This window comes from Strongylocentrotus purpuratus, unplaced genomic scaffold (assembly GCF_000002235.5).
Source record: "Strongylocentrotus purpuratus isolate Spur 01 unplaced genomic scaffold, Spur_5.0 spur5_scaffold_21, whole genome shotgun sequence".
Lineage (NCBI taxonomy): Eukaryota > Metazoa > Echinodermata > Echinoidea > Camarodonta > Strongylocentrotidae > Strongylocentrotus > Strongylocentrotus purpuratus.
The window spans coordinates 2,029,736-2,089,735 of record NW_022145607.1 but is presented as its reverse complement, the minus strand read 5'-3'; the positions used below and the strand labels follow the sequence as shown (position 1 = coordinate 2,089,735).

Below are 60,000 nucleotides of genomic sequence, written 5' to 3'. Positions count from 1 at the left end.
CTTTTTAATAATTGCCACTTAAACTTGGTTCAATTGTCCCATGCAGGGCGCGGGAACAATATTGTGTTTAGGGTGATTTTATACCCATTTTAGCTAGCGAGCGAAAATACATCTTTCTCTCAATGAATTGCTATATAAAATTTGTTTCATTGTTGCAGGTAGGGGGCGGGCACAATCGTGTTTAAGGCAATGTCAATCCCATTTTGGCGGGCAGGCAACCCCCTACATTTCTCTTTTTAATGATATTGTAGCAGATTAGTGGTGGGCACATAATTCCACGAGCTAGCGAGCGAAAAAAAAATCACTTTTCTTTTATAGGGAAAATATGGTACATAAAACTTGGGTTCATTGTTCCATGTCAGGGACGTGATTATTAAAAGCGGTGTTAATTCTATTTTGGCGAGCGAGCGAGCAAAAAAAAATCACTTCTCTTTATAGGGAAAATATGGTATATAAACTTGGTTTAATTGTACCATGTCAGGGACGTGATTATTAAAAGCGGTGTTATTTCTATTTTGGCGAGCGAGCAAAATTTTTGTAATGATAATTGGTTCATAAATTTCAGATTTTTTTGTTGCAGGGCAGGGCTTACACAATCATGTCTAAGGTGATGTTAATTCCGTTTTGGCGAGCACGAGCACACCAAAATCTTTGAATAACGTTTCGTTCATAATTATTAACTGGTTGTTGCAGGTTGGGGCGGGCACGTTAGCGGTGTCAATTCCATTTTGGCGAGCGAGCATAGCGAGCAAGCAAAAAAAATAAATTCTCTTTTAATAGAAATTAATAAATAAACTTGTTTTTATTGGTGCAGGTCAGGATGGACGCAATCGCGTTTAACGCGATTCAATTCCTTTTTGGCGAGAGGGCGAAAAAACTCTTCCATTTTTAATGATATTGTTGCAGGTCAAGGGTGGGCACAATTGTTTCCAAAGCAATGTCTATTCATTTTATTCGCGAGCGAGTGTAGCGAGCGAGAAAAATGAATTAGTCTCTTTTAGTAACATTTGGTACATATATTGTGTGTTATTGTTGCCATGGTTGCAGGTCGGGGCCCGTCGGGGCAGGCACAATTGTATTCTAGGCAATACTAATCCTTTTCTTTTTTCAGGGGGACGAGGAAGTGAAAACATTTAATACAAAATAGGCTAGCAAGCCGTTCGCGCCAGCGAAGAGTTTCATCACTTATATTTTCCTATTTTCATTTGTTTTAATTTTTCAGGGCCGTATGCGGAATATTTTTCTGATGGGGGAAGGGGGAAAGATGCGTTAAAAGTTTTCGAAGAATCTCAAAAGCAAAAGGAGTGAATTGATTGATTGATTGATTTTTATTCGACAAGCTTCCAACATACAACAATATACAATAATAACAGATCAAAAAAAGTCAGCTTGAACAGGATAACCCACGAAAGCTCGAGAGCTTATTTCCAGTGGGGTCCCTTACAGACATGTATAAAATTAATAAGTTAAAATAGTAATATTTACAGACAGATAAGAAAATTAAAAGAACTACTTATTAAAGATAATAATAATAACAACATTAAACTGATGATAGAAATGATATTAAGTACAAGAAGAAAAAGAAGAAGGAGAAGAAGAAAAAGAGGAGAAGGAAGAAGAGGAAAATAATGATGAATTTGTAGAAATTCTATAACGTACGAAAACATAAGTATATACAACATGAAAAAGTATGAACCGACAGAAGAATAAAAATTTCAATCATATAACATGTCATTCACTTCTCTTCTCTGACTGTCAAGTATTAGGTATTCCTTTAATTTCCTCTTAAAATGATCATAGTTTCCTATTTCTTTTACACCATTGGGAAGGGAATTCCAATGTTTTATGGCATTGTAATAAAACGAATTTCCAATACTACCTACTCTTTCAGGTAAGTTAAAGTTGAATCGTCTATTTCTTGTATTATAATCATGTACGTCAGTAACAAGATCGAAGTTGGATCGAATATAATGATTCGACCTAGTATGGTATATTTTATGCACATGATGCAATACGAGTTGTTTTGATCTTTGGTCGACTTCAAGAAAACCAGCTTTAGAAAGTTCGCTGTACCCAACATGAGTTCTTGGACCAGAACAGTTGATAAATCTCACCATTTTGTTCTGTATAATCTTCAACTTCTTTTGATCTGACTTGTTTATGTTACTATACCATGCAGGGTTAGCATAGTCAAATAAACATTGAATAAGAGCAAAACAGAGTGTACGTCTTGCTTTTAAATCCATACAACTTTGATATCTGTACAAAAATTTCAGACGAGAATTTGCTTTTTTTACAACTGATTCTACTAAAGATGAAAATGAAATTGCGCTAGCCAACTCAATGCCTAAATACTTCACAGACTCTTTTCTCTTGATTGCTTGATTATTGTGTGTCACTTTGAATTCAAATGACTTTTTAGAACTACTTTTAGAACAAAATAAAATGCTTTCTGTTTTTCCCAAGTGTAAAGAAAGCTTATTATCAGTCATCCAATCGACACACGTAGACAGCTGTTCACTGAGCTTTTCCTCAATATATTTAGGATCAGGATTTGAATAGAGTAGTACGCTGTCATCTGCGTACAATAATAGTTTGAAGTCTTTTATACAAATACACATATCATTTATATAACTTGAAAATAGAATTGGGCCTAAAATGCTTCCCTGAGGAACACCGCAAGTTATAGGCATTAGTTTGGAACGAATATCATGAATGGCCACTACTTGGTGCCGATTAGATAAGTAGGATCTAAACCAATCTAAACTTGCCTTATCAAAACCCATTAGTTGTAACTTCTTCAATAAGACGCAATGATTAACTGTATCAAAAGCTTTTTGCAGATCAAGGAGCACCATACCAACAAAGCGCCCTTGGGAAGTTTCTCTCCTCAAATGATCAGTCAAATGAATTAGACATGTTTCAGTCGAATAATCATGTCGAAAACCAGATTGAAATTCATAAATTATATCATTTTCTTTGAAGTATCTTTCAATTTGAACACAGACCGATTTTTCTAGAATCTTTGATGCTACGCTTAAAACACTAATAGGTCTATAGTTGCTAACATCAGTTTTATCTTTCTTTTTATAAAGCGGAGTCACTTTTGCTATTTTCATATCCTCTGGAAAAGTACTCGTCAAGATAGATAGGTTCATTAAGTAACTTAGAGGCTTAAATAAAACCTTCGCACCATCTTTTAGAAATTTAGCTGGAATCAAGTCTAACCCAGTACTTTTTGATACATTCAACTTACGTAACTCTTTGAAAACAAATTGTTCACTGATTGGTAATAACTCGAAGCTGTTTTCACGTACACCTTTTCTTTCGTAAAAGTCACGAATACAATCATTGTCTGCGCTGAAAAAGTCTTTGGAAGGGGGGAGTTTGTCTACTAATTTGGCAGCCACATTTGTGAAATGAGAATTGAATTCATCAGCGATGGCCATCTTATCATGACATAATTCCCCATCAATTTTAATGACAGATTCTTGTTCTTTTCGCTTCTTATTTTTCAATCCTAAGCTTTTTAGATTCTGCCAAAGTTTTTTCGAATCTTGTTTATTTTCTTCTATCTTGTTTTGTAAGTAAACGAGTTTAGCCCTTTTCACCTCTCTTTGGACCATATTTCTTAATACTCTGTATCTTTTATAGAGCTTCTCATCTTTTGCTCTTTTCCTCCATTTTTTGTATACTATATTTCTCTCTTGAATTAGGGAAAGAATATCTTTAGTCACCCAAGTTTCTGATCTTTGTTTTATTCTTATCCGTTTCAGTGGCGCTATCATATTCAAATTTGAGATAAAAACATGTTGAAATATTGACCATGCCTCATTTACATCTGTACAGTCAGTTATTCGTGACCAATCAACAACAGATAGTTGAAGATTGAAAGACTCTTCTGTATATTTTTTCATGGATCTGATATCATTAGTCCTGTGATGACCTATAGCCAGTCTAACATTTTTCCGTGTACAGAAAGTAAAATAATGGTCGCTAATACCTAGATCAATGACACCACTTTGACTTATTTTATTTTCTTTGGTACAACCAATATGATCCAATAGAGAAGAACATGTAGGTGTAACGCGTGTTGCCTCTTTAATGAGTTGACTAAACCCATGAAGACTCAACAAGTCAATATATTTTTTAGCCAGTGGCGATTTGCGAAGAAGACAAATATTCATGTCTCCTAAAAGAATTATTTCGTCATCCTTTTTTAATGTATCAAGAATATTGGACAATTTCTCGATAAACAAATTGTTTTTCGGAGGTCGATACAGAACGCCAACAACAATTGGTTTTGATCTTGGTATAAGCAAATTTATCCACAGGGATTCCGTATCTCCAGTACTTATAGCATCCATAATATTAAATGCAATATCATTTTTGATATAGAAACATACACCACCTCCAGAGCCAGAGGATCGATCATGGCGTATGATTTTATATCCGTCTATTTCAATTTCTTCATCATTTATGGAATTGTTTAACCATGTTTCAGTGAAAGCAATAATAGACAGCCTTTTTCTTTTAAAAAGAATTCTAAGTTCCGATATCTTGTTTAGAATAGACCTCACATTGAGGTGTAAAAAATGAAAACCTTTAATTTTAAACTTTTCTTCAAATTCTTGAAAAAGAGAAGTGTTTTCATCTTTGAGGTTTGGCTGAATTATTCTTGCTATCGCTTGCTTTTCAGGTGTAACGCGCGTTACCTTAAAATAGTTTTCTTTTAGTCTATCCTCGTTTTGGCTTTCTTTCTCTAAACAATCGTCAGTAAATATTGATTCACAAAAAGATGGCAGACAACATGTTAAACAATTCCACTTCTCATCAGGGCATTCATAATATAACCTGCGGTACTCTGAAAAACTGATAGCTTGACAATTAGTGTGAAACCATTTTTTACAATAAGAACACAGAAGGCCGTGTTGATTACATTTGACTGGCTTATCACAGTTCCCACAAGGGAACTTATATTTTCGACCGTCAACTATAATTTTCGGATCATCACTAGATTTTGTCAAACTTTCACTTAATTCAATACCCTTCTTACAAATTGAAGGGAGTTCGAGCGACCGAACTGGTCATGAGGGTACTTTTGCATTTTCAAAAGTAGAATTGAAGGATTTGGTAAAGGCCTACACTACATTTTCAGAAAAAAAACTGTACGATTTCAAAATATCTGGGGTCAACTGCCCCCCCCCCCCCTGGTGCTTACGGCCATGTTCTTTATTTTTTCCCCATTTTTATTCCTTTCCTTTTCTTTTCCCTTTTTTTTTCCTTTTCTCTTCTTCTTCCTTTTTTCTTTCCTTTTTTCCTTTTTTCTCTTTCTTTCCTTTTTTCTTTCCTTTTCCTTTTTTCTTTTTCTTTCCTTACGATACTATCTTAAAAGATAGATAAATATAAAACGAAATAAATGTATTTTTAAAAAAATCCAAAATTGAGAGATATAACACGTGCCGTAAAGTAATTTGGCGACAATAGTCAAATCACTGACTAATCGCCAATAACTCAAAACACAACAACACAACTTTCCCTTTCTTTTCTTTTCTTTCCCCTTTTTCTTTTTTTCCCCTGGAGCCCGTCAGGGGGGGGGGGGCACTCTGCCCCCCTGCCCCCCCTGCCCCCCCCCCCCGTTTGCATGGTTTCACGCGCACATAAAGTTTCTTGTATTTTTAACTTCATAGACATTTGTTTTCGTATTTCATCCGACTTCATCATGATAGTCCTATTTTAGGATCCCAATTACGAAAGGTGCCCCACCCTCCCATCTCGAGTTTCTCGCATATAGACATTGTCTTTTATGGATTCCATCTGTGGCTGGGCACGCACTAGTCGAATCTAAATACGGATGAAAAACAACAATGGCCGCGGACAGGAAGGCATCTTCTCTCAGCCGTGTTTGGGTCACCATTCACCGCAGTGATCTAGCATGTGAGTATTATCCTTCGTTCCTCAAACCTTCAGTAATGATTTATGATGCTGTTAAACAAATTAGAGCATGAGATATGTTGAAATATATAGTGAAATATAGACATTGCAAAATTAATTATGTAATTCAGTCCCACGCGTTGAATTATATGTTCGCTGATGAAAAGGTTTTAGTGACTAGATCTAGTGTGTGATGCATGATGCATGAATATGCATGAATGATGAGATCTGGATCCGACTGAGGAGGAGGAGGAGGAGGAGGAGGAGGAGGAGGAGGAGGAGGAGGAGGAGGAGGAGGAGGAGGAGGAGGAGGAGGAAGAAAAGAAGGGGAAGAAGAAACTTGGACTATAGGAGGAGGAACATAAAACTAAAGAAAGAGTGTGATGATCCAATTTCTGAAGTCAATAAAATTCCTGACTTCAACTTTCAAGTAGAAATCTTGATCTTCCTTGATAAGTGGAATTTTTTCAGGCTGGTTTTGTACCATGATAACTGATGATCTTGCTCGTTTGACCTTTGACATTTTCACTCTCTTAATCAAAAAACAAGTGCTCACCTACATCATGTAACTCGAGGAGCTCCGACGCCAAAGTAGCTCCCTGGAGTTTACATGTACCGGTATGTCACTATGTGGCATTACAAATACAAGTCACTCAAGCTTAGCCATCTGTTTTAAGAGGGTCTTTTTTTAAATTCTAAATTCTGTTTATATCTTACAGCCGAGACAGAAGATAAATCAAAGTCTGTTCCGCGATGTGTGATTCTACCTCAGGACAGTCCCACTCCAGAGATCCAGGATATCTTCAGGGTTAGTCTGGCATTACAAGATGAAAACTTGGTGTTGAAGGTAAGGAATATCTTACAGGCTTATTTTAAGATTTCAAAATGCAAAACCTCTGAAATATTACAAAATCAGTGGTTTGGGATTGAAATGAATGACAACCCCCTCAACCCCAATACAATTTTCTACTGTCCTTAAGATGTCTTAAAACCATCATGTCATTGATGCAAGTCATTTCAGTAACAACCATTATTAACATTAAATATTCCCAGCACCTTTTGTACTTCTATCAGCTGTACCTACATGTATATCCCTGTGTAAGTGAGAATATGGGTACATTTTAGGATCAAATTTCATCAGTTCATGATACCTTTGTCCTTTTCCCAGACTCATACTAACCAAGTCCCGGTACACACAGGCACTCAAAAGTTTACCCTTCACCCTCAATGAAAATTTCTGAATTTTAAGGGACACAATGAACACAAACCTGAAATACGTCACCATGTACCCCCCCCCCCTGAACTAAGCCGTACATGAAGTGAGATGAAGGATGAGCATATCATGTTACTCTAGATGTGACCTTGACCTTCATATAACAACAAGATTAATAACTTTGTTTACAGCTCCGTAACAACCGAGGTTCATTAATCCCTATCAATGGATTCATCACACCTAATTCAAAGTTCCAGTGAGTATATCAAATTCATATATCTCATAATAATAATAATAAAAATGGGTTCTTGTATAGCGCTCATGTCAGTCAGATTTGACCCTCCTGGCGCTCCATGAAGGTTATTATATTAAACACGTTTTTATATTGTTAACCTGTGATATGAAGTGATAATGGTTGCTTAGCAAGTTGCTTGTGAAAGTCAGTCAACATTCATCTGCAGTTGCATAATACACCCACAAATTTTAAGCATTACTAGTACTCCAAACTATTACTGTCACCTGTTTGTCTACTTGTAATTCAGAAGGAAAAAAAAAAAAAAAAATCTGACGTTTATAGTACATTGATTAAAGAGTACTTTCAATGTATGTTAAGCATGAGACATGTCCTATTGTTAAAATGGAATTGCTTTGGTGTTATCTTTCTACAGACCTTATGTTCTTGAAGTCACAAGACGTTACCAGAACGGTAAGTATCAATCCAATGATAAAGCTCTTTTTTCCAGTTTGGAATATCTGAGTATGACAGCTATTACTATATCAAACCTAAACGGATAGACTGTGTATTTATTTTTATATTTGCAGAATCTACGAATATAGATGATCATGAAATCAGGACTGTTATGTTTATCTCATAAAGTGCAGTATTAGTTTACATCAGATTCCAATAAACTTCCTTTTCTGTATTTAAACCTTGAACCTCCTGTGAAAAAAACACAGTAAGTGAAAAGAATGTTCCAATACAATAGAATAAGTAATTCTCCAAAAATTGAAATTTATTATAAAACAAAGTGAATTATAAAGCTCAATACTTGTTTCCCATCATATAAGCATATGTTTCTAAATTTCTGTTTTTGCTTTTGGAATAATTAGATATTTAAAGATACACAGAACTAAATTCAGAACCATTGTGACCAATTTTATTTGATTTTGATTACAAAAAAAAGTCTACGGAATTCAAATAATTGATATGAATATAAATTATAATTTATATGTTATGTCTTTCATCTTTCAACAGTCAAGCCCATGAAGCGATCAGTGAAGATTAATGGCTATAATGATATCATCAAACAGAGACTGCAACAGATTGTGAAGAGGGTAAGCCTGACTGTTTCACAATCACATGCCACCATATCAGTAGTAGAATACAGTTTCAGGACACACAGGGGCCAGTTTCTTGAAACTAAGTTTGTTGACATCCCTGGAAACACGTGTTAATTTTGAAACACTTGTTTCAAGAAACTTTGCCCAGGATCCTCAACATAAGTTGGCTTACTCCTGTTGGTCACTTAGTTTAATCTGGCCCTGCAGCATCCAAGGAGGTAGTCTTGGAGAACCAAATTATGAAGTTGCCAACATGCATTAACATACATTGACTATACTTGTTGGTATCTGTGTCAGCAGGGAGAATTTGCTCTCGCATTTTTTTTTAAAAGAGCATTTCTATTTTCATTATTTCTACCCCCCCCCCCGATTTCCCTCTCCCTCCCTCTCCCTCCCTTTCCCTTATTCTCTCTCTTCCATCTGTCTCCCCCTTCTTTCTTCCAAATCTCTCTCTCTTTCTTTCTCTCTTTCTATTCTCTCTCCTCTCTATCTCTTTTCCAATTGATCAATCAGTCAATATATAGTAAGGCCAAATAAAAAGAAAACACATGTTTAGCGTCCTGTTTTTTGGAAAAATAGGAAGGAGGAGGCCCTTTTTTTTTCTTTTTTTTTCTTTCAAAATGGCCGCTCAAAATGGCCGCTCGGTGCATTTTCCCTGTTAGTCGGGCTATTTTTCAAGATGGCCGCCGACAGTTTTGTTTTTGTTTTTGTAAATCAGAAATAGATCAATTTTAGCAGTGTTTTTCATGTTTTTTTTCTTTAAAAAAAAAAAAAAAAATAGGAAGCGGCCCCCAAAAAGGAAGCGGGCAGGGACGCTAAACATGTATAGTTTTTTACATGGCTTAACGTATGATATTTGTATTTGTTGTATTATGTTCACAGATTGACAAGTTAGAGCAATTAGAGCCTGAAATGAAAAGCAAACGAGAAACAACCATCGCAAAGGCAAGTACATTTCTCATTATCTTCATAATATGTTCAGCCAATATAATCCATTGACTGTACTGCAATTTCTTACAAATCTTCATGAAGCAAAAGCAGTAAAGTCTGTGTGGTTTTGGTGAATCTCTTTCTTGTTCTTTTACTTAATCTACTTCAACCTCATTTTCTTATGCATGAACAATTTCAAAGTTTAGTTTAATCTTGAAATCATGTTGAAATTTCCAAGGCCAGGCATGACATTGCAAACCAGCTAAAAAAATCTGAAACAAATTTTAGGTGTAAACAAATTTAAAGAGAGTAATTTGCAGGAGGAAAATATCACAGCTGTGTGCAATAATGGGCCTTGTTTAAAGCCATTTGATTTGCATGCTGTAAGACACAGAAATAATTTGCTAAGTTTATCTCATTTAATTTTCTGTAGTGGTTATTTTGAAATGTTTTAGCACCTCATATCTGACCAAGGCTTAACTCGGTTTTGATGAATGACATTGATTTATTTTTGTTTTGTTTTTATTTACACAGAATATGACTGATCTGAATGTAAAGATGACATTCCTGAACACAAGGATGCATGAAGCAGAGTCTACTAAATGGCAAGGCATGTTTAAGAAGCATCCTCTCTGGTAGGAAAACCAAACAACTCTTCACTTACGATATCTAGTATTCAACCAACCCTACATACCCTATCTGGATAATTCACTGAGGCAGAAAATTTGAGGTGGTATTCTAAATAGTATGTTTTATTTTATTTCAGGAAATATTTATCATAAATCTAAACATGACAACTTACTGTTTAATGAATTTATGCTTGTAGCTACGTAAACAGATATTTCATATTTGACCCCCCCCCCCCCCTGAAAAAATAAAGAAAATGTATCAGTAGATCTTTAAAAATGCATTTCCAGATAAAACAATAAGCTGTTTGGCAAGTATCTGTATGATACCCAGCACAATAGTAAAATAAGGGTTTTTTTCTAAGTATTTTATATCTATTTTTAAAAAATCTCGTTTTTTCAATTTTGAGATAACAAGTAGTAAACATACTGTATTACCTTGAGACTGAATCACTTCTTAGAAAGTACTACCCATGTTGTTTATTTCGAGTGTTAGATACTGAATATATGTATATTTTGGAAAGGCATAGAAGTCCTACAAATGCAATTACTGTACTAATTATAGTATCCATGTAGATTCATGAAGGATGAGAAGCCATATAATTGAGATACATGTACTCGTACAGTGGAACCTCATGATAACGAGGTCCTTAGGACTTTACCTTGTTGTATCAGGAATCTTGTTATATTAAGGTAGAAAATGAAAGAATATAAAGAGCTGGGACCAGCAAAGTCACCTTGTTATAACAGATACCTCGTTATATCGGAGCTCTTTATAATGCAAGCGTGTAGCCAGGATTTTATTTTAGGGGGGCGGTAGTGAGCACGCGAATCACTTAAAGAGCGTGCACAGCGCGCTCCCTAGGGTGGTGGGTGCAGGGAGGGGGGGGGGGGGGGTTTTGAAAGAAGACGATTCGTTGTACCTTTCTCGATTCTTAATCCTTATCTGAATTTAGTTTCCTCCCCTCCCGCGCAAAACTTTGAAGTTTCATTAAATTATTAGAGAAAGAAGACGACTCAAAGTACCGTTCTCGACTTCTTAATCCTTGTCTGATTTCTGTTCCCCCCCCCCCTTTCGCGCGAAGCTTTGACGTTTCATTAAATTATTAGAGAAAGAAGACAATTCGTTGTACCTTTCTCGACTTTTAATCCTTGTCTGAATTCAGTCCCCCCCCCCTCCCTCCTCCTGCGCGAAGCGCGGAAGCTTTGACGTATTATTAGACAAAGAAGACGATTCGTTGTACCTTTCCCGACTCCTGATCCTTAATGTGAACTCGGTTTCCCCCTTTCCGCGCAAAGCGCGGAAGCTTTCACGTTTCATTAAATTATTAGAGAAAGAAGACGATTCCTTGTACCATTCTCGACTCCTTTTCCTTTTTTCCTCCTACGTCCTCTTACTTTTTTTCTTCTTTTTCTCTCTCTTTTTTTTTTGGGCCGGCGTTTTTTTGGGGGCGACTGCCCCCACCACCCCCCCCCCCCTCTCCCTGGCTACGCGCCTGTTATAGTGAGGTTCCACTGTATTTAGACAGATAATTTAGCATTCAATAGTCTATGTGCATAAACAGTGTGTTGCAAAAAAAAAAAAAAAATATCTAATTTTTAAGAGAGTGCATATTAGAAGTGAGGGCTCTTAAAAAACAAATGTTATTGTAGGCATAAACATATCTCACTAATTTCATGACTGTCAACAAAAGTGCAATTGTGGAATGGTCAGATTTTAAAAATAGATTTTACAGGTACATGTTATTAAACAATTAAAGATTTAATTTATTACCCAAAGAAAGTACTTGACCAATTGTAATACATGTGTTTACTGCTGGCTCAGTATTGGATTATAACCTGTAACCTGTACAACTCAATTTAAATCATGCCATTGACTAAAAAATTGTTTGTTATTATACATGTACATGGATGTTAGTGATTCACTTTGATAGTGTTAATATTAAAGAGTAACAAATGCAATGTACTACACTTTTAGTATTATATAAAGTATTTTATGTTAAAGATATACAAGTGGACCAATCGTATCGTATAATAATTTTTAAGAAAATCACCACATCTAAAAATGTAACAAATTTGAAAAAAATTACAATTTGGATTTAAAAAGAAACAAAAGAAAAACAAATGCAGAATTATATAGCAAATTCATGATCCATTGAATTTCTAGAGAAATTGAAATTAGAATTTCACCTTACGTCTTTGTCTCACTCTCACACATTATATTTCTGTAGCACTTTTTTCCATAATACAGTGTCATTCAGTATTTCATAGTCATTCTCTTGCCAGGCTAGTATTTATCAGGGTTTTAGACTTTGATCATCATTGTGTAAAATAGATAAAAAGCCACTGAGTTGTGTAAGTCAGGTTCTGATTAAATTACTGTTTCTGTTCTCATTGTGTCAACCAGACCTCCTCGTGGGGAGCTCTGTCAAACACATTGTCAACTGACATCTTGCATGCCAACAATCATGACAACTACAGAAACAGCAATAGTCAGCTGGTATACATTTTTAGAATGAAGTTATTTGTAAATTTTGTTTCATTTATGGTTAAAAAGTTCACAGGGATAGGTCGAAACTTCTCCATCTTCATCCATTCATGACAGACCTAAAACAATGAAAACATTTCCCACAAAGTGTGTTAGCTCCCTCCTCCTGGTGCACTGATATACTTGGTAGAGAATCCAGATGTGTGTGTATTATGTTGGACCTATTTATTTCCATTGTAGTGCAGTTTTGCTTGTATTTGTGTATTGTGTGTTTGTGATTACATGAATTAGTTTTCAGCTTGTCTGTACATTGTTGCTTTTCACTTTTTACAGGTCATCACTTAATGTTTATCCATTACTTGATTGTTTTCTCTTATTTGTTTTTCTTTCTTTTTCTTCAACCATTTCTGCTTTGAAGATCATATTAGCCTGTTGCTAGAAACTATCATAACATCCCAAAGAGATGCAAATTGTAAAATTGATACATTAGATGGGATATCTGAATGTTTGTTGCGTTGCTGGCCAGATTTCTACATGGGTACATGTAGTAGTATAATATTGACCCCTCTACAATCAATATAGACACTCGTACGACATTTTGGTATACATTTTATATATTTATTGTAGATAAGACTTGTCATTTACATTGTGAATAAAGAATAGAACTACATATGTCAGAACACATGTTGCATCAAATTGGCTTGTCTCCAAATTATATTCTTGCTTTAAATAGAATTAAACATACAAATACAAAAATAAAAAAATCAAATAGAAATGTGAAGAGAATGTTGGGAAATGCAAAGTACATCAACAGGTTTCTGTTTTGATGATACAAAAGTGTGCATCGCCTTTGATCTAGCTGAATACGATTAAGATGATGATGATGATGATGTGATGGTGATAATGATGATGGTGGTGATTATCAAGAACATGGATAATGATGATGATGGTGATGATTATCAAGAACATGGATAATGATGATGGTGGTGGTGATTATCTAGAACATGGATAATGATGATGGTGGTGGTGATTATCAAGAACATGGATAATGATGATGGTGGTGATGATTATCAAGAACATGGATAATGATGATGGTGGTGGTGATTATCAAGAACATGGATAATGATGATGATGGTGGTGATCATCAAGAACATGGATAATGATGATGATGGTGGTGATCATCAAGAACATGGATAATGATGATGGTGGTGGTGATTATCAAGAACATGGATAATGATGATGGTGGTGGTGATCATCAAAAACATGGATAATGATGATGATGGTGGTGATTATCAAGAACATGGATAATGATGATGATGGTGGTGATCATCAAAAACATGGATAACGATGATGGTGGTGGTGATTATCAAGAACATGGATAATGATGATGGTGGTGGTGATTATCAAGAACATGGATAATGATGATGATGGTGGTGATTATCTAGAACATGGATAATGATGATGGTGGTGGTGATTATCAAGAACATGGATAATGATGATGGTGGTGGTGATTATCAAGAACATGGATAATGATGATGATGGTGATGATTATCTAGAACATGGATAATGATGATGGTGGTGGTGGTGACTATCAAGAACATGGATAATGATGATGATGGTGATGATTATCTAGAACATGGATAATGATGATGGTGGTGGTGATTATCTAGAACATGGATAATGATGATGGTGGTGGTGATTATCTAGAACATGGATAATGATGATGATGGTGATGATTATCTAGAACATGGATAATGATGATGGTGGTGGTGATTATCTAGAACATGGATAATGATGATGGTGGTGGTGATTATCTAGAACATGGATAATGATGATGGTGGTGGTGATTATCAAGAACATGGATAATGATGATGATGGTGATGATTATCAAGAACATGGATAATGATGATGGTGGTGGTGATTATCAAGAACATGGATAATGATGATGCTGGTGATGACGAAAACCCAGTGAAATATACCAGGTAGCTTTGTAATTTGGCATCTGATGCAGATGAATCTATACATGTCTTTCCGGATTAAATATAAGCAATATACTGAACAAAGTAGAATCATAGTGATAATCAATGTGCTTGAATTTGTTTTCAAGCAACATAGGACAGATTCGGATGTTATCCCAAGTTTTTTGTTTCGTGGGGGGGGGGGGGGGGGGGGGGGGGGGGGAGAGAAATCTGCATGGCACCTTTGAACTCACCTCTAAGTCTAGACTTGTATTTTATTACACACAGATTATCTAAATATGAATAGTTATTAACAATATGAGTAGTTTTGGTTCATAATTCTGAATATTACAAAAATAGATTTACCAAGTAAAGCTCAATTGGCAGTGATCAGCTCGGCTCTATTTTGTATTTGAAAAAAAATACATTTTCAGCATAACAAGCTTCGCGCAGATTCATGTACAAAGATATAAACATACTATACATGTAGGTACTGAGAGGTAGATCAGTGAAACAAATACACGGAGGCTCGGGGCGAATTAGCCCCTGAAAGTCATAAAAGAGCCAAAAAAAATGTGCATAGATTTCAATATGCAAAACAAATTAAAGAGTGTTATTTTCGTGCAAGCAAGCTTGAAAAGTAGCCCCCAAAATTGTTAAAGTATTTCTTTTCCCTGAGGTAGATTGATGAGAGAGGGTAGAGAGAAATAAGAGGGGAGACGAGAAAGAGAGAGCCGGAGAACACCAACAGAACAAACCATTAACAGCATACAGAGTTAATTGTTCTATTGAGTGACATCATTTTGTTTCCCCTCCTTTTTACATGCTTAATGTAGTTTATTTTCCGGCAAGGGGCAGGTTGAGAATTCGACAGCAATGTTTGGTATACTCCAGATCTGGTAAGCCATTTCGACGAGGACTGGCAAGGTATTCCTTGATGCCAGATTGCTTGGAGAAATGAAAGCCTACAGAAAGATGTTGTTTTCAACGTTTAGATAATGACAAGTAAGGAATATAGTGTCTGTAATATGAAATTTTTACGGTTCTTCATAAATTTTTTTTTTTTTAATCCTACTTCAATAAAATGCCGCTCAAATTCATCGCATTTGATTTTACTCTTGTCTTAACGTATTGGAAAGCCAGATAACAATTTTTCACTGCCCCAAAACTTGTACATACAACACGTCAATGTTGTTGTATATAGTCGGTGATGGCCTGTGTTATTGCTGTTTTGTCTGTTCATTTTAATATCGTGTCGAAACATGACATTGGCTCATAATTATGTATATCATGAATGTTGGACATGAATGCCTATATTATATAACAATTATCAGTTTCTTCTACTAGCAGCACTATTGTTTGCACAGATTTTGCCCAAAAGATCAAGGCTCTCACCGAGCAGCGAGGAAAATTCTGCAGTTCTGATTCGAGTTTAGGATCTTCATGAAGATAGCAGAGACCATCGAACAGCATGATATCAGCCCTGCTCATTGAATCTCCTACCAGGAACCCGGATGTACTCTCATCTAAAACCTGGTGGATGAGGTGTCCATTATGATAAGGGTCGAAAAAAGATAAGAAAGGGACATGAGGTGAACATGAGGAGTTCAATGGTATCCAAAAATAATCTTTGATTATAACATTCGGTACGATAAAGAAAGAATAGATACTTTAGAGAGAATATCATTATAAAACCAATATTTAAGCAAGGTACAATGTATTTGATAGGTTCCCAAACCGATGCATGCCCCCCCCTCTCTCTCTCTCTCTCTCTCTCTCTCTCTCTCTCTCTCTCTCTCTCTCTCTCCCTGTTCTCTCTATCTCTGTACCTTTTCGAAGACTGGTAGATAGCGTTCTCTGCATTCTTTGATACCGTTTTCACTGGCTTTATCAGCTGCTTCCTTGGTGAACTGTACCTCTAGAAAGATTGGCGACATGAGGCTAGGAAACGCCATATCCTTCGCACCCATTGAAAGCATGTCAATTCTATGGCAGACATTTTCAGGAAAGTGTAGTCAAAGAAAAAAGATTATGGTATTCGATAATTAACCATTGCAAAAATCTATACAAAAAAGGCAAGAGGGAAAGGGAAATGTTTACTTTGAATGTCTACAATCAATTTTCTTCAATATACATGTAAAAATGAAAGTATCAGACCAACTTTACCTCGTGTACAGAGATTCTATAACATAAAAAAGAGCAGCTGTATATTGAGACACTGAGAGAACAAAAACAATTTCTTGCTGACACGCTGGCATCGCTGATAGGATATATTTTGCAGCCATTTTAAAGCATTTAAACAATAATGGGAGAGGTGGTTCCTCAAATGTTGAGGAGTTTTAAAATAATGGGGAAAGCTACCGTCACCAAAGGTCAAGTAAAGAAATATTAATTTATAAATAAACAAAATAATCAATAACAGCATTTTCTTACCTGTATTTGTCTTGGTCTGTTTTTCCATTCAAGTTTCCCTTTCGACATGCATATCTGAGAATGGCTTCACTACCGATCAAACATTGACCGTCTACCTCTAGTAGGGGCATCTGCCTGAACATTAGCTTCCCATCTATATAGAAGAAAATAGATTTTCTTTTTCTTTCTCATATTACAAAGGAGAAAACACAAAAATTCACGGCGTGTCAATATATATCATAATGAAAAAATTGCCTCCATCTCTCGTCTTGAGGGATGACTCAGCGCCCCCTCCCTAGCTATTTCTCGACCCAAAAAGCTACCGAAAGAATCTATATAGCTAACATAATACAACAGTGCCTTCTCGATCTCATGCAATTTCTCTCTCTCTCTCTCTCTCTCTCTCGTTATAGTTTCTGCACGAATGAGGAGATTATGGTGCCACTCGATTGCACGTCAGCGCCCCGCCCCCGCCCCCATTCAATCTCTCTCTCTCTCTCTCTCTCTCTCTCTCTCTCTCTCTCACACACACACACACATACACACTCACTCTCTCTCCCTCCCTCTCTCTATCTTTCTCTCTCCCCATCTATCTATCTATCTATATACCTATCTAAATCTTTCCATCCATCTATTATCTGTAGAACTCCCCATCCCTCCATCCCCTTCCACTTGCGTATCCAACATTATACATTTGAAGTTTGAAGCAAGCCGACGTGCATGCATCCCCGCCCCCTCGGGCCCCATTTATCTCTTTCTTGATACCTCAACTCCTCTCTCATTACCTGCTCTATTTTCTCTTTCTCTCTTTTCCCTTCAAAATTATCTTACACCCTGCTCCAGGTGTGATCGCACCTACCATTCACCAACTGCAAAAACTGATCTCTCGATTCGAGGTACGCGTCTTCATACTGAAAAATTGAAAAGTCAAAACAATGGATATCTATAAAGGAGGCAGACATGATGGTACAGCTACATCTTCAAAATCCCTACGATTTTATTTTGTATTTGTTTACATCAGCAAGGAATTATGTATGAATGTTATTATAATTACCATTGTCTCTTTAGTATACTATAATAACTATACTAATATACTGTAAATATACATATTTTGAAAACAGTTAAAATGTAAATTCTCATTCGTAAAAATTATACCAACAATCGTAAACCAAGTTAAATGAAACAGTTGTCCCTCTAATCGATCTTTGGCAAAGGAATATCTTTTAAAAAATGTCATTCTGATCATCACTAAAAGAGGTCAAGAAGAAGGGTATGTTACCTGCTCTTATATCTATAGACCGAGTTCGGATCAACCCAAGTATGATATCATTTCAAGCAATGAATGGATAAGACTTTGATAACAGAGCTATAGCTAATGAGTTGATAATAACAGTGCATTTAATGAATGAAGGCTGTCTGATGCTAGGGTACTTACTTCGATTCCCGCTGCAGAGAAGGCCAGGCGAATAGATTCACCAAATCCTCGACCTGCAAAGTATGTTAGACGTGGTTTGCATTCCTCCATGATGTCTATGCTACCTTATGATCACCTGGCTAAAGGTCATGCAAACTAGTGAATATTAGACTTTGGAATTGCAAATCATTCATTTGCAGCTTGCTTTTTATCCAAACTGCAGAATCTTAGACTTTGGAATTGCAAATCATTTATATCGTTTATCTTTCAAATTCTGTTGGAAATGAAATAAATATGAACTGAATTGAATATTGCAGTCAAATCTATTGCAGTCCCTGTCAAATCATCTCATCTCTCTCTCATGCTCTCTCATCTTACGTTGTCCGATTCTTTCTTCCTCCCCTTCTCGCTGCTCCCCCCCCCCCATCTCTTTCTCTCTCTCTCTCTCACTCACTTCCCCCTTTATCTTTTCTAACTCGGGTATTCTGGTTTAACCCTCTTACATGCAAACTAAATGTTGAATTCCTAATGGTATTTATCACAACACTAGATCTACATGTATATGATTTGTTTACAGGTAGCAACTCCAGTCTGAAGGCTATTTTTTTTTTTTTTACTTGATGCCCAATTTCCTTCAACGTAATGCTTCTTCCTCCATATACATTACTTTGCAGTGTTTCAGTAATTCACAAAATATTTGAAAAATCAAAATCAAAATCAACAAAATCAAGCATCATATTCATCAAATGTTTATTGTATTTATTACATTCTCTATTCAAAGATACACAAAAGTATGGGATAGTTCCAGCAAAGCTCTTTAAATACCCCACATCATGTCATAGCGGCAAAGTGTTACAGTGACATAAATAAATCTCCAATCCAAACTGTTGATTGAGATCAGAAGTTGGTAAGTGAAGTGAAATCTGTATGTGAACACATACACATCAAAGCTAATATCACACATATTGTGATCCACAAAACATCAATATCAGTCTTCTTAAAGACTCTTATGTGATTTGGAATTGGGTGCTTTTAAAAGGTCCTGCACTCTTGCTTGGTAAATTTAATACAACAAGGAAGTACATAGGAACACATGTTCAATTGTTGCAGGTATCAAACTACTCTAAATGTCCCCTTCGTTCATGGAGTATAACATCCGCCCCAAGCAAGTCATCCCACATTGCGTACCTGGAATACACACTTTATCACTATAAACTCTCTAATAATCATTTACAGGGAGGGGTTGAAAGGTCAAAGGTTATGCTGTTTCTTTGATGAGGTTTGTGAGGTTCCTGACTTTGGATGCGGTTGACATGTCAACGTACTTGTCACCGACCTCTACAATCATCCCTCCGATCAATGTTGGGTCCACCTGCAATCAAACAAAGAGGATTGGGGATAAAATAATTAGTGTAATAATAATAATAATCTTTTAAAGTCCGCTCCAAATTTTATTAAGTTAAACCGAAAATGGAATTTCTTTTTGCCCAATTGATCGTGACCCAGGCAGCCACTGAGCAGCACCAGATCAACGTTGCTCTATCCCTTATTGTTGAACGCCAAACAAGGTACATGTAGCAGCAACTCCCGTCTTTTGGTATGACGCAGCCATAGTTCGAACCCATGACGTCCCGGTTGTGAGGCGGACGCTCCTGATGAAGCTATCATAGTTGGCTTGAATGAAATCAATAGATCTCCAAATGAAATGTAAACTGGTTCTCCCATATTGCTATCATTTTGGAAAGGTGGATTAAGTATTACCTAAATTACCACTCCCCCACCATTTTTCTTTTCTTTTTTTAAAGATCTTTAAAGGAACATGTTAAGTCATCAACCATACCGTGGACTCTTAACATATTATACACTTAGTGATGATCATATTGAAGACCGTAGATTTCAAGATTTTTGGGTCGGTCGCAAAGGGCAATACAACATCTTTTTTGTTAACGCCTTACTGCTGTTACAACATGTGTGTGAGCGAGTACTTACAGTGAGGTTGAGCTGCAATGATTCTCCCTTCTTGATGAAAGCCTTGAGAGCTTCTTGGACCTGCTTCTGTTGACTTGCATCCAATGTCTATCATGAAATAAGCATTGGGTAGGATACATTCAATCATCAATACAGTCAATTAAGAATACCTTCAATTATCAATACATTCAATTAAGAATACATTCAATTATCAATATATCAATTATCAATACATTCAATTATGAATACATTCAACTATCAAAACATTCAATCATCAATTCATTCAATTATCAATACATTATCTTTAATCCACATGAAAACAGAAGTAACCATTGATGCATACGTCAGTACATGTATATGTGTACAAGTACGTCAAGTAAGCAACTGCTTTCATGCGACCATAAACAAAATCTTTGATTTGGAAAGTGGGAAGCTTTAAAGAAAAGGGTTGCTCTGTCATTATTCATGGAAAGAAAATAGATATTGACGAGAAAGGAGATAAAATTTGTTACATGTTTTTTTCAAGCAAAGCTTTACATGAATTCACCTTCGAGGGCTTTGATAGACAATTTTGTCATGGTCATAATGATTAAAAACACATGCAAACAGTGATAGACATTATTTTTCCTTTCCAGGAGGGGGGGGGGGGGGGGGGGGGGGGGGTGGGGAGGGGGTAATACTTTTTGAAAGGGAAAAAGAAATCTATCCATGAAGCCATTGGGAATGATCATTCTAAAAGACCTAACATACATACAGCACCTTCCACATGTGGATATTTGTGCACATTGCTGACATAAGCCAACAATGATGTTAAAGGCCATCTGTACTAGTTTCAGCCAGAAAGGATTTTGACCACCCAGTAAGGTCACTGACATGTGGCCATCTCATCAGCTCATCTCTCAATTAACATATGAAAAAGATGATCATTCGGGACCAACAGGCACCGATTGGGGAAGTTTTCTATAGAGGGAGCAAGTAGCTATAAGTAGTACAATGGGGCTTTAACTCACCTTGGCTGTTGTGACTTTGCAGATGATCTCTCCCTTGTGTGCTGCCATGATCTTAGTCCAAGCCACAAAGATCTCTTTGACCTTGTTCAGTCGACCGTTCTCAGCTAGCATGCCAAAGAAGTTGACCGTCGAATCGGCCATCTTCTCACCCTTCAGTACATCAGATATTACACCTACATTACAGAAAAGAAATCACATTGGTTTTAATCCAGCATATATATGGCACTTCTCTGCTGAAAGGATTGTCTGTAACTCTGTATCCATACAGCCCTTCCCTTCCTGGTCCAAGATGAACAATTTACCTGATTGGATAAAGGTTACCACTTGGCATTAAAAACTAAATTTGTATTCTCCCTGAAAATCATTGATATATGTGTTCTGAAATGTACATTTCATTAATAAAGAACATGTATCTTGAATGAACACTTACAATAATTGTTCATTAACATAGTAGTTAAAGAGAAGGTTGAGTTCTGGGGAGAGGTGAAAATTATTTGTGAGCGCTATCATTGTTATTATGCAAGTATGGAAAACATCAGAGAAAAAATGTTTCCTTTATGTTCACAGTGCTTGATACTTTACCAAGACTGAGCCAAATTGCTTATCATTTTGATGACTCCCGAACCTTGCAGTTCACACCAATACTTATATTCTACATGATCGACTTTTTCTGATCGATTCCACACCGCTTCTTTCACTATGCAATCGCATGACCTGAACTCAATTTTATATTTAACCATCTCAAAAAAGAATTAATGTGTGAACTTACTGATCTTTGCCTTCTTGTTGATGGTGGGGTTCTTCATGAAGTCAGATAGGACGGCACTCTGCTTCATCAGGGACTGAAAGAAAAGGAAAAAACAGTTGGGAGAACTTACACGTAAATCTTGCGTTGACTGTAATAATGAGGGACCAATCTTCCACAAACACACACACATACATGTAGAATATCATGATATCTTTTATAATATTGTCATGAATATATGCCCAATCATTGTATATCGATAATTACTATACGTATATCATGTTCTTATTTTAAATGTATTCTTTGTTTTTGTTGTATCAGCGCTCTGATCAGTATTCTGTCATTATCAGAAGACATAAAAATCAATTGAATCGGTCAGTTAAGATGAAAAAGAGGAAAACTTTGATTTTTTATTACAACGTATGCGTAAGGCTAATATGTTTATTTTGAATTAATGCCAAATTTTATGCATGTTGTACCAATTAATCTTTTAACAATCGCATCTAGATGACATACCTGAACACTGCCCATATCTTTATCTACTTGGTCCAGAGTCTTCTGTTTGCTAGCCGCTGAGTAGAGAGCTGTAGCATAGCGACCACCAAAACCATAAACCTGAATTGGTGGCTGAAAGAGTATTGAAAGGAACATAATTAATTGTATTTTCCACATTGATGTACATGTAATACCACTGTTAGCAGGATAATTTCTAAAAATATACCATAGCATTCAACTTTGAAGTCCAATGCACATGCAATAAACTTTAAACGTAGAATGGAAGCTTGTGTGTATTTAAGTCTAACAGTCTTGTAATCCTTCATCATTGTGTGACATATGTACAACTTTGCTGATTGGGATGTAACAAGTCATTATGGTGTGTTGGCTCAGTCAGTAGAGCGTCCGCCTCACAACCGGGAGGTCGTGGGTTCGAACCCCGGCCGCGTCATACCAAAAGACGTTAAAAGACGGAAGTTGCTGCTACCTGTTTGGCGTTCAACAATAAGGGGATAGAGCAACGTCGATCTGGCGCTGCTCAGTGGCTGCCTGGCTCACGATCAATTGGGCAAAAAGAATTTCCATTTTCGGTTTAATAAAATTTGGAGTGGACTAAAAGATTATTATTATTAGTATTATTATTTTGTTGTCAATTTTCATGGCTAAATATGAAAAAAGAGAATCAGATAACAGATGGATTACACAAATCAATAAGAAACATTGTTAAACGTCATATCATACCCCTTCAATCACTGGAAATAATGACTGAATCTATTTTAAAGTATCTTCAGAAACTTTAAGTAAAAAGTTTAAGATACACAATGTTGGCCCTAAAAAAAAACTCCCAATGGAAAATGGAATTATGATGATTATAAATCTTTATCAACTTACCTTCACCATTTGAGCACCCACTGATGAGGTGCTGAAATGACGAACCTGCAAAACACAAGAAAGAGAATTAAACGACCATAAGTTACCAGCTTACAAAGATTAGCCTAGGCTAGAGTCTAGATCTACAAAGAGATCTCGAGTCTTGGGTAATGATATTAATCATTCCTCAAAAAATTAGAATCCTACCTGAAACTGTAAATTTATAGTTTAGTTCATGCAAAACCTGTTGGCGGAGCAAAAGTACAAACAAAATCTTTGGAGATATCTTAAGTCAATTGTATTTATAGTTGCGCAGACACACGACTCCCCATCATAGATTTTTGTGTGTCTATACCATACCGGGCAATTAGATCCGAGAGATTCCCATTCCAACTCAAAGTACACCGGCAGCCGTGTACCGCACCGCACTCACACAGCAGCCGCCCAAGCCAAGGGCGATGCTTCACGGCAGTCACATTTTCACTCCCAATTATTCGCATCATATACTCTCTTTAGCATGGAGAAAAACACATGAATATTGACATGATATAATTATTCATCATTTTTTAACAACAAATATTCAACATTGTATTGTGAAATGTAAAAATTTATCAAATCTTACCAAAGGTAGACATCTCCTGGCGGCCATGATGAATATTTAACTGAACAGCAAAGGACTAGTGAGGGCAGTATGTACTAGGAAGCTGATGAAGGGTAACATCTGGAAGCTAAGGGGTGGAGTAAAGTGAATGAAAGGGGTCATGCAGAGGGTGTAGTATCTAGAACCTTAATAGCAAGTTCCATACTTCTGTAACAAATATACTCACAATCAATCAAATGCAAGGAGTTCAGTCAGGGGCGGATCTAGCTTTTGCTAAGGGGGGGGGGGGTTGACCAAAATAATGACGATGCGGAGCATCGTCCACGAGCCGCGAAGCGGCGAGCCGATTTTTTTGGGGGTGTTTATTTGAACCCCGTAAGTGATGTTTTCCTGGCATCTATTAACACAATGGAGACCATAAAAAGCAGTGCATGATAACGTCTTTTTAAATCAAGTAACAGTTTAATACATAGTTATATCCAGAGTTATCATGTGTTTGGTTAAGTTACCAGATGAGTTGAATATCTTCTCACAATATTTGCACTTGAAAGGGTTTCTCTCCAGCGTGCGTTCTTTTTTCTTTCTTTTTTTCTTTCTTTTTTTCTTTTTTTCCCTTTTTTTTTTTTTTTTTTTTTTTTTTGGGCCGCCCAAGGGGGGGGGGGGGGTTGCAACCCCCCCAACCCCCCTGGATCCGCCACTGTCAGTAGCTATGCTAACTAGTTTATAATGTAGTTGTCGTTGATAATAGGTTATGGAACATGACACAGATTTAGACCTACCCCACAGTCATTAAAAAAAAGTTACATGTCAGAGAAAAGGGGCTGCTCCGATATTATTATATTTGAACACAGCGTATTCAGAATAAGACTGTGGTGTATCTGACTCATAGAGCTATATATTAATGGTCTGACTCTATTATCTTTTAAAACTTATAATTTTACCTCGATCATTATCAGGTCCCTCTGAGAGGACCTAAAGCCGTCGGCCGTCTGGTTGCTTACTTACAAGCATCATCTTTATGCTTTCTTAGCAGTCAGGTAAACTGAATAACAACCACCAAACCAATTACTGCAAAATAACGGAATAAGATTTGAAAAGTTTCAGTTTTTGTGTCAGAACAGACTTCAACGGAGATTGATTTATATCAATTTAGATGATACAGACACATCACTAAAGAACAACAAAGTATATAAAATGATTAATAAGTTTGACATTGCAAGTTCAAACATCCATCAACTTTTTTCAATATCTTTTTTGTTGTTGAAATAATATCACAATAAGGAATATCTAATACTTGATAGTCAGAGAAGAGAAGTGAATGACATGTTATATGATTGAAATTTGTATTCTTCTGCCGGTTCATACTTTTTCATTTTGTATATACTTATGTTTTCGCAGGCGCGGATCCAGGATTTCTTAGGGGAGGGGGCCCAACTTTTTTTTTTTTTTTGCTCCCGAAAATTTGAAAATCGCGCCGGCCGAAAATTCGCTCAGTGGGGGGGGGGGGGGGGGGGGGGGGGGGGGTAGAGGTCGTCAAATTTTTTTCTATTTGCACCCCCCCCCCCCTTGAGCGCCAGGGGGGGGGGGGCCCAACCCCCCAAAAAAGGTAAAAATCACGTGATTTTACATGATTTTTTTTCTCAAGGGGGGGGGGGGGGGGCCGGGCCCCCCGGGCCCCCCCCCCCCTGGATCCGCCACTATGTTTTCGGACGTTATAGAAATTCTACACATTCAGCATTATTTGCCTCTTCTTCCTCCTCCTCTTCTTCTTCTTCTTCTTCTTCTTTTTCTTCTTGTACTTATTATCATTTCTATCATCAGTTTAATGTTGTTATTATTATTATTATCTTTAATAAGTAATTCTTTTATTTTTCTTATCTGTCTGTAAGTATTACTATTTTAACTTATTAATTTTTATGTCTGTAAGGGACCCCACTGGAAATAAGCTCTCGAGCTTTCGTGGGTTATCCTGCTCAAGCTGACTTATTTTTGATCTGTTATTATTGTATATTGTTGTATGTTGGAAGCTTAATTGTCGAAAAAAAAACCAATCAACCACAATTAAGAGTAGGCCTCAAGGCCTATATACATCGAGGTGTTGATCTAGTTCTAATCCAATCCCAACTCCCTGATCTAACACCGAAAAAGTGGGTTGACTTTATGTATGAATTAATATGGAGAATGCATGGTGATAAAAATCGTATTTTTTTTCGTCAAATGAAGCTCCCTCTCCCCTCATTGTCCTCCCGTTCCCCTTCCTCCCCAGTGGCGGTTCCATGGGAGGGGCGTGGGGCGCACGCCCCCTTTTACCTTTCAGTTTCACCCCACTGAAACAAAATGTTCAGTTTACTCAACATTCAGAAATTCCTCAGAATGCACCATGAAGCACCAGGGGCCGGCGGGCCTGGACCCCATGAAGGCTTCGCAGTACATTTCACACCCCCCCCCCCATCCCTCAGTTTGGACAATCCTGGATCCACCCTAGCTGCTCCCCTCCATCTTGTCTCTCGATCTACCTACCTTCTACCTTCCCTCAATACCCCTCGACCTCCCTACCTCCCCTCCTCGCGTCCATCTCCGTAGTCCATCTCGCAAACGCTTTCGCTAATTAGCTAGGGTAATAATTTCCAAAGCTCTTTGGAAGCGCAAAGAGATGTTATTTCATAACGTATTATGCGCTATACAAGAACTGAATATTGTTATTATTATTATCGCAGTGTAGATGGATGCATGTATAGTCATGTGCACTAGATGCGTGTACTATCGATCTCACTCTACATGCATCGTACAATACAACTCCTACCCGTCCATTATAATGCATTATAATGTAAGAGTAACATCGACTTGAATAAACTTTTCTCTTTCTCTCTATAGCCTTGCAAATCATCGCAAACAGCTACTGTAACATTACTAAGTCTATGACGTCACTCTAATGGTGCCATATATCTATCTAAGGTCGTGCGTGTCATTAAAATCAAACATCTTTGCTCCTATCTTGAATTCTAATATTCGTGTCGTCTGCTCCAAACTACATACCAGTCTCTCATTCAACAACATGGCTTCCGAACCAGGGAAAGACAGCGGTGATGTGAAGGGAAGGTCAATCTGTCTGCAAGTACATTCAGAAATTGGGTGACTGGTGAGTGAGAATATTATATTAGGTGAAATCCCGTAATAATAGTTATACTCAATTTATGATTATAAGAATGTGTGTGTATCAGTATGCTTGGTGTATGATTCAAGTAGAATGAGTACAGTAGTAATAGCATGGCATATACATGTATGGCTGTAATTCATATTTCGCATTTCACTGTCCGTGTTGTGCCAGTATGATAATATAGAATATACAAAAGTGATGAGTATATTAGTGCTGTATGTGTAGGTTTTACTCGGTGTAAATACATTTTAAGAGTAACAGAGAAAGAGATCATCAGAGACATAAACATGAGGAGAGTGAGAGAAAATAAAGTATCAAAAATATTAACATGCATCATGAAGGAAGCTTGTGGGGTCTGTGATTGGGGGCAGGAGGGACGAATAGGGGATGTGGAAATTATTTAGGTGCATATGAAATAATTAAGACCGTTAAACAGTTTGATTCTTGATAGAATTGACCCTCATTTCAAATAAATGTGATCCAAGGTATTTTGGTCAGTAGTTTCATATCAATATAATTTGTGATTTTTAGGTGGTGATGACTGATGGATTAATATAGATGGACAGTACTAAAGGGGAGAAATGAGATATTTGTCAATCATTATAAGACATATAATTACCTGAGTACTTTATGAGACATTCTGGTGAAAGGGTATAGTTCTTGTTAAGGAAGAGCATAATAATTGGGGGAAAATGATGACATCAAGTCCTGCTTGATATTTACCTCAGTTAACTTCTTTGTTCCTAAGTTTGTCAGTCTCTAGATCCATTATGAGTATCCTCCCCCCCCCCCCTCTCTCTCTCTCTCTCTCTCCCCCCCCCTCTCTCTCTCTCTTTCTCTTTCTCTTTCTCAACTAGCTATGGCAAAGAAGATGATCTGTCCCTCCAGTCCACATGCTCCTCACACTCACCCGATTGTTTCAGAACTCATCACTGCTAATGACTAAGTTTAAACATTTTTTTAATGGTGAAATGTCATTTATTGAAAGTATATCAGAGGTGCAAGTTATAATGTGATATAGATATTACTATCGGTATGATAATTATTAGGCATACAGTAAACAAAGAATGACAATTTCATCATAGTTTTATCATAGAATACTAATGTAAAACTAACACAAATTGTATGTGCAAAAATGTAAAACTTTTAACTGGTTGATTAAACTATTTTCGACCTCAAATTTCGCAAGATGAGTAACAAATGCTTAGTATATCGACGATTGTATGGTAACCAAAGAACACTGCTCAAGGTACTTCTTTTTAAGATTAGCAACTTATGGTGATCAAGGTGATATAGTTGAAATTAGTATATTTGTTTTTAATTGGATTGTTTTTTTCTTTTCTTTCTTTTTTTCTTGTCTATATATTTTTTGTTTTTACAAAACGTGAGATGTGGCAAAAATGAAAGTAACAAATATCAATACATGACTTAATTTTGATATGTTTTGATTAGTCTTAGTTTTATGATCTTAATGCTATTTGAGAGCAAAACAAATTATAACAAAATGAAAATATCTCAGATATGAAAAGGATATTTACAATTATACAGTTTGTCCATCAAATCAATTGGAAAACAATACACACCATCAAAAGTCAATGCGCATATTTAGACAAAAATCATGATACAAAATGTAGACAAGGATACAGGATTTCTAAAAAGAATAACATATTTACAATTATGCATATATAAGGGAATGTGGTGACTTGATTTTAGAAAGATTAGTATAAGGAAGCAGACATCAGAAGAGAAACTGATGTAATTTAGCAAAATGATTTAGCATAAGTAGCATAGTATTCCAGTCTTTTATGTAGCGCTTAATACAATGCCCTAAGCGCTTTACATATATTATATTACCCCGGTCATTGGTTTCAGTGCTTGTCCACTGTGTGCACATTTCCCACTCCCTGTGGAGCATTTTAGCCAGGTGTTACTTGACGCTCAAAAACTGTTTGACCAACAATGACGGTCGCATCCTACCGGGTACCCAAGCAAGTGCAGGTTAAAGATAAACTCCAGTACTGGTAAAAAAATAAAAATTAATTCTCACAGAATCAAACGAAACTTACACTGAATGTTCAAGATTACAAATAAATGACATGTGCCAAACAATTTTGGAAGAAAATGTATACTGGCTGAGTAATGAGCATAGAAAGACAAGGAAATCAAGGTAGTACTAGCCCCGACACCATGTGTGTTGTCCCATATATAGCTTTCTGTGTGAGTGCTTGTTACTTTACCAAGACTCTGTCAAATTTATTATGATTTTGATGACTCCAGAACCTTGCAGTGCACACCAATACTTACATGCTACATGATCAACTGTTTCTGATCCTTTCCACACCTTTTCTTTCACAATGCAATCGCATTACCAGTACTAAAGTTTATCTTTAATATCTTACCAAAGGATATTAGTGCCGTGCCGGGTTTCGAGCCCTCGACCTTCGCATCTCCAGTCAAGCGCCTTAAACCACTCGGCCACGACACTCCCACACAATACCCTTTTTTTTTTATTTAAGCAATCTTAAACAGTTTTGCGAAGTTCACTTTTCAAAATTTGTTGTATGGGCATTTGGAAATTGACCTCTCTTGACACCTGATGACAAGCCTGATCAGGAGCAGTCAGAGACTCATATGGGTTTCCAACAGCTTGTCTAGACTGAGCAAACGGTAGGATCAGAGAGTTGTCACCTGGACGGTACATCACCCTTGTACATCCGCTCCGAAGGGCTTTGTTTATTTTCATCCTGGAGAAGCAGAGTGCCATGGCAACTAGGATGATCACAAGGAGGAGTCCTCCAGCAGCACCACCACCTAGGATGTACTCATAGCCTCTGAAAGCGTTTCCTTGGGATCTCACCAGAGTGTCTGTGATTGATGGGTATCTTCCCTGGTGATGACAGTATCCTGTTGTTCTGTTAGAGTTGAGTCGATAGTAGCTTGTGGAATAGAAGATGTGTGAAAATGTTCCTCGAAAGGTGAGAAAGGAAGAGATCCAATCACGCTTGGCTCCAATGTCGTGGTATTTGGAGAAAGTGATGCTAAAGTAGTCTCTGTGAGAGGTGTTTCTGGGAGAGGTGTTTCTGAAGTTGCAGATTGATAGGCGGGGTCACCAGGTATTGTGCGGTTGATTCTGCCTCCGTTGTATTGGCAGATGATAGTCTGCTTCCTGGGGGTTACTGGTAGACTGTTCTAGAGATGCTGGTGAGAGATAGATGAATACACGAGCCATGGCCTTTCCAACCCTGTTTGTTACAAGACATGATATATCAACGTACATGGACTCGGTACTGAGGCTGCTCAGTGTCATCTCTCTTCCACTCTCTTGGATAATAACATGATTGCGAGGCACAACCACCCATTGTATAGTCACCTCTGATGGGCTTGCATCAATGTTGCACCGAAATCTCACCCCATCTTCCGGCCTGGTGTTTAGGGAGGTTGTTACCATGGAGATATAGATCAGTGGTTTGTATACCGGTTTGAGATGCACGGAAATAGAGATTGATGTCATTCCAATTTCATTTGAAGCCTGACAAGTTAGATTGATGAAGTTCTGTGGTGAAGAAGCCTGGTGAACTTCAATCTGTTGACGGTGAAAGGCAATGTTCTGAGGAGGCGTGACAATCCACTCTATCATCTTCCAAAGGACTAGCATCCACAGAACAGAAGAAGCTTAAGTCATCACCAACATGGATGTTTGAAATGTTGGAGAGGGGAACAATGTTCACATTGGGCTTGTACAAGATGCTGAGTGGTGGTAAAGTACAACTCCTGGTCATGGCTGGAAAACCTAAACTGCGCATCTCACACTCAAAGACGTTACCACTGTCTACAGGAGTTACCGTTCTATTGTAAAACAGAGTTGTGGTATTAGAACCCATCTTACGCTCAGCATCTTCCATAAAATTACCATTGAAATCGGTTGAAGTCGAGCTTTTAACCCTCCAGTGTAGTTGAAAGGAGTTTACCTCAGTGATGCTGCAGATAAAGGTCAACATGGTTCCTGTGAGGATTGTGGGATCGTCATCATCCTGTAGATCAAAACTAAAGGAACATACGGGTCTTACATCCGGGAGAACAGTAAGTGCTGCTGGATGAGTTCCTCGTACAAACACTGTCACGTTGTGCACTCCTCCTCCTAATATCTGCACCATCACAAACGTGTAGATATCACAAGTGTAGTTCCCAGAGTTTACCTCAGAGGTAGATGTGAAAGTGAGGTCGTACTCTCCAATGGAAGAATTGCCAGTCATGAGGACACCCTTAGATGGTGATGATGACAATGATGATGATGATGATGATAACGATGATGATGATGATGATGATGATGTGGTTGAGGATGATGAGTTTTCCAAGAGCACATTATTTTGTTTCCAAGCAACAATCATGTGATGTGTATTTTGAGCGAAAGCCTCCAAGTTGACTTTGCATTTCAGTGTGACAGGATCTCCTGTAAAGGATGCACTGCCCTCTGGCTCCTGGAGGAACATGTCCAGAGATGCAGTTCCCATGGCAACGCATAGCACAAACACTACATAATTCACACATTTTGCAGCTGTCTTGGAAGGTTTCATCCTTGTTACCTTTGTTTGCTTCCACAATCAGTGTCTGTCTGTTATAACTTAGCTTCGATTCAGTAGGAATAGTTTGTATTGATAGTTGATAGTTTCCTTCAAGGTCTTCTGGTCTGTGTATCAATCGTATTAGTTCATTCCCAGCTCCCCTCTTTTATAAATCCAACAGTTGAAATGTCCATATGAAATCAAATGGCAGTTATATGATTATTCAAAACAATGTAACTTCTTTGCCAGGTCAAATCAACAAAAATTGGTCATACATATAAAATTGAAAATGAGACATCGAAATACCATCTCTGAGAATAATAATTGTCTTGAATAGGTTCAATAGGTCCACTGTCCAATACAGCTGATACAAGCTGACGCACTCCAAGATAATACAAGATGCTATAGCATAAAAGCAAAATCGGCACTGCGTTTGTTTTATGCTGGATGTTCAGATTCAAATAATTACACCATGAACTTTTTCGGTAGGTTCAATGATATTCAGGATGGTTGTAGAGCTAACGATCATGTCCAAAATATATCTGGAGTATATTCCACTTCAGGCATCGGATTGCTTCTGATGATCAACAACAAAATCTTCAGAGATTTCGAGTATTATGCTGCTGTTGTGTAAATAAAAGTCCTGGAAGAAGCAAAAATTGTATCTGTGTGGAGGACAAGCAACATCATCGTATCGAAGATTGAGCTATAGTGGTGAATGGTTCTTGAGGACGTATTCAAAGGAGGAAATTGTCATTGCTAGGATTAAGAGATAGGAAAGAAGTTATTAATCGATGATTATAAGATAATAGTAGAGAGAGAGATAATAGGAAAAAGGAGGCACAGAGGAAGTAGAGTTTATACAAAGAGAACAAAGGAGTGTCGTGTAAAGTGATTTTTTTTTCGAGGGGGGGGGGGGGGGGGTTGGGGGTGTTAATGGATTGTACACATTTCAATGAAATAAAAACAATGCTATTGGCTAGAAGTGATATTTTGTTGGATTTCACAGAAAAATGAATATCTCCAGTCATGTACCATAATAAAGGCATCGGATAAAAAACATATTTGTCCAGTTTTATTGCATATTGATAAAGTATTTGAATTGTAAAGCAATAATCAGGCGAAGAAAACTTTAACTTAATTCATATTTAGTCTTTGTTCTGCTCATCAGAAAATGTTTCGATGCGTGAAAGGCTCATTATAAAGAGGATAAGTGAAAAAAGTGGGAGAATCATTCTGTCGACTATGGGGGAATTGTGTGTTCGTAGCAACGATATGAAATCACTCAATGTATTTCAAATATGATATTGTGAAAGAGCCCTCTCTTGTTCGTCATATAAGAAATGAGCCTATCATAAGTTTTATTTTAATGTAGTCAACATCGAGTTATGAAATATGCTATAACAGGTAGACATACTGCTGCAGATTTCCTTATCTGGCTCCCTTCCAATACTTTTTTTTTGGTCCTATCCTACCCTCTCTGTTTTTGCCTTTATAGCTACCTTTCTGCCATATTTTGTATCGTTATGCCTTCTCTCTACTCCGATATTCCTTCATGCAAGTCTTCTTCCTCTCACCTCCACCGCTCTCTCTCTCTTCCTCTCTCTCTCTCTCCTCTCTCTCCCCTCTCTCTCTCTCTCTCTCCCCTCTCTCCCCCTCTCTCTCTCTCTCTCTCCACTCCCCTCTCTCTCTCTCTCTCTCTCTCTCTCTCCCCCTCTCTCTCTCTCCACTCCCCCCTCTCTCTCTCTGTCTCAATAACTCTTCCTCTCGTCTTCTCTTTCTCCCTTTCTTTGTTTCATGTCTCATTCTTCCTCTAAAACTGTCAAACCTTTCCCCTTTTTTCTTTCTATCCGTTATTTTGGTGTGCCATGCACGTCTGAACAAACGCGGTTTGCATCCGGCCATATTTGACATTGAACTCTTGATTATCATCTAGGGCTATGTGTACCATCCAACCGCATCCATTTTTGATGCTCAATATAGACACTTATGGAAGTTGTGGTGCTCAAGGCTCAGTACCGATGCCACCACAAATACAGATTAAGCTCTCTTATTCCTTAAACCTCTTTCGGGTAAAGTAAGTAAGTCAGACAATGTTTTTGTGTTCTTTGTTTGAATTTTGTCCTCGAAATACCTAAACAGGAAGTGCTAATGATGATGAGGTACAAGTTCTTTGTTAGCATGATCAAGCATCTCCTTTTCAAAGCATTGTTACAGGCATATACAAGGTTCTCAGGTAAACATTGTATTCTTTGCTTAAAACGTTTGTATACAAGGAAAAATAATTAGACAAGAGGCAAACGATTTTTGAATGATACCCAACAAATGCAGTTCAATAAAAAAAGAATATTATAAAAATTAATTATAATATAACAAAACTGATATTAGGGACAGTTTACCTAAATTGTGAATGAAAAAACAAAAACAAACATCAAATAGATATCAACATGTTGGCCAATCCTTATTTTAATCTACACATATCTTGCTTGTATTATCCATGTGAATCTATCTTATTCTCTTTTTCTCTATCTCTCCCCCCCCCCCCCCCCCCCCATATCTCTCTCTCTCGCTTTGTCGCTCCATGCCCCCCCCCCTCTCTCTCTTCTTTTCCCTCTTTTGCTCTCTTTGTCTATTTCCACCATCTCATATCTTTCCCTTCCACCCACTGCACCCCTCCCCCATCTGCGTGTGTTTTTTTTTCTCTCTCTCTCTCTCTCTCTCCCTCTCTCTCTCTCCTCTCTCTCTCTCTCACACAGTCTCTCTCTCTCTCTTCTTTTTCGCACACACTCCCCTTTTTCCACATCACACAACATATCCCCACTCTTTCCTCTCTGTAGTCGACTCTCTGTTCTTTCTTAATAGATCTCTCTGTCACTGTCTCTTCTGTCTATCCCAAACCCTCCAAGTAAGTGAATATCATTTACTCTCATTTTAATTTCCAATTTCATCGTCAGGGTTGATATAGCCCATTATCTTGTCACAAGTCATCTGCATGCTTTGTTGCGTTCCCATGCCCCTTTCCAGTCGTCTCCTTCATGTCTCCTCTTGCTTCGATGCATATAGGATGCGATCCGGAGACTGCCTCATGACAGTGTGTGTTTAGAGCGTGAGAGTTGCATTCATAACAATATTAACAATTCACTCGCAAGGTTCCTTTTTGTGTTGTCTTCGATGCTGATATAGTTGCAATCGTTGGTCCCAAGGATCCAATATACTGCTGCAATTTGATTGCAATTAAAAATATCCAGAGCAAAATCTGGAGAATATAATTATGAATTAATAATTCCTAGATGTACATACACACTCTCATTAGTTCTTAGGTCAAACACAAAACTGTTCATCAGAACAGGAAATTATTTTCTCCTGCTCCGTCTAGCAAACAAGTCTATCTGATTGTATGTGTCTGATTAAAGTGCACTTTGGGGAGCATTGAGATAGCAAACTAGAGCTAAGCTTTTGTTTTAATGTGTTTTATTCTTCGATGTATATAATACCTCATTTTTTTTATCATTCTTTCCACAGAAAAAATAATACGGGGATAACATATTTAGTCTATACTGTATAACAACAAAACAGTAATTATCAATATAAGGAAGGGATCAAAATTATGATTTGAAGAAAGGAGTATACAACCTGCCAACTAGCAGCCCATTTCCATTTAACATATTTATCAAATTCCACCGCTATAAGAAATCATTACATAAAAGCAGTGAAATTAGTTTTATTTATTCATTCATTTCATTTTTATCCCCGATGAATGAAAAAGAGATAATTAGAATATGAAAGGAAATAGAGGGAGAGAAAAAGAGAGAGAGAGAGAAAGAGAGAGAGAGAGAGAGAGAGAGAGAGAGGGGGGGGGGAATGAGACAGAAGAAAAAGAAAGAGAATGATGAAGAAAAGGAAATAGAATGAGGGGGGAGAGAGAGAGTTGTAGAAAGAGAAGCGACAGGGGAGGAGAGAGAGAGAGAAAGAGAGAGAGAAAGAGACAGCCAGGGACAGACAGAGAGAGAGAGATATGGGGAGTGAGACATGTACAGGGAAAGGGATAGCTAACATCCGAATTCACTTCTTCAATCTAATTATTCTAATGATTTTTTAATGACTTTAGGTGTAAAACACCAAAATAATCTTGCAAAATCTGCGCTCGGGAGGTGGCATTATTATTATGAACCTATATTATTGTTACTTTGTCGAATCATCTTTTTAGCCTGAGGGACATGCTTGCTAAGGGAGGCTTCTAGTAATTACTGAAAAGGAGTCAAGACATTACCCGTAGGTGGTGAGTTATATCATAGGCGTAGCTTTGCCTTGGGTTTTAATAGCAATGCATTTTTCTTGTTTTGTTTGTTTGTTTGTTTTTCATGTTTTGTTTTTCAGTATGGTACTATGGTTACAGACAAGAGGATTGTTCACATGATAGGTAATCTCTTGAATGGATGGAAATTTAGCAGATGAAACTATGTCATAAGAGCAAGACATCGTCTGACAAAAGAGGAATGAGCTTATTGATTATCTGAAGCTTGTGAATGCAATTTGTTATCATCATTGTTAATCAGATTTATTCATATCTAATTCACACTCTTTTAACCCCAAGGACACTTGTTTTTTAATAGAAACTTTTCAATTTAAACATCATCTCTGCCATTTGCTATCCAAGACTTTTTTTTTTTTTTTTTTTACATCGCCTGCAGATATATGGCCAAAAAAAATTCCATTAAAAACACAAGCCAGGGTGAATATCTATTCTACTTCTTGTCCCAAAAGATGTAAAAACAATGACATTATCGATCACTGTGAAAACAAATAATCGTGAAATTGTATTTTTGTTTTAAAGGGCATGTTTACATTGCATAGGTGGGTAGATACACCGGTTGTATCTCCAGTTCTACTCCCTAGTGACATTGTATCCCTCTCTCTCTATGCGAGGCATCTTCATTTCCTATTCATTCGATTCCGTCAAAACAGCACTCAGATATTCATGATGCTGGTTGCCGAGATGAAAATGTGGCGATGTTTAATAGTCATCATTGTGATGATCCTGCGCCTGGCCTACTGTGTCTAACATTCGACCATGGTTGTTCAAATATTTATCTCTGTGATGTATCTGGAAAGTATACTTCATAGCTCTATGATGAAGGACACATGCATAGTAAGGGAACCTATACTGCAAATTCGTTGTGTAAAGTTGTGTAATTTTCTTTTACACAACTTAATACAACCCCAATGTTGTGTAAAGTCGTTACACAACGAATTTGCGTGTGTAGTGTTCCACAGTTCATTTCAAAAATGAATAAGAAGATTATTGTATTGTACAATATAGCTATATACCACACACTCCCATTTGCAGGCCAAAAAAATGAAAAAGTTAAATTCCAACTGCATTTGAAAGATAATACTAATTTAGAACTTCCCTAAAAAAGGTGGGGCTTGAAAATGTCTTCAAGTGGGAAAATAACGACTATTAGTTGTCAAATCGACTTTAGGGCTATAGAGCCCAAAAGTAATAGTCTTGATTTTCAGACAATTGTACCGAATGGTCATACGTTTTATGCTGCGCAAAGATTCAATCAGTTAAATCTTGGCCATCACAAGAAGTGGGTTATCGATGTAGACAAATGCTCATGTACCCTTTACAACTCTTTTCATGTATGTTATTACCAAAGAAGAAAGAAAGCCAGTCAGTCACTCAATAGTGTCTGACAGTGAAGTCTAGCAAGTAAACGGATTTCCTTGCATAATTTGAATATAAGGACACTGCTAACGTTTAAATTTCACAGATAGGACATACATGACATATTCATAATTCCTGCAAAGTTCTACAGAATTTGAGGTTGGCTGCAAAAGGGACATAGTACCTTTAAAGGCATTTTCCAGCCCTTTCTTTTTGAGGGAAGTTCTAAATTAGTATTAATCTTTCAAATGCCTTTGGAATTCAACCTTTTCATTTTTGGCCTGCAAATGGGGCATATGGTACCTTCAAGTCTGAAAATATTTTCTTTGGCTGGCGTCTATATGGAGGGGTAAGCCTCCATCCCTCCCCGTGAGATTAGACTACCTATCTTTAAGCAACCATCGCCTTCTATGTTAACGAGGTATTCTATCTATTTGATGTATCTTATATCTAGTATATTTTGTACATGAAGAAATACAATTTTCACTATAAATGAAAACAAAACAAAAATGTGATCAAGCCAACTTTGAAACGAGAAAAACAAAAAGGATAGCCCCATGGAATTTAAACAAGAGAGGGGAGGGAAGGACGGAGGGAGTGAGAGAGATAGAGAGAGAGAGAGAGAGAGAGAGAGAGAGAGAGAGAGAAAAAAAAAATAGGAGGGGTTTAAAGGAGATAATGATATTATATCGGGGATAACATTCAATGCAATATACCATTACAATTTAACGGCTTAAATCATTATGGCAATGAGACTGCTCTTTTCCCAAAATCCATCATGAGAAGCTTTCCTGGTATAGCATGGCCATTAGAGACATTACCAACAGAACAATTAAAATGACATCAAACATTCATGAGGCATATTATGGTGTTATGATTCAAGGACAGACAACTGCGGCTATATTTAGGTATAAATTCTGCTTGTTCCTTTAATATTATTTCTGACATGAAAACATGTTCGATACAAACTGTTACTTTGTCTACACTTCCCATGCATGTAACGCTCAGTATAAAACTAAGTACTATTTTCATGTACAACTTCAAATTTCATCCCACAAAATATTAATTGCTTGTGGAAGACGGAATGAAAACAATCATCTCTGCGTGGTGTGGGAAATTTTCATTAATTTTCCCTGACATTTTCATCAATTTTTAGTTGTAAGGTTCGTTGATAAGCGTGCCGCAAGTTTTCTGTGTGTGACCTTGATCGTGAATTAGGTTGATGAATTATGCTCCCAGGGAACACTGTGTCTCTTTGGCGTGATAGACAGCTAGCTACCAGTATTTCCATCCTGTTACTTCTCCCATTGTCAGTATCCCCTACTTTAGGTGAAAATCATACAGTGGAAGCATAGAATTTATTTAGGGGGCTTTGTGTTGTTAGGGAAATCAATTTCATCATTGATTGTTATAACATTATATTCTTACATGACCTACTTAATCCCATTTATCTTCAAATTATTTGTCTTTAATTCAAATGTTGGCATTCTTTTTATCCAACTTTTTGAAGAAAATTGCATGTAAAGATTGACTGAATATCATTTCCTTTTTGTGTTTCTGGGTTGATGAAGAAGGACAAATTCGATCGAAAAATGTTAATCTTTGAACAATTTCATAAAAAGTTTTGTTTATTTTCATAAAGTTGCTTAAAAAGTAAAATTGTATGTACAATGTATGAACCTTTTACATAAACGTAGGATACAGTAGGTTATTCAGACTAGCGAAAGGTTCAGCAGCTACGAAGTTAGCTTTATGCAAACTGATAGCCCCTAATACAGACAGGGTGATCGTGTAGTAGGTCCATGGAGTGATCAAGAATGGATCTAGGTTATTGTATGACGACACAGAGGTGTTGTGGAGCTGCTTTGAATTTGCTTTGCAACTAACTTAATGCTCTTTTTTCGTCGGGGGGGGGGGGGGGGGTTTCATATTTAATGACCAACAAAATGACTTAAGTTTCACTAATTAACCTTTAGGCTAGCTTTGTATTAGCCAAGTGCGGTATGGCAACTTTGAAGCGGCTTTACAGGAATTAAAGCTCACCCACATTTTCGAGCTTGGGGGGGGGGGGGGGGGGTATAAATTTATGACAATTTGAGAAGAGGCTTTGAGAAACACACTTTAAATTATGTTAAGACATTTAATTCCAAGAGCTGAGTAGTACATGTAATTATGCGCATTAGTGCTGTTTTGGAGTGCGCACTTCATGTAATATTTGACACGTTTGTGGGGGCGGGGAAAAAGAGACGTTGTAATTACCTTCACCGTTCCGTTCCACGGAATGTAAACAGGAATGAAATGAGCATCTCGGCCTGGGACAGAATGCTCGTGCTCCGAAGTTTAATTTCATCCTCTATTTTCCTGCATCCCATGGGAGAGGCAAGGCTTGGGGGCTCCTGCTTGTATGGTATCAGCCTCCGCCTCCTCCCGACAGCCTGGCTGCAGAAGAGTTGCCAGTTGTCTTCATCTAACATTGCCTAAGGATATCCCCCTCAAGAGTTACTTATAATTGAGCTGGAGGACAGATTGGGGCCCATCAGTTTATGAGGAGATCATAGGAGGTGTGATGCTCACGTCAAAACAACCGATAATTAGCACGCATCATCACCATCGCCCTGTAGATGGGGGACTAGAGATGCGGAACCAAGACCCTTGGGGTGCTGATACCAGTGGGAATGCGGTCTAATCCTCATCTTTGCACCTCCTACTCGCATCTCAGTTGGAAGAGATGGAGGAGGGGGGGGGGGGGGGTTGCGATCCCATTTATCACATTCAGAGTTCCCATGTTTCTACCTCGTGGTATATAATGCAACTTTTAGGAGGACGGGAACTTTGTCACTCTTGAAACGCTGGCAGAGCTTTAAATAATTCTTTTTAAAATCTCAATGTACTGCAGTTGTAAAAGTATTTTTAATTGTTGATTGACGTAATTTATCTTTGTGCCTTTAATGTTTAAGAATGGACATCGCATTTAAGGCTGATGTTCAATGTCCAATCATGAGAATTTCTTTCATACCGTAGGCGTACTATACAACAAACATGAAAATCATAGTCATAGATATTGTATTTAGATGATTTATTCCACACAACAAAAAAGCAAGGGGATTGTCACCACACTTATAACCCTTTTTTCCAGAATCTATACATAAGGCTGAATTTGTCAGCATTTATCATCCATCAAAGTGAGAAAATTTCATATTTGCTTGAAAAGCAAGTTCGCCACAAAGAGTTGAATACTGATTTATCATTGTTTGTTATTTATGTTAAAAGGGATATGGGATTATATTCTGTTCTGAAAATTGATGTGCAATTCAATATGGCCACTCGCATTCTTTTCCATTGATATTTCAACAACAATTCAAAGTAGAATGCTGAATTGTTATTGATATAGGCCCTATTTACAAATATTTTTTAAATTTACAAATGTAAGGTAATTAAATACCTTTTAAAATAATGTCAGAATGCTTAATCTTAGCATAATTATTTCTAGAAGTTAATCATATTTTACTTTAACATGAATACCATGAGTAGTAGAGAGAGAAAGAAAGAAAGAAGGAGAGGGGAGAGAAGGTGGTGGTGGTCTAGGGATAGTGCCAGAATGATTGTACATGAAAAGGAAAATATACATCAATATGAGATAATAAAAATTGACGCAATAAAATCTTGAGACAATCAGACTGAAATATCAATGGCAAACAGAAAGTAGATAGAAAATACAAAATACAAAAATGTACGTATTCTTTAGAGAGAAAGATAAACAGAAAGTGAGAATGAGAGAGTGGAGAGAAGATTATTATCATCATCATCATCATCATTATCATCATCATAAATATCAGCAATCATCATTATCATCATCATCACCATCTAGATCATCACCATCATCATCATCATCATCATCATCATCATCAATCATCAACATCATCATCATCAATCATCATCCTCATTAACATCATCATCATCATCACCATCGCCATCATCATAATCATCATCATCGTCATCATCATCATCATCATCACCATCACCATCATCATAATCATCATCATCGTCATCATCATCATCATCATCTTCATCAATCAGCATCATCATCATCTTCATCAATCAGCATCATCTTCATCTTCATAAATCAGCATTATCATCACCATCATCATCACCATCACCATCATCACAATCATCATCACCATCATCACCATCATCATCACCATCACCACCATCACCATCATCTCATCACCACCATCACCATCATCACCATCATCACCATCACCATCATCTCATCACCACCATCACCACCATCACCATCATCACCATCATCACCATCACCATCATCATCACCATCATCATCATCCTCATTAACATCATCATCATCATCACCATCACCATCACCATCACCATCATCACCATCACCATCATCTCATCACCACCATCACCACCATCACCATCATCACCATCATCACCATCATCATCATCATCACCATCACCATCATCACCATCATCTTTACCATGATATGTAAAATGAATTATAGAGTGAGAGTATAAGAAGATGTGAAAATACATGTACGATACTAGATAATGAGAGAGGTACATATCTGAAACAAACAAGGACTTGAGAGCGATGAATAATATATAAACAGAGGCGGATCGAGAGAAAGGGAAGCTAGGAAGAAAAGTCCTGATCATACATGCACTTCAAGCTTCACTGTGCAAAGTCCACATAATTGTATCTGAACAACGCTTGGTCTGAAGCCAATTCGCTAGATTTCATCTCAATTGCATCGTTCCACATCATGATCTGTATTCCCCAGTCAAACAAGACATAGCTACTCTCCTGATGAGCTCACTACTTTACATATCATCACACTTACTCTGCGCTCTACAGTGTGGCCCATTTTGTCAAACTACTTGTAGTTGACAGCTATACATCCTGGCCGCCAAAGCCTCATAGAAAATTTATCAGAAATTTCGAGGGGCAACGTGTGATTGTCTCTTTATGATTATGAAATGTTGATTCATAAATTAGGATTTAATAATATAAATGATAATATTGGATAACTTTTGGCACACATATCCATCACGCAAGGTGCTCCAATGTTACCCAGCTCTGCTAGGCTACCGAGTTGGGGCTCACACCAGAAGTTCAATGCAGAACAATCGTGGATCGTTATTTTAAAATAAATGCCTTTTTATGCCTCCGCCACCGAAGGTGGTGCCGGAGGCATCATGTTTTCGGGTTGTCCGTCCGTACGTCCGTCCGTCCGTACGTCCGTTTGACCGTTATCACAATATCTCAAGAACCATTTAAGATTTAAACTTAAGACTCGGGAATAGTATTTATCACCATAGGAAGACGATCTGATTAGATTTTGGAGTACGTAGGTCAAAGGCAGTGGCGGATTCAGGGGGGGGGGGGGCCCGGGGGGCCCGGGCCCCCCCCCCCCTTGAGAAAAAAATCATGTAAAATCACGTGATTTTTTTTACCTTTTTTGGGGGTTGGGCCCCCCCCCTGGCGCTCAAGGGGGGGGTGCAAATTGAAATTTTTTTGAGGATCAAAAAAAAAAAATGTGCTCACTACCCCCCCCCCCCCCCCCCCCCCCCCCCCCCACCCCCCCCCCCCCCACTGAGCGAATTTTTGCCGGCGCGTTTTTCAAATTTTCGGAGCAAAAAAAAAAAAAAAAAAAAAAAAAAAAAAAAAAAAAATTGTGCTCTGTACCCACCTCCACCTCCCCCCCCCCCCCCCACTGAGCGACTTTTCGGCCGGCGCGATTTTCAAATTTTCGGGAGCAAAAAAAAAAAAGTTGGGCCCCCTCCCCTAAGAAATCCTGGATCCGCGCCTGGTCAAAGGTCACAGGTCACAGAGGTCAACTTATGAAATTCCTTGTATTGAGTTTGTTAGCGCGATATCTCAAGAACCATTTGAGATTTAAACTTCAAACTTAAGGATAGTATGTATCACCATAGGAAGACGATCTGATTAGATTTTGAAGCACGTATGTCAAAGGTCAAGGGTCACAGAGGTCAACTTATGAAATTCCTTGTATTGAGTTTGTTAGCGCGATATCTCAAGAACCATTTGAGATTTAAACTTCAAACTTAAGGATAGTATGTATCACCATAGGAAGACGATCTGATTAGATTTTGGAGCACGTAGGTCAAAGGTCAAGGGTCACAGAGGTCAACTTATGAAATTCCATACATTGAGATTGTTATCATAATATCTCAAGAACCACTGGAGATTTAAACTTCAAACTTAATGATAGTGTGTATCACCATAGGAAGACAATCTGATTAGATTTTGGAGCCCGTAGGTCAAAGGTCAAGGGTCACAGAGGTCAACTTATGAACGTTTCGGTTTGTAAAATTGCTCTATGACGGAGGCATCATTTTCTACTTTATTTTAATGATCATATTTATCATTTAAAATTAATTATCATACTTATCATTTGAAATTAATGATCGTGCTTATCATTTGACATTAATTGTCATATTTATCTTTTGAAATGTATTATTTCACTTAAATGTGTGTCATCTTCAAACATCATTGTCCCTAATATAATATCATACTTGATAGCTAGGTTATGGCATGTTCGTTTAGAACTTGGTGCGACCACCTCACGTGAGTGACGTGACCATATTTATCACCATCATCAAGTGTTTCTATTTTTAATAGTTCACATATATTTTGATCACTCAGTCATTAGTCTACCTTATCATCACTGATATCATTCATATGTTTAAAAACCATCATCATCACGACTACCTTCATCATTACCATCATTATCACTGTTATCATCACCACCATCACCACTATCATCATCAAGACTGCCTTCATCTTCACCATCATTATCACTGTTATCATCACCACCATCACCACTATCATCATCAAGACTGCCTTCATCATCACCATCATTATCACTGTTATCATCACCACCATCACCACTATCATCATCAAGACGGCCTTCATCTTCACCATCATTATCACTGTTATCATCACCACCATCACCACTATCATCATCAAGACGGCCTTCATCATCACCATCATTATCACTGTTATCATCACCACCATCACCACTATCATCATCAAGACGGCCTTCATCTTCACCATCATTATCACTGTTATCATCACCACCATCACCACTATCATCATCAAGACTGCCTTCATCATCACCATCATTATCACTGTTATCATCACCATCACCACTATCATCATCAAGACGGCCTTCATCATCACCATCATTATCACTGTTATCATCACCATCACCACCACTATCATCATCAAGACGGCCTTCATCATCACCATCATTATCACTGTTATCATCACCACCATCACCACTATCATCATCAAGACGGCCTTCATCATCACCATCATTATCACTGTTATCATCACCATCACCACTATCATCATCAAGACTGCCTTCATCTTCACCATCATTATCACTGTTATCATCACCATCACCACCACTATCATCATCAAGACGGCCTTCATCATCACCATCATTATCACTGTTATCACCACCATCACCACTATCATCATCAAGACTGCCTTCATCTTCACCATCATTATCACTGTTATCATCAACACCATCACCACTATCATCATCAAGACTGCCTTCATCATCACCATCATTATCACTGTTATAATCATAATCACCACCACCCCATTATTATTGTCAATATCATCATCAGCAACAGTATTATTAACATCGTACACCAGTATCTTCATCATCTTCATCTTCATTATCCCCACCATAGATAGTTCCTATCATTAGCATCATGTAAATGTGTTCTTTCATAATCCTTTCATTATGACACACCACCATCATGATCCAACAAAGGTTCACCGATACTCCACGCACTGTGATAGCTAGAATTGCATCCTTCTTCATCATTTATGTATTCAAAACGAATTACTTTTCTTTTGTCCTCTTCTTGGTTGCTTCCTATCCCAATCTCGAGAGAGTTCATGGTCATATAAAGCAATCCAAAACCTCATCCATAAATGATCACTTCCACGAGTTTTTTCTTCTCCTGTCACAACACACAGCTTTCACTCCTACGCTTCTCTTAAAATTCCCTGAATGCGTTCTTTCGCAGAGCTAGTACCCCCCCCCCCCTCCCCTTTACAAAAAGAAGAAGCTGGATTCGGTTGCATGTACCGAATATAGTATCTCTTATGAAACAATATGTAACAGGGAAGTAAGAACAGGTTCCAATGAAACTTATTGTAAAATAAATGTATCACACAAGACAGTGATCAATTACATAAATTCTTTCAGTTTCTTCTAACTTTTACCAGGGCAGTTCCCAGAAGTGACAATTTCTACCAAAAATTATTTTCACAATTTTCTTCAACATCAGTGTTTTTTTGTTTTTGTTTTTGTTTTTGTTGTTTTGTTTTTGTTTTGTTTTGTTTGTTGTTGTTGTTGTTGTTGTTTTTTTCTTGGGGGGGGGGGTTTCTTTTTTACAAAATGCCCAAAATTCATCACATGAAAGTATCTTGTAACAGTTCACAATTTACAACCAAAGTCTAGATTTCCGAATCATAAATACTGTGATGTCAAGTTGATTGCAAAAATGGCAGAAAATGAGATAAACATATGTACAAATTTTTGATCCGATGAAGATTTAATAAGTTCTGATGTAAATCAATTGGATCTGATAATTACGTGTCTATAAAACCCCCAAATTGACACCCATTCTGTTGATATGTATGTTTAACCCATGTTCCCACCGTCATTATTTTTTTTTTAAAGAATAGAAAAGAATGTATCATAGGGATCATATGCAATTATAACAGTATATCTTTCATAATTAATTATTCAAAATTTGATGGCTCAGTGAGAAGATCAATGGACTTTAACCCCAAGGTCTTGGGTTCAAAACCAAGTTAGAGGTACATTAGTGCTCTACCATGAGAAACCCCTCTGATAACTGCTTGATTGTAATCAACAAGCTTTTTTTTTTAGTCAGGTAAAAATAAACTCCAACATGACAACAATAAGAGAAATATTTGCCATAGTGATAGAGCTACTCAATGCTACTTTATTTGAGTGACACCATAATTTACAAGATGTATATTTTTGCAAGTACACAATATGCTTCAATTGCTTTCATTAAAAAAAATTATTTTAACAAATTGACAACAAAAATACAGTAGTAAAATGGCAGTGTGTTTCAAATACAAACACATACATTATCATATGAAAGTTTAAGGTAAACATGTAAATTACATATTTAAAAAAGCACATCTTTTTAAAATAACAGGAAAAAGATATTTTGTACTGATTGTTTTCAACTAACTATAATTAAGATAAACATATTTCATCATCCAACAATACATTTATCCTGCATAGTACTACATTGTAAACACAGAGCTAACTTTAGCCAAGTACTTGTACCTGAATGTACATTGGAGAAGAAAAAGAGAGAGCAAACAATAGGATACAGTCATGTAGTAGTACTTCCAGCAGTATATAACCAGTACAATTAAAAAAAGAAGTACATTTATAACATATCCAAATGGAATTCTAACAATTTATAGTACATTGTAGTTATACAGAAAAATAAGTTTTTCCTTGCTTTATTCAATTTGAAAACTTTCATTATTCATTCCATGTAAAATATTGAAAAAATATCCTCTGTTAGTCTGATATCATTTTCTTTCTTCTTGGAGATATCAATACGAAAAGAAATAATATGATTTATTTTCATCGAGCAACTCTCAAATATTCATAGTATCGGTATTACTCCTGTTGGATTATAATATTTTCATGTAAAAGCTCATTTACATCAATGCAAAGAAAGAAGAGCTACAGATGAAATCACATTCAAGAATACATGTAGGTGTGCATTCTACAAAAACTGGAAAACGACGGGAAAGGGTTGGTGGCTAATTCTGGACCGACGTCAGAAATTTGAGTGTTAATGTTTGGTCTATCCTACTCCAGACTTCTCTTAATGCAACACAGCATCATGAGATGAATTCATTTAGAAGAATTATTTTCTCTGTTTCTTTGAAAATTCCCATGAGCTTTTCAACTCCGCCATTCATGAGTCCTGTCAGACAAGGTATCTTAGTTCTTTCATTCACTAAATTTGTGTTGCCAGTGTGTGGTAAATAGCCTTATCCATTACACGAATTAGCTTGATGCATCTTTTCCATTAAGATTTAACTCTGATTTGATTTCCAAGATTCAGGTACATGATTGGTGCATCATGCATCTTCCACTTCACATCAGTTTTGTTTAGTACCGATAAAGGTTACGTCTCCACAACTCCAGCATTGCTGATTAGTGTGTATATACTTCACGTATTCTAGCATTAGAATGCCATGCTAGATGTATATCAATCATATTTTTATCCGGAGGCATTTTCAATTAGTCCTAAATGACCATGATGAAGGTATCCCCTCATTGAAATGATATTGCAATGAAGATGGGCTTTCATTACACTCAATTATATGCATACTCTCAAAACTTGGGCACAGCAATTTCATCACTTCAATTTGATTAGAGCAGTTGCTCTCGTGAAATTAATATTCTCTTCCGTATTTGAGCATGCTGTATGTACTATACACTATACACTGTACCTAACACAATGTGTTATCATTTTTGTAAAAAGACAACAAAATTCTGTATTTTCAGGATGACAGTAATGGATCAGCTGAAATCTAAAAACCTGTGAACGATACACTCAAAAGAACTTGTTAAAAGCATCCATGTTATGTGCAATCATTTTCCAAACCTATTATTTTATACCAACTACTTAGGATTTCCTGTACAAACTTTTCATGTATAAAATATTGATCATTTCTCAATGTCTTGTACAGGAAATAAGGAGCTTCTCCCCAAATCATATTGTGTAGTACGGTTGATCTTTCTACAAATATCCTACATCAAGTCATTGGCATTGTCTTGTCATTACAAGCCTCCTTTTCATTCTTTACGATCAAAACTGAATTAAATAAAATTGCATCATTTGTCAATTTTCAAAGCTACCTTGCATGTTACATTTACCAGTAAACTAGAAACATTATAAACACACCTTTGAATAAATGTCATTTGAGATAATGAAACAAACTCTTTTGTTATCTTGTATTGTTGGTGCGCTCTTGCCCACTGGTTTCACATTCCAATAAAAAATATGAAGTGAATCGTGCGAGTTTCATAGCTTTTTGGAGTTCAAACAAAGTTTGAATTCTCTGCCCACATGTTTGACTGCTCGTATACACCATGTACTTTGTACATTGCTCATAATTTACAATAAATCCAAACTTGTTTGTTCATCGTCTGGGTCTTGTGGGCAGAGTTTGAATTCATCTTTAAGTAGTTTCGAATTTAAAAAGAAAAATGACTCATTCAGTATTCCTGATAACACTATTTGAAATCAATTTTTTTTTTTTTTTTGTAATCATGAAATACGGTGTGGATCAAGTAAAAATCCAAAGTAGAGTTAACTTTGTATACCAAAAAGTTAAATCTGTTGGTAGTTGGTACCACAAAAAAGAGTATGACTTTTGTAAAATTTGACTTATGAAGTGTGAATAACACATGGTTTGGTCCAAAACATTGATTAGATCTCAGGAAAATTTGACTTGTGCAACTCTGAGAAGTAAAGTTGACTGTATACGGTAGTCAGTTGTACAAAACATGTATTGCAAAGTGATTTATATAATATCGGATGGCTTTGAGTGGGATACAAGAATATATTGCTCGAGCTATGACAATATTGGACGAGTCAAAGACGAGTCTAATATTGTCTTAGCGAAAGCAATATATTCTTGTATCACACAAAAACAAAGCCATACAATATTATTATTATTATTTTTATCAGGCTGACTGGCGAAATAACAAAATTTGACTTACATCAGTAAATATGGATTTTTTTGTGTGATATCGATATGATATTGTTACCAATAGTTGAAGTTCCCAGATAACTGAGCAATACGAAAACAACATTGGTCAGTCATCCGGGTACTGCGCTAAAGATATTGAATACGCTGATTTATTGTACCACTTGGAAGCCTTAAATAGATAATAATGCTAGATACTGTCCTCTGAGCCATTGAAGAATGCTCTAGAGTTACATCTCCCCACCCACGTAAGAATACATACTTAAGTATTTGTATCTTCCTGCTGGATACACAGTGATACCAGGACCCTATCTTATAAAGAGTTTGGATTGATCCAAATCAATCGCAAGTTTACAGTATCTATCTCCCTTATGTACATAGTTGCGATTGATATCGATCGCAAATACTGTTTACAAGACAAGGTACTGGTCTTCTTTTGGGTTAGTACTCAAATCAATCCAAACTGTACTTGTTAGTACCTATGGTAGCTCCATTTATGATTATATGAATTCTGAATAGACGTTATGCATTTCTAAATGTCATATATACGTATGGGCAAGTGAAGCTAGAGTATGGGCAAGGAATGGAGAGCTCATTGCCCCTACATTTTGAAATTTATCAGTTTAAAAAAGTCTGGACATAAAATTAATCATGGTAATGATAATTATCAAACAAAAACTGATTTGATACTTTAGACTAATACATTAAACCATGCAAACAGATGCACATTCTTTGGAATGAGAATACAATGTGCAAAAAATTACCATTTACCACATACATGTACTAGTATAGTGTATGGTAAATGGGAATATATGTAAATGTAAGTTCAAATATGAAGTCACTTCCTTAGTCTTTGCTTCACGCAAATAGTGCATTTCTATTTTTTTAACATTTCGGCTCTACATTTATAATAATACAAAAAGAAATTCACAAGGTGACGAGGGAGTATTTCAACATAGTTCATGACATATTCTTGCAAAAGATTAACTTCAAAACTACATACCATACAATGTAAAATACAGGAAATATCTATTATTTCATTTATTTAAAAAAAACTTTAGTGAATATCTAGTATCATATAAATAAGGTGCAAATGCATTATAATCTAATCTAAATGATTTCGTTAAAACAGTTAGAAAAAAGCATAAAATAGTTTTCATTGTAACTGGCATGTACGTTAAATATATTATTGCTGTAGTAGAAAGTGCAATATAATCTTTAAAGGGAAAGTCCACCCTGAAATTAAGTTAGTTTTAATAGGAGTAGAAAAATGAGAGAAACAAGTCATTGAAAGTTTGAGCAATTCCGATTAAAAATAAGGAAGTTAGGATTTTTGAAGTTGTGATCAATCAAACACAAATTGGCAACTCTATGACGTATCATGCGAGCTCAACTTCCATTTGCTCAGTACTAAAAAAATCTAAAATTTTCATTTTCCCTCAAGAAAAATTTCAACCATACATGCACCCTAAATATAATAATTGCAAATATGTTTCTATACTCCCCCTGCAAGGAACAAATATATATTCCGTCATCAATAACGAAGAAAACATGATTTTATGGAATATTATGCACAAAGCAAATGAAGGAGAGCTCGTATGATAAGTCACAGAGTTGCCAATTTGTATTTGATTGATCACAACTTCAATAATTCATAACTTTCTTATTTTCATTCAGAATTTGCTCAAACTTTCACTCACCTGATTTTCTTATTATTCTGCCTCTATCGAAACAAACTTATTTTGGGGGTGGACTTTCCCTTAAACAAAAAATACTGGCCATGTATTCTTTTCAGATACATTTTTTGAGCAAAATGAAGGAACAAAAGACAAATACAAGCTCATGGAAAGTAAGTGTACTGGAGGGGTTAAAGGTAATACAAAGTTTTGGTAATATTTCAACAAGATTGGATTAAGAAATTTGAAATTTGCATTAACATTCATTGTGAAACCTACATGTACCGTTAGAATAAGCAACTTTGAACAAATTGGGCTCTAAAACGCTAAGGATTTCGAAAAATTAAAATATCAAATTTATCAGTGCTCCCGATAAATTTAAAATAGCACCTACGGCTATAATACGGTAGCTGCGATCATGAATCTCGGAATATGCAGAGCTGGTATATAATTTCCAAAAGGGAATAGCAAATTGGTCTAAATTGGGAAAGAAACATTGTTTTGAAGCTAAAGTAATATCAATCTTGAGAGGGAGCTATACAATATAAAGAGTTTATTATCAATAATCAATATGTTCATTTGAACCAAATTTATGGCCCCATACCAAAACTTTGTATTATCGGTACCTTTAATAAGTCTAGATACATGTACAATGTATGCTCTAGGTGTCATAATTTTCAGCCTTTTGCAACTATTCAAATATGCACACCATTCATTGGTAACAGTTGAAGGGGTCAAAATGAGGTTTTCTTAATAAATTCCTTTTGTTTTATTCATTCAAGAGGGCAAAGCAAATGCCGTAGAAAGTTAGCTCAGGAACACGATAGTTTTTTTGCATTTGGTCTTATTTAATCAACTTGATTATGAATACATGTATCTCGCATCGTTTCTGAATGTTTCTGAAAAACTTAAGATTAACAGATTTATAATAATATGTTCATTCAGATAACTATCCCAAAAACAATTATCACATTTCTACGCAGCATGGAGAAAGTGGTAATGAGTTGAACTTGTTACATCTATGTCTACGCATTAGCAACTGTAATTGCATCGTATAAAATAACACAAACATGTACATGTACACACAAAACTGGCAATGTACTACCTGTACTGTTTAAACCCTGTAAAGAGTACTACAAATCTAGTGCACAGAGAGTATAAAAAAGAATCGAGAAGTACAGTATTCTACATACTCGTATTTGAAGAAGAAATACTGTATAAATGTAATACACATATCATGTGGATCCAAAATGCAGAGTGAGCATTTGGCATCTTTATATGTCACGTCCCTGTAAAGCACATATCCTTTACTCACAGACTTCCTGGTGATGAAGTTCATTGTTCTTTCTGAAAGGCCACCAGGACTAGAATCTCAAGGATCTAAGGGGAGGCACAATACTGGCATACTCTATATTTTCCCTTGTTGCTGTCCCTGGTTTGGATTCTTTAGAACCATTTGTATCACCCCCTACTGCCCCCTTCATCACCTCCTCATCCTCTTCACCTTGTGCATCTTGCTCCTCCTCTCCCTCCTTGAAAGAAAGATCAGCGTAAACCAAACCCTCTACGTTGCGCCTCTTAGGGTCACCAGCATGGCTGATGACTCCACCATTAGAGCGAATGACGATGTCTTCAGGTTCCCATGAGATTGTCCGATGACCACCCGCTTGGGAGGGATCTCATCTGCCTCAGAATGAATGGTACCACCCTCAGCAGTCGTAACCACTGTACCATTTGAGTTGCCATTCTCATTGCTCTTGTGGTAGATGTACGTGTTACCTGGACCAATCTGCATGCCTGCTTCTGAAGCGCGCCCAAGGGATGCGTACGATCTCTCGTTGCGTCGTGCACATCTAACCATGATGAAGTACAGGGTGAGACCAAAGATGAGGGTCCCGACCACTGCTCCTATCACGATACCGATAATCAACATGGTTGGATTGCCTCTGCCCGGTGGTGGAGCCTGATGAACAATCTGTAAGTCGGTTGTTCCCATGATGTACTGATCAGACTTATCTAATACCGTGCTGTAATCCTCAGACTTATTAAACACTGTGCAAGTAAGATAAGAGCCATTGCTGACTTTGCTCAGCCGAAGCTCCAGAGTTGAGATGTCATTCACACCACTCACTTCTTGGACATTTGACTTGGCTTCGTCTTTGAGATGCCATAAGTAGCTGTATCTCCCAGGCACGTCCACACTGCAGTTAAACTGCGCATTCCTGTGGTCCAACGTTTTGAGATCGATGTGAAGAGATTTCAATCTTGAAATGGAACACGGGTTTGATTCAAATTCTGTTCTTTCACCAGAAGCTTCATTCATTTGGCATTGATACAAGCTAAAGTTAAATCCTGTGTGAATGTCATGGTCAAGGCAATTCTGACCGGTTTCATAACCAGTTTTAGATTGCTGCGTGAACCTCCAGCTGGCATTCTCCCCGTGCAATCCAAGCTAATGACATCCGCACACTTGAGATCTCAGTGCAACATGAAAGCACCACAGTGATCTTACCATTCTTTTCCTGTGGACCAACGCTACAGAGAGGGTACTTGCTTGGTGGTGTGTACTTCACTGTCAGAACTGCACTCCTAGATTCTGTGATCAGCCTCGCCCCATCGGATTGCACAGAACCGTTGTAGAGTCTGCAGGAGAAATGCGCACCATGATCTACCTTTGCTACCGGACTGATGAGAATATTGGCCCTGGGGTACACGGCCACCCCTCGGAAATTCTTATTCACATCTTCGCTGATGGGAAAGTTGTCTTCTAAGATTGGATTGTCATTGAGAGTCCATACCAGGTGGTAATTCTCCTTCATCACCTGCGAGACCATACACTCCAGCATGATAAACCCACCTACATCAGTCTCTTGTCTGATGGCTCGACCAGAAAGGTGATGTTGTCAGGGTTGCTCTGTGCCTCACCAAACCTTGAGTTTGTAACAGTAGTAGAACTTGGAAGGCTAGTAACCATCGCCCCATACACTGAAAGCTGACAGTCTCCATCTTACTTCACTTTGTATCTCAGCATCCAATCCGGATTTGAAATCTAAGAGAGAAAGAGAGAGAGGGAGAGAGAAAGTGTGAGATTTAAATCATTGTGGTTTGTCATACAAAACACAGGTATAATTTTAAAAAATCAATTAAAAAACAAAACGATTATAATAATAATGTTGACTTTCATGAATCATCTGACATCTGTATTCTGTAGGAGGGGGAGGGGCAATTTGTTCTACTTCAATAATTAAAGACTGTTTCGACTTTCGATCTCATGACACATCATTTTGATGTAAAGTCTCCATTCTTCCAGGCAAAGTTGAACTGTTTCAAGGTCACATACATGTAGTTCTCACTCAGTGAATGTTCCATGTGCAAGCCAAAGAACTGAAATCTATTAAGTTTTTAATGGACAAGAAACATGAAAATACTAAGGAAAAGATGAATAGAGATCCTATCACATTTGACAAGACTCAGAACATGCACAACACTTCTTACTAAAGTTTCTTCAATGTAGACTATGGGATAAAATACTTGTGAATTACACCAATGATTCTTCTCTAAATTATTAACACCTTCTCTACCAGTACTCTATTTGGCTTTCAAGAAGCACTTCAATGTTCAACCACCCGCACCCCTGTCTACATATACATGTACATGGTCACTGCTGTGCCCCCTATACGCCCCTAATGTTTAGGTGAAGTAAAAGCGCATGATTATCATTTCATTTATTTATTTCATTCTCCATAAAAATGATTAAAACATACAAACATGATATACAGATAACAAGTTTGATTTCCCTTCTCTTCTATGTTTATTCTAGATATTATATGTTCAGAAAGTTGATGGTGAAGACAGTAAAAGAAGCTGTCTTGAGGAGAACACAAAGAGCCATGGCACGAAGATGTGCGGTGTGAAACTGTCCGATAGAAAGAACACAAGTGAGCTCAAGGAAAGTTTAGGTCTGGAAGCAACTGTGATGGAAGTGATAAAAAGATGATTGGATTGAGATGGATGGGTCAAGTGTTGAGAAGAGAAGATGATGAACCTGTGAAATGAATGTGGGATCAGGAAGTAGATGGCATAAGAGGGAAAGAAGACCAAAGATTCCATTGAAAGATATGGTGAAGAAAGAAAGCAGTAAAGTTGTCTAAATGAGGAGGATGCTTTAGACAGGAAGAAGTGGAGAGAGGTGTGAAAGTCAGTGACACCCCATCAGAGGGAACATGCTGACTTCAATAAATGTTGCTGATGAGGAGGATGATGATAATGACATCAAATGCTTCACCTGTTTTAATTCATCTTCCCACTTTAACTGTCTTTATTGTAAATATACTGCTGAAGCCAAAAAGAGCCCTGAAAGTCATAAAAGAGCGCCCCCAAAATTTGCATAGAGTTCAATGCAAAACAAATTAAAGAGTGTTATTTTCATGCAAGCATGCTTGAAAAGTAGCCCCCAAAATTTTTAAAATTATTTTTTCCCTGTGCTGACAAACTTAAAGTGAAATCAGCAGTATAACCATAGGATGACATGGGGCTTTGGCAGTCCTATGAAGCTAAAGGCAAACACCATGAAATTAATCCATAAAGGACTTCCTTCTGTACCACTAAATCCAAATAAATCCACTGATCAGCCCTCTATTGAGCAGTGTTAACCACAGATCAATACAGATTCCAGGGCAAAAGCACACAAACACTGCTTGTACCATGCTCCCCACAAGTAATCAAGCATCTCAACTCAAGAAAATACAAAGCAGGAAAGTCCCGCACCACAGAATCTGTTCTTCATTACTTTGTCCTTCATGTGTGGATAAAAACATCTACAAAGAGCCACTGTACAAGAGAGATTTAAGCAATTAGAATTTTACTAATTTACATACATGTACATTTATGTTTTAAAAAATTGTTTCTACACAAACAAAAAATATGAGACTATGGTCACAGTTAAAATATCTTCTTCTTTTTTTTCTTTAAAAAAAAAAAAAAAAAAAAAAAAAAAAAAAAAAAAAAAAAAAAAATTGATTTGATTTGATTTATTTACCAACAGCAACAGCAATACATTCCATACATTTTATACAATAATTACATATACAGAAAGAGAAACTATTGGTTGGTAAAAGGGCCAGATAATAGCACATGTGCTAGTCGAGCCTAACCCCTTAAACAGCTAAAAAGTATTTTGTTACAAATCAGTTCAGAGAACGTAACAAAACAAAAAATAATGAATTTACTGTTACAATCGATACTTAGACAAAACAAGAATCAGTACTCAACAATGTCTTACAATATACATTACAATAAAATATGTGTGTGAAAGGCCATTTGGTCTGGTGTTCTTAGAAACTTAAAAACTGTTGTTTTCTAGAATTTTTACAGTAAATTTGAAGGTCAATAAGAAAATGGGATTTGAGTGACAATAGGCCCATTTACACATCCCAAAGACCATTTTGAAAAAAAATTGATTTGTTGGTCTACCCTTTACACTACTATAAAGATCCATGAAAAACTGTTGACTTTGTTCATTCCGGTTTTGGGGGTGAGTAGTGTGCATACTGGACTTGTCGGTGCCCTGCATGCCCTGCATGCGTTAGCGAGGAGAGTCAAGTGACGATAAAATGGTATCTCATCAAAGTTTGCTTTTACACTGCAAAAATACTTCAGCCGGCGTTTTAAAATCTACACTCCATGCAGAGGTGGGTTTTCTAGATTTCAATTTTTCCGCTAGTAGTTGCTATGCCGGAATGTGAGCCAAAAACAATGACTTTTGGTTGCAGTGTAAATGCAGCTATAGTCTTGCCATAAATTGTTGGTCTCATACTATTACAAATTTCATGTATCCTCCTCAGAGAGATTATCCCGTAATTGTGATAATTCACAAAATGAATGGAAATATACTAATTGAAATTCATTATCCACTCCACTGACAATCCAAGGGCCCGGCCCCGAGTACCTGCAGAACAAGTAATTGCCCTGTACAGGCATGAACAGCACAATTTACAATACTTACAATAAAATTTAGTTTGGTAGTTTATTAACCTGGTAACCATCCACTGTGGCTTTTAGTATTGTAGGAAAGATAATGCAATGACTATATATTAAATTGTACTCTACTCTTACCTTACTTACTGTGTGTGCATGTCCAATGCATTCATATGGGATTGCAAGCGATTAATGAAGCGCTTTTATAAAACCAGTGAAAATAGTCCTGTCTACCGAGAGAATCCTTTCAAAGAGAGTGTGTCTGTTTCCACCTTCCCACACGAATATACCAAGTATAATGACTCCATGCATGTAGAGCAAAAGGATGGAGTTTACGGTACATGTGTGGAGTCTTTTAGAAATATAATGGGGTTATGGAGGTCATCATTCAGCAGCCCTAAAGAGATTCCAGTAAATGGGTAGATGATGACTCAGTGATGCTAGTTTCTCTTTTGCAAGTATTTTCCAGTGTGGTCAATTTGGTAATCAATGGGCCTTTGTGTACAATCCTGATTCTTATACTATAGACAGTAAGGATTCTCAAGATAGACAGATCCAAGGCTGGCTTTGTGAAGGCTCATTGTCTGTGCATGATGTTTGAATCGGATTAAGCTCTGCTACACACTGTGAATGAATCGTGTCTGCATTGGTGGGTCACACTCCTAAAAACTTTTCAACTCCATTTTCATTTGGCTATTATTTCTACAGTTCAATATCCTTTTGTGAAGTCCTATAAAATTCTCAAATTTCTGGGACTTTCCAGTTCTTAGAAGGAAATCTTAGAATTCATTTAGTTAACGAGACCATTTTGTAGAATCCTTGGAACAACAATAATAGGCTTGCTAATGGTTCAATCAATTGGTATCTTCTAATAGCCTTTTTAACTCTTTATGCGCCACTTAAAAAAAACCCCTGTGCACATTCTTTTAGGGTCACACATTTCGAGGGAATCTTTATTGACTCTGCTGAATCAAGAGGCTATAACTCTTCACTGGATGATCATGATGAAAAATATTGTGCAGCAAAGTTGTAGACCGGAAAACGTGCTTTTCGATGAACCGTCATTTGTTATATTTTGAATTATCATTTTTATAATAATCATATTATATAATGTTTAATTTTTCTTATTTACGGCAGTTTTTTATCCCTCTAGAATTTCTTATTTAGCAATGATAAGACATCTTCAAATCGAATCTATTAGAAAGGTGGACTTTTACCTTTCTTTACATACCTTGCTCAAGTATTCTAACAATTCAGAAGGTTAGTATTTAGGTTGTTGAAGAAAAGAAGTTCAATAGGGAGAGACTTGAAAGTACCCCGCTCAGCCACCCTTGACAATGGGCTAATCTGCCCATTGAAATCCCTATTACCCCAGGTTTTGTCAATGTCCGGTTTAGCGGGGCATGAAAAGGGACGTCGTGGGGATGTTTTTCTTTGTTGTGCCATGATAAGTCAATAAGAAATAAGAGAATGTTATTGATTTTGCCCACTGGTATGAGCATGTAAAAATGGTATAGGCATAATATATATATGTGATATACATGACATAATCAGCATCTTATTGAAATGTCTCATTATGAATGTTCACCGCATCTGTTCTCTCACCTTCTTTACCCCTCAATAAAATTGATTTCAAGTACATTTATCACAGCCATAGATATACAAAGAAAGAATGAATCAATCTTAAAATATAAACTATATTGCATTGTTTTCCATTTACTTTATTGTGAGAGAGCTTATTATCAGAAATGATTGACGAGTGGAGTATGCAATGAATAAATATGGAGAACGGACGTGAGAGACATTATGAGAGAGAAATAGTGATATGAAATGAAAGGACTTTACTGTGAATAAAGATTATAAGAGAAAGAGATAAAGATGACGGCAAGACAGGATACATATTGATACGAAAATAACAATAATAATGAGATAGAGATGACGGAAAGAAAGAGAGTAAACACTGATAGCATAAGAATGAATAAAGATAATAAGAGAAAGATATAGAGATGACGGCAAGACATAGGGTACATATAGATAGGAAAATGATAATAATAATAAGATAGAGATGACGGAAAGAAAGAGAGTAAACACTGATAGCATAAGAATGAATAAAGATAATAAGAGAAAGATATAGAGATGACGGCAAGACATAGGGTACATATAGATAGGAAATGATAATAATAAAAGATAGAGATGACGAAAGAAAGAGAGTAAACACTGGTAGCACAAGAATGAATAAAGATAATAAGAGAAATATATAGAGATGACGGCAAGACATAGGATACATATTGATAGGAAAATAATAATAATATATAGATAGAGATGACGGCAAGAAAGAGAGTAAACACTGATAGCATAAGAATGAATAAAGATAATAAGAGAAAGATATACAGATGACGGCAAGACATAGGGTACATATAGATAGGAAAATGATAATAATAATAAGATAGAGATGGCAAGAAAGAGAGTAAACACTGATAGCATAAGAATGAATAAAGATAATAAGAGAAAGATATAGAGATGACGGCAAGAGAGGATACATCTTTCTTTCATTAGTTTTATTCATTCTTATTCTATCACTGTCTACTCTCTTTCTTGCTGTCATCTCTAGCTCTTTCATTAATTTTTATTCATTCTTATTCTATCAGTCTACTCTCTTTCTTGCTGTCATCTCTATCTCTTTCTTTCATTATTTTTATTCATTCTTATTCTATCACTGTCTACTCTCTTTCTTGCTGTCATCTCTATCTCCTTCTTTCATTTTTTTATTCATTCTTATTCTATCAGTCTACTCTCTTTCTTGCTGTCATCTCTAGCTCTTTCATTAATTTTTATTCATTCTTATTCTATCAGTCTACTCTCAGGGAACACTTTTATCACTAGAGTCTTCGTCACTGCTCGATTCGTCGGAATCAGAGTCCATGCTCCATGCTTCCATAGTAACAAGATCTCGAGCCTCCTCTACACTAAACACACGTTGACGTTTTCCAGCAGGTGCCATCGTAACATCAGTAAAAAAAAATCCAAAGAAAACCGCTAAATACACGGTAATTTTCGATTTTCAATGGTAACTATGAAGAAAAACAGTTTACCGGAAAGTGCGATGTATAC

General features: G+C 36.9%; 3 protein-coding genes across 3 annotated transcripts; 1 reads left to right on the top strand and 2 right to left on the bottom strand.

Annotated features, from left to right (window-relative positions):
* The first annotated feature begins 5,806 nt into the window (after nt 1-5,806).
* On the top strand, nt 5,807-10,285 carry LOC115918938. Its single transcript, XM_030995192.1, has 7 exons — nt 5,807-5,937; nt 6,654-6,781; nt 7,339-7,403; nt 7,816-7,853; nt 8,403-8,482; nt 9,371-9,433; nt 9,953-10,285. The coding sequence occupies exons 1-7, from the start codon at nt 5,868-5,870 to the stop codon at nt 10,055-10,057; spliced, it is 549 nt and encodes a 182-aa protein (XP_030851052.1). The 5' UTR covers nt 5,807-5,867; the 3' UTR covers nt 10,058-10,285.
* A 5,168-nt stretch (nt 10,286-15,453) lies between these two features.
* On the bottom strand, nt 15,454-17,282 carry LOC587401 (glutathione S-transferase alpha M14-like). The gene is made up of 3 exons (XM_030995183.1): nt 16,924-17,282; nt 16,320-16,476; nt 15,454-16,023 (listed from the first exon to the last, which is right to left on the bottom strand). The coding sequence occupies exons 1-3, from the start codon at nt 17,043-17,045 to the stop codon at nt 15,802-15,804; spliced, it is 501 nt and encodes a 166-aa protein (XP_030851043.1). The 5' UTR covers nt 17,046-17,282; the 3' UTR covers nt 15,454-15,801.
* Nucleotides 17,283-19,049: 1,767 nt separating this feature from the next.
* LOC115918937 (ATP synthase subunit O, mitochondrial-like) lies at nt 19,050-24,093 on the bottom strand. Its single transcript, XM_030995182.1, has 7 exons — nt 24,027-24,093; nt 23,426-23,470; nt 22,556-22,666; nt 22,064-22,136; nt 21,295-21,467; nt 20,306-20,392; nt 19,050-19,688 (listed from the first exon to the last, which is right to left on the bottom strand). The coding sequence occupies exons 1-7, from the start codon at nt 24,051-24,053 to the stop codon at nt 19,575-19,577; spliced, it is 630 nt and encodes a 209-aa protein (XP_030851042.1). The 5' UTR covers nt 24,054-24,093; the 3' UTR covers nt 19,050-19,574.
* Nucleotides 24,094-60,000: the final 35,907 nt, after the last annotated feature.

Coding starts and splice junctions, on each gene's coding strand:
- LOC115918937 (XM_030995182.1), bottom strand. CDS start 24,053: ATGGCCGCCAGGAGATGTCTACCTTTG. Junction 22,667..23,425: donor TGGGTGCTCAAATGGTGAAG/GTAAGTTGATAA, acceptor ATACTCTTTCAG/CCACCAATTCAGGTTTATGG. Junction 19,689..20,305: donor CATTGCAGCTCAACCTCACT/GTAAGTACTCGC, acceptor GTTTGATTGCAG/GTGGACCCAACATTGATCGG.
- LOC587401 (XM_030995183.1), bottom strand. CDS start 17,045: ATGTTCAGGCAGATGCCCCTACTAGAGGTAGACGGTCAATGTTTGATC. Junction 16,477..16,923: donor ACAGACCAAGACAAATACAG/GTAAGAAAATGC, acceptor TGTCTGCCATAG/AATTGACATGCTTTCAATGG. Junction 16,024..16,319: donor ATCTACCAGTCTTCGAAAAG/GTACAGAGATAG, acceptor CTCATCCACCAG/GTTTTAGATGAGAGTACATC.
- LOC115918938 (XM_030995192.1), top strand. CDS start 5,868: ATGGCCGCGGACAGGAAGGCATCTTCTCTCAGCCGTGTTTGGGTCACC. Junction 6,782..7,338: donor ATGAAAACTTGGTGTTGAAG/GTAAGGAATATC, acceptor CTTTGTTTACAG/CTCCGTAACAACCGAGGTTC. Junction 7,404..7,815: donor ACACCTAATTCAAAGTTCCA/GTGAGTATATCA, acceptor ATCTTTCTACAG/ACCTTATGTTCTTGAAGTCA.